Genomic DNA, 60,948 nt, shown 5'->3' with positions numbered 1-60,948 from the left:
AACGAGCCAAGCCGAGCCGAGCCTAAATCGGGCTCGGCTCGTTAAGCTTAACGAGCCTGGCGGCTCGGCTCGTTAAAGATTCGAGCCGAGCTTTTTTCGAGCCAAGCTCGAGCGAGCTTCCGAGCCCGAGCCAAAATTGACACCCTTAGGAGAGGGAGATAATTGAGAGGTAGCTGAAAACAGGGAAAAGAAAAACACTATTTAAAATAGAGTTTTTAGTTTCATTATTTTTAAGTAAAAAAAAAAATTCCATGGAATATTAGCTTATTCATTTATGAGAGAGGGGGATGGAAAGTGGGAGAGGGAGATAATTGAGAGGGAATAGATGAGGAGAATGAGAAGTATCTGAAAAACAGGGGAAATAAAATCAGTACTCAAAATAGAGTTTTTTGTTTACCTATTTTTTAGTAAAAAAATTTCCATGGAATATTACTTCATTCAATGACGAGAGATGGGCAAGGAAGAATTGAGAGGGCATGAGTGAAGAGAATGAGAAGTGGCTGAAAAACAGGGAAAAGAAAGACACCACTCAAGACAGAGTTTTTAGTATTCCTTTTTTGTAATTACCTAGCAGTTAGCAGCATCAAGTCCTCTAATATTTCATTGGAAAAAAAATTCATGGTTGCCAAACACGGCCTAAGTTTTTTCCATTTCGATGCTACAATTTCTTATCAATTTACAAGTTAACATTGCTAATGAAAAATGTCAAATAAAGAGCTACAAAAACAGATATTTTATAAGGTGTGTGGGCGTGAAATCTTCAAAAAGTACAGTGGGGGCCCACTTCGCAGGATGATCCAAACCGATCATTTGTTGGGCCCGGACATGGATAGTGGGTGCTCAGAAAATCTTCTCCATAAGATGATCCTAACCCTCTGATTTGGTGAGGTTTAAAACTGTTCTTTATATTGGTCTGATGGGGTTGAGCTTTTGCTAAAAAGTGAAATTAGAATAATCAGCCCGAACCCAACCCCATTTCGATGCTATTGTTTCTTGATAAACTGTTGTTAGATGAACAATATTTTATGATAACATATTGGATTCTTGACATAATCAGTTTCATAATCACAATCATTTTTTTGGGCCTCGTTCATTTAAGATTATGACAACCAATTGTGAGCCTCAAAGTTACATTTAATTTAAAGTCCAATAATAGGTATCGGACTAGATACGAAACTTCTACTCTCGAGCTTTGGGTTTCATGAATATTGTTGGCCATCACAAGTTGGCCTATTGCCCTTCGATCCCATTCTCATGGATGACTCTAGACCATTGAAGAAAAGATGTCCTAAAGATGTTTTTTAAGCCGTTGATTTTTGGGCATCTCAATTTTGATAATTAGATCTATATTCTGCATCAGAATTGGACCCGTACGATCATCCTGAGATGGTCCATCAGATCAATGGTTGTGATCACCCACTACATGTACCACCTATGCATTAGATCACGGTCGGTTAGTCCATAAAGAAGGGATTGTGTAGGGAAGTAATTAATATCCGCGGTCCCTTGTTTTTATAACAACACCGGGTTTCATTGTGTTACAGCTAGTTCTCTAGTTCGTCAGCCAATAAGGAAGTTGATTACCAAAAGTAGCAATGCTTCAGTGGAGAGTAACCACGTTGGGTTCGGATCGGCCCACAGAATAATTTGCACCTGCCGAGCACTTAAAAGTTATTTTCTTTCCTTAATTGCAATGGACACATTAAAAAGGTAAAAGATTACTTGCATGGTTTTAAAAGGTTTCACTTCCGAAACGGGCGAAAAGAATGCGGCGAATCTCCACTCGATGTAACCACCTAATTACCTATTACCTATCTATAAACTTACCTCTCCTCTCTTCTTTCTCTCTGCAAATCCAACATCATTTTTCCCCTTGCCGCCTTCCCGCTCTCTCTACTGTAACTGATCGAATATATGGCATGGCTTCACTGGACCATGACGCATAGGTTCCTTCAATAGAGGTCGTTCCCTCCGGCCCCCATTCTGTTTCTAATATCAATCCCTTAAAAAGGCTCCGTCTTAGTCACCCCCTGCATTTCAACTCGAGACCATAAACTTTACCGGCTGGAGAAAGAGTTGGTTTGTCTTCTTTCTCTCTCTCTCTCTCTCTCTCTCTCTCTCTCTCTCTCTCTCTCTCAATTCGTTGAGCAACCAAACACCTAAAAAATCTAGATAAGAGGCCTTAGCTAAGTAAGTAATTGTTACATATAAGATTCTATATGGTGTGTGCACCAAGAGTCCAAGAACATTCAAAACGTATTGTGGGCCCATTTCATAGGATGATCCAAACCATTCATTTGTTGGGCCACAACATAAATAAGCTGCATCACTGTGAAAATCATCTTAACCCTCCGATTTACAATGGGATTTACTGTTATAGAATACTCTACGGATCATTGGGTTAGGGTCATCCTATGGAAATCAATTACGTGGTGCGGCCTATTTACGTTGTGGCCCAACAAATGAATGGTTTGGATCATCCAATAAAGTGTGCCACATGGTGTTTTTTGAAAAATATTAGGCTTCATATGCACACAACATATAAAATCTTGATTAAATCCCTAACATTCTTGGGCCATGCTATGCATGGGTGTAAAATTGTAGGCCTCACCCATCAAAGATGAGTTGTAAATAGTGAGCCCCTCTACATCAAAATGGAAGATGTAAATTATCGGCTCACCTATCAAAAGATAAAGTATCAAATGGTGAGCCCGACATGAAAAGCAACACTATTGATCGAATGGAATGAAAAGCAACACTCTTATGCAAACTATTTATAGGGTATGAGGAAAGCTCCTTACATCAATATCGTCCAGTTCTTTTTAGTGTTTATTAGGAGTTTTAACTACTTTTTATTGGCTTCTCATACTGTGACAGAAGCAACTTTTATTATTTGTTTTAACCTTCCCCTAATATTAGCTCCTTTTTTTAATCTCTGAACCTAAAATGTCAAACAGTTTTATGGTTTTCCAAAGGCCTATATCTCGTTTCAGTGTTACTACTAGCATCAGTGCATTCTGCAATTTGCCTCTGTAATTTGCCTCCTGTTGTGTGGCTTGATGCATCCTGTCTCTTTGTTCATTGTTAACAGTTATCACAATTGTTCCAAACAGAGGAAGACCTACTAAACTAACTGGTTTATGAAAAGTGATCATCTTAAGTTCTTGCCTGTATTGTAGTTGAGCTCTTCTTGCCACAACAAGAGATTGTGAGTTTCTTTCATCATTGAAAATTGTTTTATTTTTAGTGGTTTCTTGCTAGAATTTTCAAGGAGATTGTTTAACCTCAGTCGACACGAAATGGGACCCCCATAAATCAGCTTTTTTTTTAGTAAGACTCATATAAGCCATTCACAAAAAGGTTAAGGTTAAGGGCTGATTCATCAGCTAAATAACCTCGTTTTTTAGTGGTATCCTGTTGCATCGATCGAGAATGCAAAAAAAAACCCGACCCGACCCGACCCAGCCGGAGAAACTACCTCGGGTAGGGCCGGGTTTATGAATCCTGGGTTTTCTTAAAAGAGACCCTACCCGAGATAGTTTCTCGGGTAGAGTAGGTTATTGGAAAACCCGACCCATCAGACCCGAGTTGCAACCCTAGTTTTGACCGTATAATTGAAATTCAGCAGAATGACAGCAAGAATTCAAATTTTCAGACTTCATGACCATTTCATATGATGCTTTTATGTTTTCCCCATGTCAAAATATCTAGTTTGTTCTCTCTCTCTCTCTCTCTCTCTCTCTCTCTCTCTCTCTCTGTTTTGGCTTAAACCAGAGCCCTCTCTGGATATCCTTTGAAACCCATGTCAGAATATCTAGGACTCACGACTCTCTCACTAACTGTGTTGTCTTTTAGCAATGCCATGTTTTGATAGTTTCACAAAGCACCTTGTCTTTTAGCACTGCTATGTTTTGATAGTTTCACAAAGCATCTTGTCTTTTAGCACTGCCATGTTTTGATAATTTCAGGGAAGGAAGACGAAATGGAGGAATATATCAGCACCCTTTTCCTAGTTTTGCTGCTGTTAAGCTCTCTGGTTGCTGGAAATTTCTACCATGAGGTTGATATTATATGGGGTGGTAGTCGTGGCAAGATACTAAACAAAGGAGATTTGCTGAACTTGTCCATGGACAAGAGTTCTGGGTCCGGTTTTCAGTCAAAAAATCAGTATCTCTTCTGCAAGATCGACATGCAATTGAAGCTCGTTCCGGGGAACTCAGCTGGGACTGCCACCGCCTACTATGTGAGTGTTTATGATCTATTTAGCTTTTTTGTTTGATTTATTCATTGATGAGAGAGGAGCAAGGAGGATGGGAGAGGGTAATAATTGAGAAGGAATAGATGGTAGAATGAGAATCTAAGGAGAATGAGAAGTGGCTGAGAAACAGGGGAAATAAAACAATACTCAAAATAGAGTTTTTTGTTTATCTATTTCTCAGTAAACTTTTTTCCATGGAATATTACTTCATTCACTGACGAGAGAGGGGCAAGGAAGAATTGGGAGGGCATGAGTGAATAGAATGAGAAGTGACTGAAAAACAGGGAAAAGAAAGACACCACTCATTACTCAAGACACAGTTTTTAGTTACCTAGCAGTTAGCAGCATCCAGGCCTCTAATATTTCATTGGAAAAAAATTTCATGGTTGCCAAACATGCCCATTTTTTCCCAATTTCGATGCCTCAGATCTTAAAAAGTTACAAGTTAACATAGCTAATGAAAAAAGTCAAATAAAGAACTACAAAAACCGATATTTTATAAGGTGTGTGGGCGTCAAGTCCATTATTTTTTCCAAAAGTACAGTCGGGGCCCACTTCACAGGATGATCCAAACCGTTCATTTGTTCGGCAACAATGTAAATAGGTTGTACCGCATGATCATATCAATAGGATGATCCTAACATTCAGATCTTTAGAGGGGATGCACGTTAGAGAAAGCTCTTTAGATTGGATAGTTAGGATCATCCTATGCAGATGATATGCAGGGTACAACCTACCTAACAATTGAACAGTTTGGATCAACCTGTGAAGTGGGCTCGTGTAATTTCTCAAAAAATACTGGACTTCATGCGCACTCACCATATAAAATTTCACAAAAACAAGGGTACCTAAACAGTGACCGGCTGTTTTTATGGAAAGAAAAATAAGGGCAGATAAAAGTATATGAAGGCAACTTTTTCAATAATCTAGACCATTTATGCTTTGGCATCCATGTATTTGGCTCCTTTGGGATCTAAAGACAATCCGATAAGCTTGAAATCGGTTTCTTGGCTGTTGATATGCTCATAGGTCAGTAGTATTTTTAGAATATTTGAGTCTTTTCTTTTCCCTCTCTAGTCTTAAGGATAGGGAGGGAGGATGGTAATCATACTTAAATGTATATCATTCTTTTCATTTAATAAACTGGTAGGGGTCCTGCCAAACCCCATTCATTTAATAAACTGGCAGGGTCCCTGCCAAACCCCAGCTTACCTACGAAAAAAAGGTTAATAAAGATAGGAAAATGATATTCTCGCTTCTTTTCTAACATAACTAAACTTGCATATATTGCAGCTAAAATCTGTAGAGCCAAACCGAGACGAGATCGACTTTGAATTCCTTGGCAACCTTAGCGGAGACCCATACATCGTCCAGACAAACATTTTCACCCAAGGAATGGGTATGAAGGAGCAGCGAATTTATCTGTGGTTCGACCCCACCAAAGACTTCCACACCTACTCCATCCTATGGAACCCCCAAAATATAGTGTAAGCTCTCAAATCCCCCTAAACTCACTTAGTTATCATAAACACATTACTGAACATAATTTATCTATGCATCTTATTTTCTTCCCTTAATTGTGTTTAAAATTTTCTTATATATATATATATATATATATATATATATATATATATATATATATATATATATATATATATATATTCTTTGTTTCCTTTCTCGCAGCTTCTCGGTGGATGGCATTCCCATCAGAGAATTCAAGAATTTGGAATCGAGAGGTGTTCCTTTCCCAAAGAACAAACCGATGAGGATGTACGCGAGCATTTGGAATGCCGAAGATTGGGCGACGAGAGGAGGGCGTGTCAAAATCGATTGGTCACAAGCGCCCTTCACTGCTTCCTATAGAAACTATAATGGTAATAATGCTTGTGTGTGGTCTTCGGGCGTATCTTCTTGTACTTCCAACAACCTTGCTTGGCTATCTCAAGGGCTTGATTGGGAAAGCCAAAAGCGGCTAAGATGGGTGCAGAAAAATTACATGATCTACAACTATTGCACCAAGTTGAACACACAAGTCATCCCTCCGGAATGCTCAATTATCTCATAGAGGCATTCGTGATTATTCAATATGTTTAATATATAGAACCACTTTTGTTTTGGTGGACGTAAATAATGTACTTTGATTGATTACTTCAACTTGGCCTCTTTATTTCGTTTATTTTCTTTTCTAATCTCCTTGCTACAAAGTGCCTTGCGTGTATGGATGGTTAGGGATTCCATGCAAAAGCAAGATCGTACATCGGAAAAGCGAATGGATGTAGATGGGTTTATAACGGCTTGAGCACCCTCCACTAAACGGCTAGCTTTTAAGAGTGTGTTCTACCGGCACTACAAGAAGATCGATTAGATTTAAGGGTGTCATTACACCGGCTTAGATTTTCCCTGCGTAATGGTGGCGTTTAGGCATACACCGGCTCTACTGCGGGGAAAAGTTAGGCCAACGTTACGAATGCCGGGAAGGTCATCTTTCGCTCATTAACGCCGGCAGAAAACGCCAGGTATTAACTAGTTGAGTGAGACCACGAACATTTCCTGATGTTCTCGAACACCGCCTAAGGTACAAGTGATGTTTAATAAATACTTTGGCCGGCATTTAGGAACGCTGGGAAATGGTGTATTTGTTAAAAATAAATTAATTAACATATTGGAAACCGAAAACCTGGGACCTTAACATCTGAGATAAATGTAAAGATTATTTCATGCGAAGCTCGACACGTACAACTTCTCAAAAAATGAGCAAATAAAGGACTACAAGATGAACATAGGCATTATCCTTAAACACAACCTAACCAAGTGTGCCTCCTATATGCAGTGAACACTAGTGGAAGAATATCTCATACTAACAGAGGCTGGAGCACTAACGTTGAGTTTCACTTTGTTTTCAGATTATATTTCGAGTCTTGCCCTGGAGTTAGTACAAACACTCACCACAACTACACCCAGAGATAAATATATGCAACGGCATTTCCTCACAAACAAGAAGATGAGCATGTCAACAAGGGAAATAACATTCCATTGATTTTATACGAGTAAGAAGGATTCGGACTTACAAGCATGGTTTTAAATTTCGACCGAAATTTCGGATTTTGGTCGAGACCGACACCGAAATCACAAATACCCGAAACGTTACTTTATTTCGAAATTTCATTTTTTCTGAAATTTCGTCCAAAATTTTAGGAAATTCGACCAAAAATCACGATTTTTAAAATTTTACATTTTCTCGAAACTCTGAGAAAGCCCCTGGACTAAAAAAAAAAGTCGGTGGGGGTCTAACGACTAGTTGACTGTTTGACTTGAAAATGACTGTTTTGCCCTTGAAACGGTCATATGGAGTTGGGACTTCATATATACCCATTCAAAGGGTCCAAAAGACTTGATGAACATGCTCCAACTCTAAAAAACCCTAGAAAACTACTTGCAACCATTTTTGGGTTAATGTTCTCTCACCAACCTCTTGTGCCTTGATTTGAAAAAATGCAAAAGAGAAAGGAAATACATACTACCATTCTAAGTACTCTCTTGAACTTATTTTGAGCCAATTTTCATTTGATCTTCAATGTGGTGCTTGGCTTGCTTTGGGATTTTCAAAGTTGAGCTTCTTTCTTTGACACCTTCCAAGGATGATGCCACCATTTAGTTCAAGCTCATTTGCAAGTTGTTGATCCACAGGCTTTGGCCTTCATGATTTTCCTTGTGTATTCAATGCTTTGAGATGATTGTGATGAGCTTCTCCTTGGTTGATCCTCCAATGTATGGTTTGTCCAAGTATGCTCTAGCTCCTTTGTCTTTTGTTTGGTTTATCTTCAAGCATAGGCCATCTGTGTGTGTTGGTGCTATCATGGATTAACCTGTGAATTTCTTTTCCATAGCACAACACTCAAGGCAAACAATTAGTCCATAAAAGAGTAATCAATTTGTGTTTGTTAATCATCAAAACAAGGTGATTGAATGAACCCATGGGGAACCCTTGGGCTAACATATTTTATTTTACCGAAATTTCGACCGAAATTAAAGAAATTTCGTCGGCTGAAATTTAGGTAATTTCGGAGGAAATTTTGTAATAAATAAAATATTATTTTTCGTCTTTCGTGAAATTTCAAAATTTCAGTCAAAATTTTGCTTTCGGTGAGGTCAAAAACCAGTACCGAAATTAAAACGATGCTTACAAGTTCCCATTAAGTAGTGCTCGAATAGTCTTCCTTTCAAATCGCATTACAAAGGTACATTCATTTCAAAAGTTTGTTAATGAATTTCAGGACTATATTCTACACCTAGGTTATAGACATTATCTGGACGGAAGAAATACAGTGCGTTTTGTGCAAAACAAGACTTGAAAACAACTTACCTTAAAATTAAGGAAATCCATATCCAAGTTATCCACTTAAACTCACTACCTGCTCTCCTTACGATTAGTTAGATTTAACAAGTTCCAACAAAGATATAACATGAATTATAGTGAGACCAAAACTGTTTTTTATACACAATATGGCACCTTACTGTTTTCACCAACTGAGCAATTACAAACAGCCAGCTTTGTATCCAAGTATTTTGACAGTATCTGCACATCAATGCATATTGCTTTATCTGCAAAACAAGGCAAATACACATGTTATCATATCTACAACAGGTTCTAGGATATAGCTACATGCATGTGAATGGACATGCACTTTATTCTGTGTTTTTTATAGTACACTTGTTTTTATGTATTCGAATTTCTGTGCAGACATGATTCCATGGTACTCAACTTTAATAATGAGGACACAAACATGTGGTGATTATCTTAGCATGTGGACTCCCTCCTGTCTATAACTGCTTAAAGAACTCCATATGCCTATCCTTCTCGTTCTGCATGATTTGTTGCAACCTCCGATAATCTCCAATTCATTTCCGATAGATAATCCCCAATTCATTTGAGATTATGATAACCGATGGTGAGTCCCCAAATCGATTGATAGCACACACAAATGCAATTGAACAATTGAAGAACTGCAAATTAAAACTTGGAAAGTGATATCAGCATTACCATGTTTGATATATTCACAAAAGCATCTTGTCTTTTAGTATTTAACGAGCTGCCAAAAGGTTATTACTGTTCCCAAAAAGCTCTCACAAGCCATAGACAAGACGAGTTGGGACCGTGCAACAATTAAAACATGGTTTTACTGATATCATTTCCCTAAAACTACGAGGAATTCTACAAAGTCCAAGTAAGATATCACCGCCAGAATCCAAAAGAATACAAAAATGATTGCCCACAACCAAAAAAACCCAGCAGCTTACTTACAAATCAGAATCAATTGAACAAAAGAAACGCATTCAAAACATGAGAAACTTTTGCATAGCCAAATAAGATTCTGACTGTCTGTACACACTACAGTATTTCTAAGATCATCCCACCTATGTACAATTCCGACTGCCTATACACACTACCATGTAAGTGTTTAGCCCACATTTGCACCTAAAATGTACCTCAACGGAACAGGGTCTCTAGTTTGAAATTTGTTCTTCGAGAAGCATCTCAATGGAACATAGACCACTCAAATGTAATTAGATAACTTGCCTATGTGGATGCTTGCAAGTGTTACACAAGAATTGATTACAAATTGTTCTTACATGGTAGTGTGTACAGGCAGTCGGAAATTTGTTCTCTAGACAGACCACTCAAGTGTAATTAGATAACTTGGCTATGTGGATGCTTGCAAGTGTTACACAAGAATTGATTACAAATTGTAATCACAAATTGTAATCACAAATTGTACCTTCTGGTCATGTATGGGCTGGAACTGGAACAGTTTCCAGAATTTTTTCCCTTGATCTTCATCCACGTTTGGGAGCATCCTTATAGTCCACAGGCTTAATTTTAGCAACTGGCAGCTTGGGATCTACAAAACCAGCATAAGCATGGGATGACAACTGACTAAGGTAATTTTTCTGCACTAATTTTAGAAGCCAAATCATAGCATGGAGATTGCTAGGCAGATGGTACCTACCAAACCCATGTACAATATGTTGGCCAACTGCTTAGTCCTGTGAACAAGAAAAAGGAAATAAGAAAAAATATATGAAAATTTGATATTACATAACTTTAAAGGAACCTTAACTTCATTTCTCTAAGAGATTGGAAAGAAGGAACCTTAACTTCACTTTTCCTTCTGAATTCCAAGCGGAATCTTCATTTGCAAAACACCAAAAATTCATAAATATTAGAACATGTTATCAATACACACAGTGCGTAAAAGCTATAAACCAAAAAATTTGACATTACTTGTCTTTTAAAGCTTGGAAGAATAGATACCATCATGATACCAAATCTCTGTTGGAAAATTTGTCGAGGGTACTGTTGATGATAGAAAACAGAAACTTGTTGCTTCAAGGCGTGATATCACTTTCCTTAAGACAAGATTCGCCCCCACTAGTAGTGTGCAAAGGGGATCCGCGAATTGCCTCCAAGATACAATGAAGCCTAGTAGGGAAGCCCTACTAATGTTTGATGACGCGTAGCACTAGCGGAATCAAACCCGAAATGCCCTTCCGAAATTTCAAGCCTTAGAGAAATCTCTAGATTCTGTTTCTGCAGAAAAAAGTATCTAGAACAGTAAACAAAAGAAAAAACAGTATGTAGAAATACTTGGGGATTTTTGTAGGAGTGTAGAAGAGAGTGTAAAATCAGTCAGAATTACCAATTCGATTTCTATCTTAAATGACTGAAGTTTGCACATTTTTATAGACCATCTGGTGTCTTTTCAGTGTGAAAAACACCTCTACAGGGCACCTTTCCAGAACCCAACTGAACCATTCGGCTTGATGGGCCTGCGAACCATTTGACCCACCCATCCGACCGGTCCACCTTCATCTTGATCCAACGGTGCAGATCAAATCTGGAAAAATTAAAGGCTCAAATCGCTCCTCGCGACGTTGCGTACGTGCGAAGTGCAAAGTGCGCCTAAAAAAGCGCCAATAAAGCGCCACTATGCGCCCTATAGCCCATTGCCCATTGCCCACGCCGCGCGCGCGCGCGCGTGTGCGAACGGTGCGTTGCACCGTCCCGCGGGTCCAACCATGGGTTCAACCCAATGTGCAATCAACAAGAGTTAGAAAAGGTAGTGCTTTATAAGCCCTTCTCTTTCTTTTCTCTCATCCGATGTGGAACTATCTTTTTCAACTACACTTCTACATCCTTTTGTAAAAGCAAATATTTCCAAGAAAACATTTTCTTTTTCCCAAACGCTTTTGATAAAACATTTTCCAAAATACTAAAACATGTAATATACATGATTTTGAAAATGCAAAATCACTAACAATCTCCACCTACAAAATACCGAGCAATCACACAAATTAGAATATGAGCAAGAAGAAAAGGAAAATGGCTGCAATATATTGAAAATCATTTCATAAACCGTTATTTATATAAAGGGAGACAAAGAAAACATAAGAGAGAGACAACCATATGAATTTACAAAATGAATGGAGGAAAACTAGAAAATGCAATGCTCCAAGTTAAAAAGATATCCACTAGATATGCACCTACTCAATTCAACGGTCTAATCAATTGTGCCTCAATAGACTTTTCCTAAAGGATGGCACCATATCCTCCTTGATTTCTTTGAGAGATGAAATCTAATATCAAAGATGTGACAAAAGACAATGTACAAGGTTAGGATTGGCATATAATTAGGAAAAAATTGAATAGAAGAAAATGAAAATTACCTTCTAATCGCGTCTTTGGTTCTACCAAAATTGACAGCTATAGCTTTCATTCATGAAAATATTTTCAAAAACCCATGTAAGAAAATATTTTCACACACATAAGAAAACCCATGCGATGCGCGGGGCGACAATAAAAAGTAAATAGAATTTGAAAATCTTTAGGCCTAATTGCTAGGATAATATGTGCAACTCAAAAAAAAAAATGAAAGAGTGATGAATCTAAAAGGAATTTGGTTTGAGGAGATATGAAGTCAAACTTTAAGCAGTACAATTGAAAAAAAAATACAAAAAACAAAAAGAGGATGATGCACATGTAAAAAGGTCTATCAATCAAAGGTAACTAAAATTTTAAAGCAAAACAATTCACTATATTGAAGATTGCATTTAAAGAAATAGGAGCTCAGCACTGTTCATCCATGTACTTCGTGAAGAAGATTACATAATTTTTTAGAACTGCGGAGGGGAAGAAAAAATACAAAGTAACAAATAAAAAAGTAGAGAAAGTAGAATAGTATTGAACAGGCACATAGATCCACCAGAAGCAAGCCAACCAAGTTGACATAGCAAAAATAATAATAATATTTGTTTTGCTAGCCTAGTAAGCAACTGAAGGATGTGGAGCAGGGAAAAACGTTGCTTGGCAGGCTGCACGAGCAACGAATGGCATGGTCTAATGTGAAGTGGCAGAGAAAGCTCAAAATCCCAAACTTAGATGACAAAACCAACATAACCAATTACCTAAAACATGGAATGAAATTATTCAAATCAGAAGGTGTTCCTTCGATGGCCTCGTCTTCTAAACCATAACATTCTGACCCATCTCCAGTACATGAATATTTTAGCCCCCACACTTCCCAATAGTGCTCCAGAAGAGGGATTTTTTTAGCCTCAACACTTCCCATTAGTGCTCCCACTTGGCCTTGCTCTTGTAGTCGAGTTCTTGAAAGATTGGTCGGCTCACATCAAGGGATGTCAATCAATAAATGAAAATAACTATGCATATGCACATATGTGGAAGAGTAAATATATTGAAAATGACAACGATCACATTAAAATGTGGAATAGTACTTTGCATGATAGACTTTAGCAATGAGACATATAATATTACCATTCAAAAAAATGAGATGTATAATATCAAATCTATTTTAATTTTTTGGTCATGCAGTATAAATGGATGCACTTCATCTTTATCAGTCACAAAGATAGGTGAAAACAACAAATGGTTGAAGCATTAACCATATTAATCTCCAATGTGAAAGTGGATGATATAGCCAAGATGGCTCTAAAGTCTAAACACGGTTGTGTCGTGACCTTGAAGTAGTGACTACCATCATAACTGAATTACGTAAAAGGAAAAATCATGCCCTGTTGGTGAAAGATGATCATGGAAGATACAATTAGCGCCAAAAGCAGGAAAGAAGGTGATAAAATCCTAATCATTAATTTTGTGCAATCCAGTATTTTGTTGTTTTAATCACTGTTTATACATGATGCATTGAGATCTAGTAAGGCCATGTTTGTTTTGGATTTTGAGAACCGAAATTAAGTCCAAAACTAAAATTGATTAGTGGAGTCAAAATTATGTTTAGTTTTGAGTCCAATAATCAGTTCTCATAATCAATCATTAGAAAAAATCAGTTTTTAAAATCCAATGCAAGCAAGGCCTAAATGTGTTTAATACACATCAACAGGATAACGATGTTTCCGCTTGCTAAATGCAAAAAAATTTACAATTCCAAAAATAAATGCATAATTTTGCAAACCTAAGGAACTAAGCCCAGTAATCATGTATGAGACTTTACACTCAAGTTTGAATCATGATTTTAGGAGTAGTAATCCGTATTGCAAATTTGCACCTTCTTACTTGATTTCAACAACAATATTTGAATCAATGGCTTAAATCACAAATCTTAAAATAAATATTCAAGAAACCTATGAAAAAAAACATGTGGATCTCATAAAGGCTAAAGTCATTCTAAGGGAGAACCAAATGGTAGATTCTCCACATCACCCTCAAGGACTCTGAACATACCTGTGTTTCTTGCAATCCCCGCACCAAACTTCGAAACACTAACGGCGAAAAAAATACAACCAACTGAAACAGACTTGAACCATATAAAATGATACTATTGTTTGTTGTCCCACAACCATCTTTGTCATTGAATGTTGTTAGGATCTTGAGTAGCCTAACAAACGTGAAAAATCTAATTAGAACAGTGTCGATTGGAGGAGTGATTCAAATGCCCAAGAAAAAAAAATGCAGGGAGGGGTAATTAAAAATTGTCTAAAAAACAGTGTGGAATAGGAGATAAAGAACAGAGCAGAATTTTGAACTTATAATATAAAAAATTCCAAATAAGCATAGTTTGCATGTCAATTTTTTTGGTTCAAAAAAGAAAAGAAAAAGAAAGAATCCCACCGTATTGGGTGGAATCCATTAGCTTCTCTAATAATAAACTCATTTGCTATATCAATGTAAAGTGTGTATCATCTGAGCTTAAACTTAGGATCTGCATTGTTCCATTTTTCTTCATTTTCGTTTAGCTGTAAGATCAAGAAAACCCCATATTGATAGTTCAATCTAATTAGAGAATTTATATCTTCAACTCAGCATAGATTCGTACTCCATAGAAGTAAACATTTCATACATTTCATTGATCAAGACCTAAAATAAATTTAAAATGGAAATCAAAATACAGAAAAAGGAAAGAAAGAAGATATAAATTGATTAATTAATTGGACTCTGAGTTTGAACTCAGGGTAGATATGTCATTAAGATACAACTGATTTGGGTTCTCAGAATAGGATAAAGTCAATAAATGGATGAATACCCCAAAGAAGAGAGCATATTTTTTAGCTTATAGCATAGTTTACAGATCATTTTTTTTGTTCAAAATCAAAAGAATCCCACCATATTGGGTAGAATCCAATCAGCTTCACTAATAAAATACTCATCTGCTACATGCCTGTATCAATGTCAAGTATCTCACATCTAAGCTAAAACTTTAGATATGCACTGTTCCATTTTTCCTTCAGTATCTTTTAGCTCCCAGATGAAAAAACCTATTTGAGATTAGTTTGAAACAAAAAATGATTTGGAACCACTATACCTTCTATTTAAAGCTCAAGTCTTCAAAATCACTCCTTTAGAAGGTTCCACAACAACAACTGCAATGGCCACAGAAACAACTGCACAACAAATTAGGGACAATACCTAATTTAGGGACAATCCTACACTCCTAATGGAATCTTCAATCCTACGTGTAATCCGTATCAGATGATGTATCACTTAAAAATCCACACCCTCCTTTCCACCTCTCAGCAATGGAAAGAGTAGGGCTGGCAATTTCACCCGAAAAAGCGGGGATCCGCCCCGCCCCGCCCCGTTTGGGGAGGGGATTCCCCGATTTGAAAGGGGAAGGGGAAGGGGAAGGGGATTATAAAAATTCCCCGGTGCGGGGAGGGGAAGGGGAAGGGGATGGAGTTGTCCCCGCCCCGCCCCGCCCCGCCCCGCCCCGCTAATCAATGCCATTTTTTTGTAAATTTTTAAGTGTTTTTTTTAAGGAAAACTACTAGAAACTCTGTGGATCGGCTACAAGATTCCCCCAAACATAAACTTAGCTTGTCTTTTCCTTTTAATTAGCTTCTGAGAGCATTTTGGGAACTATAATAACCTTTTCACAGATGTTGAAATAATAAAGACAAGCTGAGAGCCTGAGACGCTGAGTGTATGCAATTATCAAAAAATCGTAGTGCCAACAAAATTTTAGGGTTGGATTGCAGGTTTTAATTTTCAACAAGAAAAATTTAGCTACTAGAAATTTGTTTCATGTCAGCACTAGACTGAATTGCAGTTAAAGAAATAAGTCATTTGTTGATTTTGTTCTCTTCTCCATTCTCATTTCTCATGCTCATCTGGGGGTTAACATGCTATACAGAATGAACTAATGAACATTATTTTGCGTGTGTGAGCGCCCACTTATGGACTTTTAAAGTTCATTGTGACTACTGAAATAGTTACTTTTTGCACATTGGCTGTCTGTTAGTGAAGGTAATCCTGGTGCTCATTTCCTATTTATCATTCCATAATTTATGCAGAAAATTGCTGAAAGATGAGGTCCTGTTGTTATTTATGTTTGTTGTCTCATCCATGCATTTCTGATTTTGTCCATCTGTTTGTTGATCACATGAATAGAATCATAGCATTCATCACAATATTGTCTGTAATGGACGTAGAAGAAAGAAGCTCTGTTTGCTGGTTTGATTGGGTTCCAAAGAGGGGGCGGGGCGGGGATTTTGTCCCCGAAGGATGCGGGGAGGGGAAGGGGAAGGGGATTAGATATTCCCCGCGGGGAGGGGAGGGGGATTCCCCACCATCCCCGCAGAGGGGAAGGGGAAGGGGAGGGGGAAAATTCCCCGCAGAGGGGAAGGGGAAGGGGACCCCAACATCCGGCCCCGACCCGCCCCGTTGCCACCCCTAGGAAAGAGCTGAAAATCCATCGGATTTCTTTTATCCAATTTCATGGCTTCCATTCATGAATACTAGTTCCTGTTTAATCCAATTTCATGGACTCTAGTTCCTGTTTAATCCAACTTCAGGGCTTTTAGTTCCTGTTTTATCCAGTTTCAAGGTTGGATTCGTGGCATGTCCCTGTTGGGGGTTTTATTGGGTTCTTCTTCTATCTCCATCTTGATGTGCTAATGTTGGGAGATTTATTAATGGGGTTTTCATCCATCTCCAGATTAATAATTGATTTGGAGGTGATTTAGGCATTTTTTTCATGGAAGATACACAATTAAGTTGGGTTCCACACTCAGTTGTACTCTCGGTTTTCATTGCAGCACTCTTATTGTATGAATAATGATATTGTAACCGATAATAGAACCGAACGTGCAACCTAACAAGTTATTAATCTTTTCCTGATTGTTTTGGTTTTTCTTTCCTTAAAATGACAAAACTATCCTGCAATGCTTATGTGGCGTGAACAGATTTGTTGGGTTCCACACTCGGTTGTACTCTCGGTTTCCATAACAGCACTCTGATTGGATAATCCTACTATGAAAATAAAGATAACTTTTAAAAAGAGATATCCTAATCTAAGTTGCTACTCTACCACGGAAACAATCGATCTGACGGCCAGATAATTACTAGATCTGATCTATTCTAACATTTATCTTATGAGCTGTCCATTCGGAACGGCACCAAGATCAAATGTAGGGGTGGCAACGGGGCGGGTCGGGGCCGGATGTTGGGGTCCCCTTCCCCTTCCCCTCTGCGGGGAATTTTCCCCCTCCCCTTCCCCTTCCCCTCTGCGGGGATGGTGGGGAATCCCCCTCCCCTCCCCGCGGGGAATATCTAATCCCCTTCCCCTTCCCCTTCCCCTTCCCCTCCCCGCATCCTTCGGGGACAAAATCCCCGCCCCGCCCCCTCTTTGGAACCCAATCAAACCAGCAAACAGAGCTTCTTTCTTCTACGTCCATTACAGACAATATTGTGATGAATGCTATGATTCTATTCATGTGATCAACAAACAGAGGGACAAAATCAGAAATGCATGGATGAGACAACAAACATAAATAACAACAGGACCTCATCTTTCAGCAATTTTCTGCATAAATTATGGAATGATAAATAGGAAATGAGCACCAGGATTACCTTCATTAACAGACAGCCAATGTGCAAAAAGTAACTATTTCAGTAGTCACAATGAACTTTAAAAGTCCATAAGTGGGCGCTCACACACGCAAAATAATGTTCATTAGTTCATTCTGTATAGCATGTTAACCCCCAGATGAGCATGAGAAATGAGAATGGAGAAGAGAACAAAATCAACAAATGACTTTCTTTAACTGCAATTCAGTCTAGTGCTGACATGAAACAAATTTCTAGTAGCTAAATTTTTCTTGTTGAAAATTAAAACCTGCAATCCAACCCTAAAATTTTGTTGGCACTACGATTTTTTGATAATTGCATACACTCAGCGTCTCAGGCTCTCAGCTTGTCTTTATTATTTCAACATCTGTGAAAAGGTTATTATAGTTCCCAAAATGCTCTCAGAAGCTAATTAAAAAGAAAAGACAAGCTAAGTTTATGTTTGGGGGAATCTTGTAGCCGATCCACAGAGTTTCTAGTAGTTTTCCTTAAAAAAAACACTTAAAAATTTACAAAAAAATGGCATTGATTAGCGGGGCATAGCGGGGCGGGTCGGGGTGGGGCGGGGCGGGGCGGGGACAACTCCATCCCCTTCCCCTTCCCCTCCCCGCACCGGGGAATTTTTATAATCCCCTTCCCCTTCCCCTTCCCCTTTCAAATCGGGGAATCCCCTCCCCAAACGGGGCGGGGCGGGGCGGATCCCCGCTTTTTCGGGTGAAATTGCCAGCCCTAATCAAATGTCATGCTTACCATAAATTCTATAGGACCCAAAATTGCCCTTTTTGCACAGCTATACAGTAAAAATTAGGGTTGCAACTTGGGTTGGGTTTTACTCGACTCGACCTGCAAATAACCTGGGTCGGGTTAAGAAATCATCGGTTATGCGTAGGGTAGGGTTTGGTTTTAAATTGAAACACCCAACCCAATGTTGAGTAGGGTCAGGTTTAAAGAGAAAAAAAAAAACCAAAATCCGAACCCGACCCAACTCATATAGATGTACAATGACTTTCTTAACTATCACTTAAATAACCTTTCTTAAATATCTCTTAAATAACCTGCTAATTATTTTACAATATATTGATATATTTGTCATGTTTGTGATGTGAAAAAATAGTTTCCTTCTAAATTCTTACACTTCATGATATAAATTTAGAGACTCTTGGTTTGAAATTTGCTGTTTTCTATAATCTTTGAAATTAGTCAAAATCCTAGACTAAAAATACAATAACATCCGGGCCGAGATAATTTCTCTGGTAGGGTAGGGTTTTGGAAAACCTGACCTGCCCGACCCAAGTTGCAACCTTAGTAAAATGACTCCGTGCTAGCTGTTCTCGCTATCTTTGAAAATAATTTCATAATGTTGCTTTTATGGGATTTAATTCAATTGGATCTTATCATGGTTTTTGCTATATGAATGGGAGGGGAGACAGGGAAGACAGAGGAGGCATTTGTTTTTAGCTGAGATAGAGTTTTGCTTTAAATAATCAAAGTGGCTGCACAATCACCTATCAACTCGAACCAGTGAGTAACCAAGTTGAATTCTTAATCCAGTTTTCTGAAGTGAACTATATATGAGGAATGCTAAACTCAGAAGCGCCCTTGCAAAAATCAGATGAAAGGGCGTCCCCATTGGTTGTAGGTCACCCATGTGCATTTACTGTTTTTTGACATTTACATTTTATAAATGCACTTTGGTGACATGGGGACAGCCTTTCATCTGAGTTACGCAAGGGGTGCCCTTGAGAAGTAGGAATACTTTAAAGTGTAAATGAATTACATTAAAAAACAACAAGAGGTGAATAGAGTAGAGAAGGAGAGAAACAACCCTTCTATAAGTTATTTATTATTGCAAAATCTAGGAATAGCATCATGGACAAGCTGCTGCTATAAATTAGTTATTATGGTGGCAGCAACACATTTTTGCATCAATAGCTGCTTCATATTTGCAATATCCACTAGCAGCGCCCGTTGACTGGCAATCCCTATTGCAAGCAGTTTCCGACCCACAAACAAAACCAGTGCAGGTTTCGTAAGGGGCCGCTGTCACCTTTTCAACTGTACAGGGAAAGATGAAACTTATACTTGTTAGATATAACAGAGAAAGCAAGTTTTGGGCTTCTTTGGAGCCACCGAAATTAATTCTTATTTGTAATTACAATTATTTAAATAAAAGGCCCAGTTTGTTTTGGATTTTGAGAACTGATGGTGAGTTCAAAACTCATTATTTGACTCAATTTTATGTTTAATTTTGAGTCCAATAACCAATTTTGGACTCGCAAGAGGTTCTCAAGATCCAAAACAAACCGAGGTTTGAGAGAGAGAGAGAGAGAGAGAGAGAGAGAGAGAGAGAGAGAGGTTTACCTGACAATGAAGATGTGATGAAAAGGATCAACATAAGGGCCAGAGGGATTCGCTTCATTAAATCTGAGGAAGGCATGGCTCTGGCAAACAACTTAACGATTGGGGGTGAGTTGGAAGGGTGTTGGCATTGAGCCATTTTTATAGTGTAGGATGGTGAATCCTTTAGATTTCATTTTACCCTCTTGGAGATTTTGTTGTTTTTACTTCAAACTTATTGTTATTTTTAGAGACAAGTGACCACCCAAATATATCTTAGATACATCACAACATTGTGATCCTTTGGGGTGCGTTTGGACTGCTGGAATCGGGAGTCGATATTGCTATTGGATGGTGAATCCTTTAGATTTCATTTTACCCTCTTGGAGATTTTGTTGTTTTTACTCCAAAATTATTGTTATTTTTAGAGAGACAAGTGACCACCCAAATATATCTCAGATACATCACAACATTGTGATCCTTTGGGGTGCATTTGGACTGCTAGAATCGGGAGTCGATATTGCTATTACATTCCAATCGAATTTCAATTCCCTCAGTAAACGGAATAATGATTCTAATTCTAGTGTTTGTGTAAGTAATTAGCCTCTTACAACGGTAAGCGTGGAAATTAATCACAGATAGGAGAAGTTTGTAGCCTTACGAGTGCAAATAGAGAGAGAAAGTGGAAAAAGTCCAAAGTGTTGGACGTTTCTTCTCATTTCATTAATTTTCATTCAAAAGTCAAAAACTGCTGTCCTCTTACAATTCGTATGGAGTAATAGTATTCCTTCTCCAAATCAAATAACAAACTAAATAAATAAATAACCTACTAGGCAACAATGCCCATTTGACAACACACTAATATAGCAAGGACTGTTTTCTACAATAAGGAATTATGTAAAGAAAGATTCTCAATAAAAACTTACATTTAATTTTGAGGAACTACGACAACCAATTGTGAGCCCTGTGCCGATTATTGGACTAAAAATTACATTTAATTTTGAGTCCAATAATAGGTGTTAGAACTCACAATCAATTGTCAGAATCATAAACAAACAAAGTCTAAAAGACACTCAGGCTCTGTTCATTTCAGATTTTGACAACCGATTGTAAGTCCAAAACCTATTATTGGACTCAAAATTACATTTAGATTTGAGTCCAATAATAGGTTTAGGGATGGCTATCGGTTGTCATAATATGAAATGAACAGGGCCTTATTGGGTCTCATTTTTTATATTTACATGACCAAATTCGTTGATCCCCGAATAGCAACCATAAGTCAGGCTCAGGCCAAATGCTAGTGGGGACACCTTTATTGGATAATCGCTGAATGTCGATTTTGTTGTCTCTAGAGACTCTTGGCGTGAAATTTGTTGTTTTTTAAAATCTTTGATATTTTTTTTTTAGCAGGACAACCCATCTAGATTAGGCAACTTGATTGGATTAGTATTTAGGTTAGATTGGAATATTCTACAGTCATCTCTTTTCATAGTTAACTTGATTTATTTCTATGTTTATCATCTAAGTGCTCTGCATAAGCACTACTTGATTCTCTAGTAATAGCATCCAAGAATTAGTAAAATCCGAGAGAGAGAGAGAGAGAGATGGAAGTTGCTCAGGGAATCGTGTGTGCTTAATGGAAGAAGAGAAGGAGATGAGAAGAGTCTAATTTAGTTAGAAATTTTAAAAAGTCCAAAAATTAAAAAGTTACTTTTTACTTTTGTGCTTTAAAATTTTGAGAGAAGATTCAAAATTGAAAGATCCCTCTTATTTTCAAAAAGCACTTGAACTTTGTGGTTAGTGTGGCTTGAACCCAAAACCTTAGAGTGTGTGGAGAGGTTCTCAACTACAATGCAAAACATTTAGTCCCCACATTGGAACTTTTGAAAGAGTTTCACATCCCTATAAGGTGGAGTGGGAGGAAAGGCTTGAACCTACCTTTTGGGAGGGAATTGGATTTTGTTGGATGACCCAGTTTTATACGAACACAAGTTCATATACATACAAAAGCATGGCGGGCCGGGCAGGGTCCGGCTTTGGGTAAAATTATAGTATCTTTTTGGTGTCCAAAACATTTTGATTTTCTATTAATTACTAAACAAATGTTATATTCCCAAACATTTTGGTAATGACACACATTAAACGTGAACCGTTTCATATCTAACTGTTGGGAGAGAAACATTTTGTCAATTAATGTGCTTTTACTTCTCCTCCAAAATTCATATTTCTCTCTATAAAAGAGAAAGATGGCAGCACTGTTTAGTACAAATTTTGGCAAAGAAAAACACAGAGAATACATGTTGTTCTATTAATGTTTTACACATACAAATCAAGATTTCACTCATTCCTTTTTACGTTCTGTGTCTGATCACATTTCAAGGTGGTTCTAATGGACCAATCAACCAGTGCACGTGCATTGGAGCCTGTTTTGGCCGTTTTATCTTAGAGTGTCGATTCGCGGATCCCGGTTGCACCATAGGGGACGGATACGATTCTTAAAGAGAGTGACCATGTGGCACGATTCAGCCTTCCTTCATTATCAACAATTTGATTTCTGAAAGGGTTTTTCATAAAATAAGTGTAAATTGATTTTCTAAGTTTCATTCAATTTCTAGAATTTTAACAGTACATAAGTTTTGGATCTGAGTTGCACTAATTTGGGGCCGAGTAACCAACTTGGGTTCTAGTAACCAATATATTCTTGGGTCCGAGTAATCAAGTTGGGTCTGACCTTCTTAATTTTGGGTTCTACCAAGTCATAGATCAGTCCCTATTTGATCCAATATCTCCAACAAGTTTTGGTTGCTAAGGAAGGGGCGTAGGCGTGCATCTGTCGAACGAGTTATTTTGGGTTTGATTTTCTGTGTGGCATGAGGGGGTAGGCGTGCATGCTTCATGAAATAGCTGTATATTTCGTAGATTTTTGGACATTTAATCCTCATTTCTAAAGCATGCATGGATATAATATAAGTAATCAATTGTGTGCATGCTTTAGAATCGAGGATTTAATGATACAATCCAAAAATCTACAAAATATACAGCTTTTTCATGAAGCATGCACGCCTACCCCTTCCTACTACACCAAGCACCCAAGTACCAGCTGTAAAACATTCACTGCTGCCAATTCTCTCATCCTCCTCAAGCAATTAACTCCACGCATGCCAACATGCTCTTTTGCCTATAAAAAGCACTCCCTACTTTCCAACTTGTCAACTTCAGACCCACTTGAAATGCCTAATTCTTTGAACATGTGGCTTGTTTTGTTGCTCGCAAGCTCGCTGATTGCTGCCTCTGCTGGAAATTTCTATCAAGAGGTCGATACTATATGGGGTGATGGTCGTGGTAAGATACTAGACAACGGGGAATTGCTAAACTTGTCCATGGACCAGGGTTCTGGGTCTGGTTTTCAGTCCAAAAATGAGTATCTATTCTGCAAGATCGATATGCAAATGAAGCTCGTTCTGGGGAATTCAGCAGGCACTGCCACCACCTACTACGTGAGCGTTTTATGATCTATCTATTTTTAGTTAGACAAGTGTTCAATTTCTTGTTGGTTGCTTTAAGGTCATGTTTAGCAGCCATGAAAAAAAATTTCCATGGAATATTAGTTTATTCAGTAATGAGAGAGGGGTATAAAGGGTGGGAGAGGGAGTGAGATGAGAGGGCATGTGTGAGGAGAATGAGAAGTGGCTGAAAAAACAGGGAAAATAAAAACACTACTCAAAATAGAGTTTTTAGTTTTCCTATGTTTTAGTAAAAGAAATTCCCATTGAATATTAGTTTATACATTGATGAGAGAGGGAGAGAATTGAGAGGGAATAGATGAGGAGAATGAGAAGTGGCTGAAAACAGGGAAAAGAAAAACACTACTCAAAATAGTCTTTTTAGTTTTCCTATTTTTTAGTAAAATATTTTCCATGGAATATTAATTTATTCAATGATGAGAGAGGGGGAAGGAAGGTGGGAGATTGAGAGACCATACAAATTAAAGGCAACTTTTTTCAGTGATCAAGACCATTTATGTATTGATCTCCATAGCAAATAGGCCGTGCTCAAGAAATATTCTCCATTATTCGAATGATACTGAAATCCTCATCATTCATAAATTTTGATAAGCAGATGATCCTAGCCACGAAGGGCGCGACACATGATAAAAAAAAAGAAGGGAAATGATATTTTCACCTCTGTTCTAACATAACTAAACTTGCATATATTGCAGCTACAATCTACAGAGCCAAATCGAGATGAGATCGATTTTGAATTCCTTGGTAACCTTAGCGGAGAACCATACATACTCCAGACCAACATTTACACCCAAGGAATGGGTGCGAGAGAGCAACAAATTTATCTGTGGTTCGACCCCACCAAAGAGTTCCATACATACTCTATTCTATGGAACCCCCAAAATGTAGTGTAAGTTCTCATATCCACTTCAATCCACTTTATTTTCATAAACCCATTTACTGGTTAGATTTATCTATGCATTTTATTGAAACAACCAATTGCTACAAAAGACATAGGGCCACTCTTTTTGGTTGGCCATACACACGGAATTTTAATTAATATCAAGGAGTAGTATGGTTTTGAACCTAGGACCTAAGTGATGTAACCTGGCTAGCTCTCATACCATGTGAAACAACCAGTTACTCCAAAAACTCAAGCTGTTAGAGATGGTGTTATTTAATCATTTATACTTCAACACTTCCCTCAATGACGTTTTATTATCTCTTAGATATTCTTGGTTTCATCTCTTACAGCTTCTCCGTGGACGGCATTCCAATCAGAGAATTCAAGAACATGGAATCGAGTGGTGTACCTTTCCCAATGTACAAACCCATGAGGATGTACGCGACCATTTGGAATGCCGAGGGTTGGGCAACGAGAGGTGGGAGTGTCAAAATAGATTGGTCACAAGCGCCCTTCACTGTTTCTTATAGAAACTACAACGCTAATAATGCTTGTGTGTGGTCTTCTGGCGCATCATCTTGTGCTTCCAACAATTCCTCTCCTTCCTCTAAACCTGCTTGGCTATCTCAAGGGCATGATTTGGTGAGCCAAAAGCTGCTAAGATGGGTACAGAAGAATTACATGATCTACGACTATTGCACCGATTTGAAGCGCTTCCCACAAGGCCTGCCTCCAGAATGCTCAAATATCTCTTAGAGGCGTCCGTGATTATTAATTATATTTTTCTTATAATTGTTTATAGACATAATATCACTGGTTCTATACTTTCTTCTTAATGTTATCACTTTTGTTTTTGGTGGATTAAGGGCAATGTAAATCATTCACTGTGATTATTAATTATCTAACGCGGGTATTTTACATTGGCCTCCAAGTAAATGGACAAGGCATAAAACTATATGAAGGAGCTAATGGGATGCACAAGACCAACACAACGAAAGGGCCCGTGTAAGACTACTTTGAACACAAATAAACAGCAAAATATACACTATACATATGGAGGGATACTAGACCGACAGGCACCCTTGCAAAAATATACTCATGATAAAGGGCTGTTTTGGGATCTCAGTGACATGCATGTGTCTTTCTATGGTAATGGTGAAAATTTGGAATATGAATTTTTTTTAGGATTTTACAAAGTCCCTATTTCTTCACAACTAAGGCAGGACTTGTTTAGGATTTTACAGTCCCTATTTCTTCACGACTAAGGCAGGACTTCAAAGCCCCAATCACTCAAAATCCCCTAATGAGACCCCACAAGCATATTCCTGGAGTGACCCACAATCCGCTAGAGTGACCCACAGTCTGGGAAGTGCTCAGGGGATTTAAAATCCCGTGCGAATAATTGCGCCTTAAGGTCTGTGTCTACCTAGCAGATCTGAAAGTCAAAATGATATCCACGCTCCCTCCTTTGCTAATAACACTCCATTTATTAAACACTAGTTTTGATCGACCGTGGTAGTTATTTGGGAATTGTGACAACCTCTACCAGCTAAATAGAAAGTGTAAGATGATGAGTTGGTAAGAGATGACATACTAAGACTAAGCACAAGAGAAGTTACCTCTACAATATGGAATAAAGTCCATCAAAAGCCTGCAAAGGAGATGGTTACCTCTACAATATGGAATAAAGTCCATCAAAAGCCTGCAAAGGAGACGTTCGGTCTACAATATTTAATACAGTCCATTATCAAAAGGCTAGAAATGCAATACTAGGGAAGGGCAAAATCCTATAGTCAAACTGCTTCATCTCTTTCCTTCTTTTTCTTTTTTTTTTGAATGGTATGTCTTTCCATTTGTACACAGCAGAAAATAAGCATGCATAGAAAAGAATTACCTGAGCAGGATTGTTTGTGCATCAAAATAATAAGCTAAAATATCAAACAACAAAAACTGAAGGAAAATACATTGAATTTTAATTCAATAACCATACTTAAATTTGTCCCCTTGTATCATGTAGTGTACAATCAAGTATGAGTTGGACTAGAAATAAAAGTTGTCTCCAACTAAAAAACTCAACTTCTAAATACAGAAATCATTGAACTACAACCAGTATCTAAAAACTAGAACAAATACACTGTTTAACTCATCCTCGTCCAAAACCTAACCCTAGAAACATTTTCCTGAAGTTATAAAGACTTTTAAATTTAAAATTAAAAAAGTGGAAACAACTCTAATTTCATCACTGATCTCATTACTGAAGTATCACATTTGTAGGCTCTGAACTGGAAAGCTTGAAAAGTCCATAGAAATTCTTGTTTTTTTATTAAAGGAAACATTTATTAAGAACATAACCCAGATATACAAGCGGGGACAAGATGTCCGACTATACCATCTACAGTTTCAGAACTCCGGGAAAAAAAGGCAGCAGTTCCAGTCAAGGACACAGTGATTCCCCTACCTGTGTCGGCCAAACAATTGTAATACAATTCTAATTTTCCTTAGAAATTCTTGTAAGACTTGAAAAGGTCTAAATTAGCTATAGATCTCGTAAAACAGATATATTGATGAAATGGTATTCCTAGCAGAAGTTATTGCATCAATTTCGAGACCCTATTTTTTTACTGCATCAATTATCCCCCGATCATGGAAAACTCATCCTGTGTCGGCCAAACAATTGTAATACAATTCTAATTTTCCTTACAAATTCTTGAAGTCTTGAAAAGATCTAAACTAGCTATAGATCTCGTAAAACAGATATATTGATGAAATGGCATCCCTAGAAGAAGTTCTTGCATCAATTTCGAGAACCTGCATCAACTATCCCCCGATCATGGAAAACTTATCCTTGAGTTCCGAGTCTTTGTGCACTTCAACACACTTTAAATCTTCAACCTCAACAATGAACCTTTTTCAAAAGAGTGGCATTGAAGTCCTTAACCACCCAAGATTACATCGGCAAGCATCAATAGAAAAGTTACAATTTTGACAATCCTTCCAACATACCTTTCATCAGAAACATACCCCTCTGCATGTCTTCTACCTATTGAATTGTTTACTCCACATGGCTGCACAACATCAAATTATGAATCCCATGTCACCTTCCTAGGGTGTTTTTTTTTTTTTTTGATCGGTTCCTAGGGTTTTTTTTTTCCCCAAAAGGTAGCCATAACTAATTTATTAAGTAGCAATCTGTTTACCTAGAGGTGACAATATGTCCCTAGGGCTGGCAACGGGGCGGGTCGGGGCCGGATGTTGGGGTCCCCTAACCCTTCCCCTCTGCGGGGAATTTTCCCCCTCCCCTTCCCCTTCCCCTTTGCGGGGATGGTGGGGAATCCCCCTCCCCTCCCCGCGGGGAATATCTAATCCCCTTCCCCTTCCCCTTCCCCTCTCCGCATCCTTCGGGGACAAAATCCCCTCCCCGCCCCGCCCCGCATCCTTCGGAAACAAAGGGAATTCTCCTTATTCCTACCTTAAACAAATTGAAACTACAGGGGTGTATTTGTCACATTTTAAACTATAGGGGTGGAAGTGGATGTGTCAGAAACTAGAGGGGGTGTAAATGTAATTATCCCTATTATTTTAGTGTCCATTTGATATTCTATGTGTTGTGTCTCTCAGTCTCTGTGAAGGCCGTTCAATACCATAGTCATACCATCTAATTACTGATTTACTGGGGAGTGGGGAAATGATACATCTCAATCTAATTACTGGGGAAATGATAGAACCATCTAATTTGGGATGATTTTTGGCCGTTCAATACCATACCAAATTAGGGACTAGCAAATGAACAATCCAGATCATCCGAAGCGAGTCATGTTCTGGGTTGTTGTTTTTTGTGATCTAATGTAGTAATGTGGTACGTGGCAGACACGCAAGGTGATCCGAGCTGTTGGTATGGTTTGGCAATTGGCACTTTGGGCCTTTGGCCACCGCCTACTAGATTTGAGATTAGCTGATCCACAACTAGGGGGCGAAAAATCATCTCCCACAAATAAATTGTACATTTTTATTGTGGGGCTAGGATCGTTCAGATCAGTTTTAAGCCGTTTCTTTCGTGGGAAGGAATTAAGGAAACCCTAACTCCCTAAGTCCCTAACCAAAATAAAAATGCAATTTATTATTTTATTTTTGCCACCGATATTGAGCCTGTTGGCACTACAATTTTTTGATAATTGCATACACTCAGCGTCTCAGCTTGTCTTTATTATTTCAACATCTGTGAAAATGTTATTATAGTTCCCAAAATGCTCTCAGAAGCTAATTAAAAGGAAAAGACAAGCTAAGTTTATGTTTGGGGGAATCTTGTAGCCGATCCACAGAGTTTATAGTAGTTTTCCTTAAAAAAAAAACTTAAAAATTTACAAAAAAAAATGGCATTGATTATTTGATTAGCGGGGCGTAGCGGGGCGGGTCGGGGCGGGGCGGGGCGGGGCGGGGACAACTCCATCCCCTTCCCCTTCCCCTCCCCGCACCGGGGAATTTTTATATTCCCCTTCCCCTTCCCCTTCCCCTCTCAAATCGGGGAATCCCCTCCCCAAACGGGGCGGGGCGGGGCGGATCCCCGCTTTTTCGGGTGAAATTGCCAGCCCTATATGTCCCCCACAATGTAAAACAGCAGCTAACGTTCAAGCACAATGAAAAAACACTACAGATTACACCACCACGAACTCAAGAACTACACATATTCCCTTTCCAATCCTTCTTTAGTCAATCTATCAGCCACAGAGAGAGGGGGAAAATGCCACCTTCCTTGGTTTAACCATCACTGAACTACCAATGCGATCAAATTCTCCCATACTTGAAAATTTGAAATTTACATAATGCTTATAAACCAGGACATGTACACAAAAAACCTCTTTAATATACATCACCGGATCATAAATTGATTTCACTTCTTTCTCACAATCGAATCCAAGGCAACAAATAAATATGCATATCCTCATCATCTTCATAAACAGGATATTCAGCAAGTTCTAACAAGTCCATAATTGGAGGCTCTTTGTGATCATAGGTTGATTTGTTAGCACATCAAAGTGTCGCACCCAATTAATTTAATGTTTGGATATTGTTGGCTGCCATGTTAGAATTGAATGAGATTCATAGGTCCACAATTACGGTAATTCAGCACCCAATCGGATCTTAGGTGGGCGCAGGTGGAAAATGGACTTCTGTATTGCTGTCATTTCCTCCATCTCTTCTTATAGCAGGATAAGTTCCTCGATCCATTGCCGTAGTCATGGATTCCTTGTTCGGCTTATTCACATGATTGAACTCCTCTCTTCCGACACACTTGCTTGATGCTTCTATAACCATGGAAGCATCACCTGGTTAGATCTCAAACCTCGTTCCAACATTCCATAGAAATCAACAAAATTTACAGATTTCGAGGATCTAATAACAATCGATACACATAAAGTAACAAAGAAAATACACAGCAGAAAATAAGCAGGAATAAAAAGAGAAAGATACATACAACATTAACTAAGCAAGATTGTTTATGCATCAAATTGATTGAAGGAGCTCCTCTCTTCCGAGACACTTGTTTGATGCTCCTATAACCTTGGAAGCATCACCTGGTTAGATCTCAAACCTCGTTCCAACATTCCATGGAAATGGACAAAATTTACAGATAAAAAAAAAAAAAAAAACAATTGATACACATAAGGTAAGAAATAAAATACATACAGCAGAAAATGAGCAGGAACAAAAAGAGAATGATACATACAACATTAACTAAGCAAGAGGTTTGAGCATCAAATTGACAAAACCAAAATAACAAACAACAAACGCTAAAAATAAAAGAAACTACATTGAACAATCATCCTAAATGTATCCCCTTAAATCATATACAGAGAGCTCATCAAGTACGGCTTGAACTCAACTTGTTTCCAACTGAATTAACTTATAAAACAAAGAAATCAATTGTCGTTTCATCAAAGGATTCAGCACCATCATTGCTCCCACATAGAATGCTTTAAAAGGGGTACATTCAAGCGGTCAGAAGAAGCACAAAAGAGCTTTTAACTCATTAAGAAAAGGATGACTGAGGCTCCTATCCTTACACTTCCAGATTTCAACAAGGTATTTGAGGTTGATTGTGATGCTTCAAATGTGGCTATCGGTGCAGTACTTAGCCAAGAAGGTAAGCCAAGAAGGTAAGCCCATTGCATACTTTAGTGAGAAATTGAAGGATAGCCGGAAAAAAGTACTCTACCTATGATAAGGAATTCTATGCTATCGTTAGAGCCTTGGAACACTGAAGTCACTACCTCGTATCCAAAGAATTTATTCTCTTTTCGGATCATGGGGCATTGAAATATATAAATAGCCAGCACATGCTCAACAGTAGGCATGCTAAATGGGTTGAATTTCTACAAGCCTACTCCTTTCATATCGAGCACAAGTCCGGCAAGCAAAATCAAGTAGCGGATGCTTTAAGTCGAAGACATTCCTTGCTTTCCACTATGCAAGTGAAAGTCATAGGTTTTAAGTTAAAAGAACCTTACAAGGATGATCCATTCTTTTGCAAAATTTGGAAGGAATGTTTGAAGGGTCTATTTCATCACTTTCTTTTGCAAGATGGCTATCTCTTCAAGGAAAACAAATTATGTATTCCGCAGGGCTCTTTAAGGGAAGCTATTATCAAAGAAGCACATGGAGGAGGAATTGGTGGAAATTTTGGTAGAGACAAGACCCTTGATCGTGTACAAGAAATTTTTTATTGGCCTCATATAGTTCGTGATGTTGCAAAGCATGTGGAGCGTTGTACAACTTGTCATGCTGCAAAAAGTCATTGCCAAAATACTGGTTTATACGCTCCATTACCTGTTCCTACAGCACCGTGGGAAGATGTGAGCCTAGACTTTGTGGTGGGATTACCACGAACTCAAAGAAACAGGATTCTGTCATGGTGGTTGTTGATCGGTTCTCCAAGATGGTGCATTTTGTACCATGCAACACTAGTATCAATGCAACTCATGTGGCTAGTCTTTATTTTCGGGAAATTGTTAGACTCCATGGTGTTCCAAAGACAATGACATCTCATCATGACTCAAAGTTTATGAGCCATTTTTTGCGCACCCTTTGGGGAAAGCTTGGAACTACTCTTCAGTTTAGTTCTTCTTATCACCCACAAACGGATGGACAAACAAAATCAGTCAATCGAAATCTGAAAAACCTTTTGAGGTTTTGAAGTGTAGTTTACAACGGAAGAAACGGAGATGAAAAACTCCATGTATTTTGAAAGTTATGGCGGAAATAGTTAAACTCGCGCTTTGGTCAAGTAGTTTACATACCTACCTCCGATTGAATGACCATAACTCACTCAATTCAACTCGTAATTCATTGAAATTTGTTCCATTTTGAAGGAGTCGAAGTGTAGTTTAAAACGGATGAAACGGAGATGAAAAACTCCAAGCATTTTGAGAGTTATGATGGAAATAGTTAGACTCGCGCTTTGGTCTAGCAGTTTACAGACCTACCTCCGATTTATTGACCATAACTCACTCAATTTAACTCGGAATTGATTTAAATTCATACCATTTCGAAGATGTCGAAGTGTAGTTGAAAACGGAAGAAACGGAGATGGAAAACTCCAAGTATTTTTAGAGTTATGATGGAAATAGTTAGACTCGCGCTTTCGCCTAGCAGTTTACAGACCTACCTCCGATTGAATGACCATAACTCACTCAATTCAACTCGAAATTGATTCAAATTCATGTCATTTCGAAGATGTCGAAGTGTAGTTGAAAGCGGAAGAAACGGAGATGAAAAACTCCAAGTATTTTAAGAGTTATGATGGAAATAGTTAGACTCGCGCTTTCGCCTAGCAGTTTACAGACCTACCTCCGATTGAATGACCATAACTCACTCAATTCAACTCGGAATTCATTGAAATTTGTTCCATTTCGAAGGAGTCGAAGTGTAGTTTAAAACGGAAGAAACGGAGTCTATGTGGATGCTTGCAAGTGTTACACAAGAATTGATTACAAATTGTTCTTACATGGTAGTGTGTACAGGCAGTCGGAAATTTGTTCTCTACACAGACGACTCAAGTGTAAATAGATAACTTGGCTATGTGGATGCTTGCAAGTGTTACACAAGAATTGATTACAAATTGTAATCACAAATTGTACCTTCTGGTCAAGTATGGGCTCGAACTGGAACAGTTTCTAGAAGTTTTTCCCTTGATCTCCATCCATGTTTGGCAGCATCCTTATAGTCCACAGGCTTAATTTTAGCAACTGGCAGCTTGTGATCTACAAAACCAGCATAAGCATGGGATGACAACTGACTAAGGTAATTTTTCTGCACTAATTTTAAAAGCCAAATCATAGCATGGAGATTGCTAAGTAGATGGTACCTACCAAACCCATGTACAATATGTTGGCCAACTGCTTGCTCCTGTGAACAAGAAAAAGGAAATAAGAAAAAATATATGAAAATTTGATATTACATAACTTTAAAGGAACCTTAATTTCATTTTTCTAAAAGATTGGCAAGAAGGAACCTTATCTTCACTTTTCCTTCTGAATTCCATGCGGAATCTTCATTTGCAAAGCACCAAAAATTCATAAATATTAGAACATGTTATCAATACGCACAATACGTAAAAGCTATAAACAGAAAAATTTGACATTACTTATCTTTTAAAGCTTGGAAGAATAGATACCATCATGATACCAAATCTCCACTACAAAATACCGAGCAATCACAAAAATTAGATTATGAGCAAGAAGAAAAGGAAAATGACTGCAATATACTGAAAATAATTTCATAAACCGTTATTTATATAAAGAGAGAAAAAGAAAACATAAAAGAGAGACAACCATATGAATTTACAAAATGAATGGAGGAAAACTAGAAAATGCAATGCTCCAAGTTAAAATGATATCCACTAGATATGCACCTACTCAAGTCAACGATCTAATCAAAGGTGCCTCAATAGACTTTACCTAAAGGATGGCACCATATCCTCCTTGATATCTTCGAGAGATGAAATCTAATATCAAAGATGTGACAGAGGACAATGTACAAGGTTAGGATTGGAATATAATTAGGAAAAAAATGAATAGAAGAAAATGAAAATTACCTTCTAATCGCGTCTTTGATTCTACCAAAATTGACAGCTATAGCTTTCATTGATGAAAATATTTTCAAAAACCCATGTAAGAAAATATTTTCACACACATAAGAAAACCCATGCGATGCGCAGGGCGACAATAAAAAGTAAATAGAATTTGAAAATCTTTAGGCCTAATTGCTAGGATAATATGTGCAACTCAAAAAAAAAAAAATGAAAGAGTGATGAATCTAAAAGGAATTTGGTTTGAGGAGATATGAAGTCAAACTTTAAGCAGTACAATTGAAAAAAATACAAAAACAAAAAGAGGATGATGCACCAGTAAAAAGGTCTATCAATCAAAGGTAACTAAAATTTTAAAGCAAAACAATTCACTATATTGAAGACTGCATTTAAAGAAATAGGAGCTCAGCCCTATTCATCCATGTACTTCGTGACATAAATTTTTAGAATTGCAGAGGGGAAGAAAAAAATACAAAGTAACAAATAAAAAAGAAGAGAAAGTAGAATAATATTGAACAGGCACATAGATCCACCAGAAGCAAGCCAACCAAGTTGACATACCAAAAATAATAATAATATTTGTTTTACATAGATCCACCAGAAGCAAGTCAACCAAGTTGACATAGCAAAAATAATAATAATATTTGTTTTGCTAACCTAGTAAGCAACTGAGGGATATGGAGCAGAGAAAAACGTTGCTTGGCAGGCTGCACGAGCAACGAATGGCATGGTCTAATGTGAAGTGGCAGAGAAAGCTCAAAATCCCAAACTTAGATGACAAAACCAACATAACCAATTACCTAAAACATGTAATGAAATGATTGAAATCAGAAGGTGTTCCTTCGATGCCTCGTCTTCTAAACCTCGTCTTCTAAACCATAACGTTCTGACCCATCTCCAATATATGAATTTGTTAGCCCCCACCCTTCCCATTAGTGCTCCTGAAGAGGGATTTTTTTAGCCCCAACACTTCCTATTAGTGCTCCCACTTGGCCTTGCTCATTTAGTCGAGCTCTTGAAAGATTGGCCGGCTCACATCAAGGGATGTCAATCAATAAATGAAAATAATTGTGCATATGCACATATGTGGAAGAGTAAATATATTGAAAATGACAACGATCACATTAAAATGTGGAATAGTACTTCTGCATGATAGACTTTAGCAATGAGATATATAATATTACAATTCAAAAAATGAGATGTATAATATCGAATCTATTTTAATTTTTTGGTCATGCAGTATAAATGGATGCACTTCATCTTTATCAGTCACAAAGATAGGTGAAAACAACAAATGGTTGAAGCATTAACTATAGTAATCTCCAATGTGAAAATGGATGATATAGCCAAGATGGCTCTTAAGTCTAAACACTGTTGTGTTGTGACCTTGAAGTAGTGACTACCATCATAACTGAATTACGTAAAAGGAGAAATCATGCCCTGTTGGTGAAAGATGATCATGGAAGATACAATTAGCGCCGAAAGCAGGAAAGAAGGTGATAAAATCATAATCATTAATTCTGCAATCCAGTATTTTGTTGTTTTAATCACTGTTTATACATAATGCATTGAGAGCCAGTAAGGCCATGTTTGTTTTGGATTTTGAGAACCGAAATTAAATCCAAAACTAAAACTGATTAGTGGAGTCAAAATTATGTTTAGTTTTGAGTCCAATAATCAGTTCTCATAATCAATCATTAGAAAAAATCAGTTTTCAAAATCCAAAGCAAGCAAGGCCTAAATGTGTTTAATACACATCAACAGGATAACGATGTTTCCGCTTGCTAAATGCAAAAAAATTTACAATTCCAAAAATAAATACATAATTTTGCAAACCTAGGGAACTAAGCCCAGTAATTATGTATGAGACTTTACACTCAAGTTTGAATCATGATTTTAGGAGTAGTAATCCGTATTGCAAATTTGCACCTTCTTACTTGATTTCAACAACAATATTTGAATCAATGGCTTAAATCACAAATCTTAAAATAAATATTCAAGAAACCTATGAAAAAAAACATGTGGATCTGATAAAGGCTGAAGTCATTCTAAGGGAGAACCAAATGGTAGATTCTCCACATCACCCTCAAGGATTCTTAACAGACCTGTGTTTTCTTGCAATCCCACCCCAAAATTCGAAACACTAACCACGAAAAATATACAACCAAGTGAAACAGACTTGAACCATATAAAATGATACTATTGTTCGTTGTCCCACAACCATTTTTGCCATTGAAGTTAGCATCTTGAGTAGCCTAATAAACGTGAAAAATCTAATTAGAACAGTGTAGATTGGAGGAGTGATTCAAATACCCAAGAAAAATATGCAGGGAGGGGTAATTAAAAATTGTCTTAAAAACAATGTGGAATAGGACATAAAGAACAGAGGAGAATTTTGAACTTATAATATAAAAAATTCCAAATAAGCATAGTTTGCATATCAATTTTTTTTGTTCAAAAAAAAAAAAAAAAGAATCCCACCGTATTGGGTGGAATACAATTAGCTTCTCTAATAATAAACTCATTTGCTATATCAATGTAAAGTGTGTATGTAACGAGCCAGCAAGATTCACAATCAGCAAGAAGAGTCAGCAATAGAAATAAGAGTATTGCCAGCAAGGCTAAGAGATTGAGTAACTAATTCAGTTAGAGTTGTTAGAAAGTAGTTTAGACAGTTGAGGTTATTCATAGGGCTATAAATGTAGGTAATGAGAGAAACAGAGGATATGAAAAAGTCTGTAGGTAATGGAGGTGTAATGGAGGTTCTGGTGCTTCGAAACCAGCTGTCTTTCTTCAATTTTCTGTAATTCAGAATCTCTTCTTCTTCTTCTTAGAACTCTGTTTTTTTTCTTCTTCTCTGATCTAAGTTCGTAACATTGGTGCTTTCATTGACTTCTCACAATCATGGCTGAGAATACACGATTGAAGAGCTTAGATGATGCTGTCAAGAAGCTGCTTGAAACCACATCTGCACAGGAGACACGATTGCAGAATCACCAAGAAATAGCCATTCAACAAAGAGATGTTTTGCTTGATATTTCCAATAAATTTACAGCTTTGGATGGTAGAGTGAATCAGTTATCCAGACGAATTGAACAAGGGGGTCGTCTTGCGGGAGTGCGAGATGAGCACCACGAAGGAATGCGAGATGTGAACAATTCTGGGGGGTTTTCTGCAAGACAATTAAGATCGGAATTTCCTCGATTTGACGGTGTTGATCCTGCAGCTTGGATCTCGAAAGCTAACAAATTCTTTCGATTTCATCATACATCAGAAGCATTAAAGTTGGAAATAGCCTCATTTCACTTGGATGGAAAGGCATACGATTGGTTTCATGCTATGGAAAGAGAACATCCCTTTGATTCTTGGGCACAACTCGCTGTGGCTCTCCAAACCAGGTTTGGTCCTTCCATTTATGATAATCCTCAAGGCAAATTAGCCAAATTAATGCAGACCTCCACCGTTGGAAATTATCAAGCGGAATTCAATGCTTTAGCCAACCGTACTGTTCATCTTCCTTCTAAATTCTTGGTAGATTGTTTTGTGTATGGTCTAAAACCAGAAATTCGAAATGAGGTTCAGATTCATTTGCCAAATTCTTTATCCCAAGCTGTAGGTTTAGCTACAATGGTTGAAGCCAAGATTAATGATGCCGAGAAAATTACATACAAACCCAGTTTCAAAACTTCCTTTTCCCCTGTATCTCAGCCTGTGACTGATAATTCAATTGGGGGTTCTTCATCAATTACCAAAATTCCTCTGCAAGATGGTCCAATTCAGAGGTTAACAACAGCAGAATTGCAAGCTAAACGTGATAAGGGATTGTGTTATACCTGCGATGAGAAATACAATCCAGGCCATAAATGCAAAATGAAGCAATTGTTTTTACTTTGTAATGCTGATGCGTGTCAAGAATCAGATACAATGGATAGAGATGCCGATACATTGTGCCTCAATCAGGTTCTTGAAAAGTCTGACAAGAACCCAGAAATCTCTCAGTTCTGAAGCATGATTATCCAGATTTGAACCTTGAGGACAAGGTTCGTTTTCAAGGGGAAGCAATTGTAACGAGCCAGCAAGATTCACAATCAGCAAGAAGAGTCAGCAATAGAAATAAGAGTATTGCCAGCAAGGCTAAGAGATTGAGTAACTAATTCAGTTAGAGTTGTTAGAAAGTAGTTTAGACAGTTGAGGTTATTCATAGGGCTATAAATGTAGGTAATGAGAGAAACAGAGGATATGAAAAAATCTGTAGAACGTATTTCTTGTAATGGAGGTGTAATGGAGGTTCTGGTGCCTCGAAACCAGCTATCTTTCTTCAATTTTCTGTAATTCAAGAATCTTTTCTTCTTCTTCTTCTTCTTCTTCTTCTTCTTAGAACTCTGTTTTTTTTCTTCTTCTCTGATCTAAGTTCGTAACAGTGTATCATCTGAGCTTAAACTTAGGATCTGCATTGTTCCATTTTTCTTCATTTTCGTTTAGCTGTAACATCAAGAAAACCCCATATTGATAGTTCAATCTAATTAGAGAATTTATATCTTCAACTCAGCATAGATTCGTATTCCATAGAAGTAAACATTTCATACATTTCATTGATCAAGACCTAACATAAATTTAAAATGGAAATTAAAATACAGAAAAAGGAAAGAAAGAAGATATAAACTGATTACTTAATTGGACTCTGAGTTTGAACTCAGGGTAGATATGTCATTAAGATACAACTGATTTGGGGTCTTAGAATAGGATAAAGTCAATAACTGGATGAATACCCCAAAGAAGAGAGCATATTTTTGAGGTTATAGCACAGGAAAATTCCAAGTTAGCATAGTTTGCATATCATTTTTTTGTTCAAAATCAAAAGACAGAATTTTGAACTTGTAGCATAGAAAAATTTCAAGTTAACATGGTTTGCATATCATTTTTATGTTCAGAACCAAAAGAATCCCACCATATTGGGTAGAATCCAATCAGCTTCTCTAATAAAATACTCATCTGCTACATGCCTATATCAATGTCAAGTATCTCACATCTAAGCTAAAACTTTAGATATGCACTGTTCCTTTTTTTCTTCAGTATCTTTTAGCTCCAAGATCAAAAAATCTATTTGAGATTAGTTTGAAAAAAAAATGATTTGGAACCACTATACCTTCTATTTAAAGCTCAAGTCTTCAAAATCTCTTGGACTCGTTTAGAAGGTTCCGCAACAACAACTGCAATGGCCACAAAAACAACTGCAATGGCCACAAAAACAACTGCACAACAAATTAGTTTTCGTGTTTCGACCAAAATGCTAAGACGGTTGTTGCAGGACAATATCTTATAAAAGTTGAAACCTCCTTCTTGGATAAAAAGCCTAATCAATTCTCTGGCCAGGGTGCTTGGGGGGTTTTTGACAGCCGACCGGCTTCTATATTAACCATCCTATTCTCTATGTATTTTTTATTATTATTAAGCATATACCTTGCTCTCAAGATACTTACTCTTGGGTTTGGGTGTAATAGCTTTCTGCTTCTTGGACGAGTGCCTTTTTATTGAAGTTATTAGGGTTTCTGCAATGTATGAATCTATCAGTTTATGACTTTGATTCACAACTTTTACTTCCTATTTATCCAATTTCATGGTTTGCATTCATGAATACTAATTCCTGTTTAATCCAATTTCATGGACTCTAGTTCCTGTTTAATCCCACTTCATGGCTTTTAGTTCCTGTTTTATCCAGTTTCAAGGTTCGATTCATGGAATGTCCCTGTTGGGGGTTTTATTGGGTTCTTCTTCCATCTCCATCTTGATGTGTTAATGTTGGGAGATTTATTAATGGGGTTTTCATCCATCTCCAGATTAATAATTGATTTGGAGGTGATTTAGGCATTTTTTCATGGAAGATTTTGTTGTTTTTTCGTGCTAAGTTTTTGGAGGGGGATTTTGGTGGTTTTTATCATAGGAGAGTTTAGGGGATTTCCACTTCCCGGAAACAAAACGCTCTCATAGAAACTCTTTTCCTTTCCAATTCTTTTCCATTTCCTTTCCACTTGCCATGTCATTTCCTTTTCCTTTATCGGGAGATACACAACAAAGAGTCACGTATCACTCTTTTGAGGGTGTTCTCTACACTTTACCTTGATTTTCAGCCCAGCATCAACTCGGCTGCTGATTTAATTTCGTTCATGTTTTTATTGAATCAAATATCGGAATAGGGCAGAATCGGAATAGGATGCCAATTCGGATGCAGGTTCAAATAATCCAAACGGACCCTAATTGCAACCATGGTTTAAAATTTCGACTGAAATCCGAAATTTCAGTTACCGGTGGGGACCGAAACCGAAAATTTCCGAAATTCAATTTTTCGCCTTTTACAAAATTTCGGATTTCGGTAATTTAGGTCCGAAATTTCGGTTTAAAGACATTATTTATTAAAAAAAAAAGTGCTACAAAATTTCGGTCCGAAATTTCGAAATTTGGGTCTTCAGTTTGGAACCAAATTACCAAATTTCGTACCGAAATTTTGGTTTTTGGTGGGGTCCGAAACGGTTACCGAAACCGGAATTTTAAACCTTGATTGCAACTAGAGACGATATAGACGCCAAATCCCGGTCTAGGATCACTCTTCTTCTACAAATTGACTAATTTTAAGAACATCCAAAAGAGCATTTCCTTTGGAAAAATAAAGACCAAACTGAAATTGACAAACGATTTGATCATTTCCGTAGTGTTTTTTGCATTATGTTGAAGAAACAATACCTTTACTCCGGTGACATGTAAGTTACCTTGCTAGCGTTCTGCATTGTCCACGTGGAAATGTGCACATTAATTCACCGAACGGCAATAAAAATGAGCCACCCCCGAAAATCCAAGTTTAAAAAATTAGACGGATGAGACAGTTGGCCTTGTGTTAATAATAATTAGGGATTTGCTAAGCAATTATCCCCAAAAAGCCATTTCGTGCCTCACTTGCAGGAGACAACAGCCACATCACATGAATTAAATGTATACGCGGGCGGGCTCCGTTTGGTTGCCGGAGTTTTTTTTATTCTTGGGACTTTTGTGGGATTTCCTCAGGAAACCCATGTTTGGTTGGTGGGCCCAAAATAATCCCAAGAACCAAAATAACCCCACACGAAACCCTAGGAAGGAAAAAAAAAATACTCCCAGGAACCAAAAATAAGCTTGAGAAGAATTTTGTTTCTTCCCAACAGTTCAAGCAACCAAACAAAGCAGTCAACCAAAGATGGGATTTTATTTTACCGGGATACTTCTAGGACTTTTTTTTCTCACCAATCTCCTTGGATTTTTTTCTCCCACATAAATTCCGGGCAAAAAAATCTGGCAACCAAACAGAGAAGGGCCTAAAAGACACTTTTTCCTTAAAATGACAAAACTATCCTCCAATGCTTATGTGGCGTGAACAGGTTTGTTGGGTTCCACACTTGGTTGTACTCTCGGTTTCCATAACAGCAATCTGAATGGATAATCCTAATATTAAGGATTGGATTATACGGCTTCATCACAAGAAAAAAAGGCAAGACCGGTTTGCCGATATCCGATATCCGATATGGCGATATACCTTCCTTGACTCCGTTCCATGCTCAGGAAGTTGATATAATAATGTTGAATGATTACATACAACCCTAATAGTGCTTTCATAAAGTGCAATTAAGGGATAAATAATGAAAATAAAGATAACTTTTAAAAAGAGATATCCTAATCTAAGTTGCTACTCTACTAGACCTGGCAAATGGGTAACCCGCGCGGGTACGGGTACGACCCGTGCGGGTACGGACCCAACGGGTACGGGTAAAAAATACCCACGATTCTGCGGGTAGCCATTTCATATACCCAGACCCCACCCGGGAGGGTACGGGTAAACCCGCGGGTAACCCGGAAAATTTCTTGTCTTTGTACCTAAATAACCCTTAAACTTTTTTATTGTCATTGTACCTAAATTTCAACTTTCGATGATTATCTGATGTTTAAAAAAACAGAATTATGTTGACGAGAAGTGACTTTATAATGATATTTGTTGATTTCACGGATAGGAACTTTGCTTTGGTCCTAAGCTCTCTTTGACTTGTTTTTAGAATTTTCCTAACCATACTTAAGCTCTTAATTAATTTCCCTTTGCCACAACTTGGGGTGACACCATGTAATTTAAAACGCATTTCCTTCAACAGAAAAGCCGCAGATAATTGGGCCCACTTTCTGATTCCAATGCGCTCACCGCACGAGTGGTGGAACTAATTGGGCCCACTTCTTAAAAAAAATGGATGGGCTCTATAGTCTGTTGATTTTGAAGAAACATGATCTTTTCACGTATAGGATTTCTGTTTCGTTTCGGTCAAAATAAATGCAAGAAATTTGTGTATGACGGGCACATTATCCAACGTACTTCTTTTGATCTGAGCCGTTGATCAGCTATCCATCACTACCGAAAGGCGATCTTGAGACTGAGATGGATTTGCCACCGAACGGTGTACTCTTTGAGGATTTGGATACGTTCGTGGTGGGTCCAGTGTCGATTAATCCAAGCCATTCAATCAATTTACCACCAATTATATCTTTCATTGCCCAAAATTGAAATGACAAGAAGCTCCAAAATTGCTACAAAAAAAAATAACTTCAATTTATGCGGGCACCCGCGGGTGCGGGTCACTTTTTGCCAGGTCTATACTCTACCACGGAAACAATCGATCTGACGGCCAGGTAATTACTAGATTTGATCTATTCTAACATTTATCTTACACATGAGCTGTCCATTCGAAACGGCACCAAGATCAAATGTCATGCTTACCATAAATTCTATAGGACCCAAAATTGCCCTTTTTGCACAGCTATACAGTAAAAATTAGGGTTGCAACTTGGGTTGGGTTTTACTCGACTCGACCCGCAAATAACTTGGGTCGGGTTAAGAAATCATCGGTTATGCGTAGGGTAGGGTTTGGTTTTAAATAGAAACACCCAACCCAATGTTGAGTAGCGTTAGGTTTAAAGAGGAAAAAAAAAACCAAAACCCGAACCCGACCCAACTCATATAGGTGTACAATGACTTTCTTAAGTATCACTTAAATAACCTTTCTTAAATATCTCTTAAATAACCTGCTAATTATTTTACAATATATTGATATATTTGTCATGTTTGTGATGTGAAAAAATAGTTTCCTTCTAAATTCTTACACTTCATTATATAAATTTAGAGACTCTTGGTTTGAAATTTGCTGTTTTCTATAATCTTTGAAATTAGTCAAAATCCTAGACTAAAAATACAATAACATCCGGGCCGAGATAATTTCTCTGGTAGGGTAGGGCTTTGGAAAACCCGACCTGCCCGCCCAAGTTGCAACCTTAGTAAAATGACTCCGTGCTAGCTGTTCTCGCTATCTTTGAAAATAATTTCATAATGTTGCTTTTATGGGATTTAATTCAATTGGATCTTATCATGGTTTTTGCTATATGAAGGGGAGGGGAGACAGGGAAGACAGAGGAGGCATTTGTCTTTAGCTGAGATAGAGTTTTGCTTTAAATAATCGAAGTGGCTGCACAATCACCTATCAACTCGAACCAGCGAGTAACCAAGTTGAATTCTTAGTCCAGTTTTCTGAAGTGAACTATATATGAGGAATGCTAAACTCAGAAGCACCCTTGCAAAAATCAGATGAAAGGGCGTCCCCATTGGCTGTAGGTCACCCATGTGCATTTACTGTTTTTTGACATTTACATTTTATAAATGCACTTGGGTGAAATGGGGACAGCCTTTCATCTGAGTTACGCAAGGGGAGCCCTTGAGAAGTAGGAATACTTTAAAGTGTAAATGAATTACATTAAAAAACAACAAGAGGTGAATAGAGTAGAGAAGGAGAGAAACAACCCTTCTATAAGTTATTTATTATTGCAAAATCTAGGAATAGCATCATGGACAAGCTGCTGCTATAAATTAGTTATTATGGTGGCAGCAACACATTTTTGCATCAATAGCTGCTTCATATTTGCAATATCCACTAGCAGCGCCCGTTGACTGGCAATCCCTATTGCAAGCAGTTTCCGACCCACAAACAAAACCAGTGCAGGTTTCGTAAGGGGCCGCTGTCACCTTTTCAACTGTACAGGGAAAGATGAAACTTATACTTGTTAGATATAACAGAGAAAGCAAGTTTTGGGCTTCTTTGGAGCCACCGAAATTAGTTCTTATTTGTAATTACAATTATTTAAATAAAAGGCCCAGTTTGTTTTGGATTTTGAGAACTGATGGTGAGTTCAAAACTCATTGTTTGACTCAATTTTATGTTTAATTTTGAGTCCAATAACCAATTTTGGACTCGCAAGAGGTTCTCAAGATCCAAAACAAATCGAGGTTTGAGAGAGAGAGAGAGAGAGAGAGAGAGAGAGAGAGAGAGAGAGGTTTACCTGACAATGAAGATGTGATGAAAAGGATCAACATAAGGGCCAGAGGGATTCGCTTCATTAAATCTGAGGAAGGCATGGCTCTGGCAAACAACTTAACGATTGGGGGTGAGTTGGAAGGGTGTTGGCATTGAGCCATTTTTATAGTGTAGGATGGTGAATCCTTTAGATTTCATTTTACCCTCTTGGAGATTTTGTTGTTTTTACTTCAAACTTATTGTTATTTTTAGAGAGACAAGTGACCACCCAAATATATCTTAGATACATCACAACATTGTGATCCTTTGGGGTGCGTTTGGACTGCTGGAATCGGAGTCGATATTGCTATTGGATGGTGAATCCTTTAGATTTCATTTTACCCTCTTGGAGATTTTGTTGTTTTTACTCCAAAATTATTGTTATTTTTAGAGAGACAAGTGACCACCCAAATATATCTCAGATACATCACAACATTGTGATCCTTTGGGGTGCATTTGGACTGCTAGAATCGGGAGTCGATATTGCTATTACATTCCAATCGAATTTCAATTCCCTCAGTAAACGGAATAATGATTCTAATTCTAGTGTTTGTGTAAGTAATTTAGCCTCTTACAACGGTAAGCGTGGAAATTAATCACAGATAGGAGAAGTTTGTAGCCTTACGAGTGCAAATAGAGAGAGAAAGTGGAAAAAGTCCAAAGTGTTGGACGTTTCTTCTCTTTTCATTAATTTTCATTCAAAAGTCAAAAACTGCTCTTCTCTTACAATTCGTATGGAGTAATAGTATTCCTTCTCCAAATCAAATAACAAACTAAATAAATAAATAACCTACTAGGCAACAATGCCCATTTGACAACACACTAATATAGCAAGGACTGTTTTCTACAATAAGGAATTATGTAAAGAAAGATTCTCAATAAAAACTTACATTTAATTTTGAGGAACTACGACAACCAATTATTGTGAGCCCTGTGCCGATTATTGGACTAAAAATTACATTTAATTTTGAGTCCAATAATAGGTGTTAGAACTCACAATCAATTGTCACAATCATAAACAAATAAAGGCTAAAAGACACCCAGGCTCTGTTCATTTCAGATTTTGACAACCGATTGTAAGTCCAAAACCTATTATTGGACTCAAAATTACATTTAGATTTGAGTCCAATAATAGGTTTAGGGATGGCTATCGGTTGTCATAATATGAAACGAACAGGGCCTTATTGGGCCTCATTTTTTATATTTACATGATCAGATTCGTTGATCCGAATAGCAACCATAAGTCAGGCTCAGGCCAAATGCTAGTGGGGACACCTTTATTGGATAATCGCTGAATGTCGATTTTGTTGTCTCTAGAGACTCTTGGCGTGAAATTTGTTGTTTTTTTAAATCTTTAATTTTTTTTTAGCGAGACAACCCATCTAGATTAGGCAACTTGATTGGATTAGTATTTAGGTTAGATTGGAATATTCTACACTCATCTCTTTTCATAGTTAACTTGATTTATTTCTATGTTTATCATCTAAGTGCTCTGCATAAGCACTACTTGATTCTCTAGTAATAGCATCCAAGAATTAGTAAAATCCAGGAGAGAGAGAGAGAGAGAGAGAGAGAGAGAGAGAGAGAGAGAGAGAGAGAGAGAGAGAGAGAGAGAGAGAGAGACATGGAAGTTGCTCAGGGAATAGTGTGTGCTTAATGGAGGAAGAGAAGGAGATGAGAAGAGTCTAATTTAGTTAGAAATTTTAAAAAGTCCAAAAATTAAAAAGTTACTTTTTACTTTTGTGCTTTAAAATTTTGAGGGAGGATTCAAAATTGAAAGATCCCTCTTATTTTCAAAAAGCACTTGAACTTTGTGGTTAGTGTGGCTTGAACCCAAAACCTTAGAGTGTGTGGAGAGGTTCTCAACTACAATGCAAAACATTTAGTCCCCACATTGGAACTTTTGAAAGAGTTTCACATCCCTATAAGGTGGAGTGGGAGGAAAGGCTTGAACCTACCTTTTGGGAGGGAATTGGATTTTGTTGGGTGACCCAGTTTTATACGAACACAAGTTCATATACATACAAAAGCATGGCGGGCTGGGCAGGGGTCCGGCTTTGGGTAAAATTATAGTATCTTTTTGGTGTCCAAAACATTTTGATTTTCTATTAATTACTAAACAAATGTTATATTCCCAAACATTTTGGTAATGACACACATTAAACGTGAACCGTTTCATATCTAACTGTTGGGAGAGAAACATTTTGTCAATTAATGTGCTTTTACTTCTCCTCCAAAATTCATATTTCTCTCTATAAAAGAGAAAGATGGCAGCACTGTTTAGTACAAATTTTGGCAAAGAAAAACACAGAGAATACATGTTGTCCTATTAATGTTTTACACATACAAATCAAGATTTCACTCATTCCTTTTTACGTTCTGTGTCTGATCACATTTCAAGGTGGTTCTAATGGACCAATCAACCAGTGCACGTGCATTGGAGCCTGTTTTGGCCGTTTTATCTTAGAGTGTCGATTCGCGGATCCCGGTTGCACCATAGAGGACGGATGCAATTCTTAAAGAGAGTAACCATGTGGCACGATTCAGCCTTCCTTCATTATCAACAATTTGATTTCTGAAAGGATTTTTCATAAAATAAGTGTAATTTGATTTTCTAAGTTTCATTCAATTTCTAGAATTTTAACTGTACATAAGTTTTGGATGTTGCACTAATTTGGGGCCGAGTAACCAACTTGGGTTCTAGTAACCAATATATTCTTGGGTCCGAGTAATCAAGTTGGGTCTGACCTTAATTTTGGGTTCGACTAAGTCATAGATCAGTCCCTATTTGATCCAATATCTCCAACAAGTTTTGGTTGCCAAGAAGGGGCGTAGGCGTGCATCTGTCGAACGAGTTATTTTGGGTTTGATTTTCTGTGTGGCATGAGGGGGTAGGCGTGCATGCTTCATGAAATAGCTGTATATTTCGTAGATTTTTGGGCATTTAATCCTCATTTCTAAAGCATGCATGGATATAATATAAGTAATCAATTGTGTGCATGCTTTAGAATCGAGGATTTAATGATACAATCCAAAAATCTACAAAATATACAGCTTTTTCATGAAGCATGCACGCCTACCCCTTCCTACTACACCAAGCACCCAAGTACCAGCTGTAAAACATTCACTGCTGCCAATTCTCTCATCCTCCTCAAGCAATTAACTCCACGCATGCCAACATGCTCTTTTGCCTATAAAAAGCACTCCCTACTTTCCAACTTGTCAACTTCAGACCCACTTGAAATGCCTAATTCTTTGAACATGTGGCTTGTTTTGTTGCTCGCAAGCTCGCTGATTGCTGCCTCTGCTGGAAATTTCTATCAAGAGGTCGATACTATATGGGGTGATGGTCGTGGTAAGATACTAGACAACGGGGAATTGCTAAACTTGTCCATGGACCAGGGTTCTGGGTCTGGTTTTCAGTCCAAAAATGAGTATCTATTCTGCAAGATCGATATGCAAATGAAGCTCGTTCTGGGGAATTCAGCAGGCACTGCCACCACCTACTACGTGAGCGTTTTATGATCTATCTATTTTTAGTTAGACAAGTGTTCAATTTCTTCTTGGTTGCTTTAAGGTCATGTTTAGCAGCCATGAAAAAAAATTTCCATGGAATATTAGTTTATTCAATAATGAGAGAGGGGTATAAAGGGTGGGAGAGGGAGTGAGATGAGAGGGCATGTGTGAGGAGAATGAGAAGTGGCTGAAAAAACAGGGAAAATAAAAACACTACTCAAAATAGAGTTTTTAGTTTTCCTATGTTTTAGTAAAAGAAATTCCCATTGAATATTAGTTTATACATTGATGAGAGAGGGAGAGAATTGAGAGGGAATAGATGAGGAGAATGAGAAGTGGCTGAAAACAGGGAAAAGAAAAACACTACTCAAAATAGTCTTTTTAGTTTTCCTATTTTTTAGTAAAATATTTTCCATGGAATATTAATTTATTCAATGATGAGAGAGGGGGAAGGAAGGTGGGAGATTGAGAGACCATACAAATTAAAGGCAATTTTTTTCAGTGATCAAGACCATTTATGTATTGATCTCCATAGCAAATAGGCCGTGCTCAAGAAATATTCTCCATTATTCGAATGATACTGAAATCCTCATCATTCATAAATTTTGATAAGCAGATGATCCTAGCCACGAAGGGCGCGACACATGATAAAAAAGAAGAAGAAGGGAAATGATATTTTCACCTCTGTTCTAACATAACTAAACTTGCATATATTGCAGCTACAATCTACAGAGCCAAATCGAGATGAGATCGATTTTGAATTCCTTGGTAACCTTAGCGGAGAACCATACATACTCCAGACCAACATTTACACCCAAGGAATGGGTGCGAGAGAGCAACAAATTTATCTGTGGTTCGACCCCACCAAAGAGTTCCATACATACTCTATTCTATGGAACCCCCAAAATGTAGTGTAAGTTCTCATATCCACTTCAATCCACTTTATTTTCATAAACCCATTACTGGCTAGATTTATCTATGCCTTTTATTGAAACAACCAATTGCTCCAAAAGACATAGGGCACTCTTTTTGGTTGGCCATACACACGGAATTTTAATTAATATCAAGGAGTTGTATGGTTTTGAACCTAGGACCTAAGTGGTGTAATAACCTAGCTCTCATACCATGTGAAACAACCAGTTACTCCAAAAACTCAAGCTGTTAGAGATGGTGTTATTTAATCATTTATACTTCAACACTTCCCTCAATGACGTTTTAATATTTCTTAGATATTCTTGGTTTCATCTCTTACAGCTTCTCCGTGGACGGCATTCCAATCAGAGAATTCAAGAACATGGAATCGAGTGGTGTACCTTTCCCAATGTACAAACCCATGAGGATGTACGCGACCATTTGGAATGCCGAGGGTTGGGCAACGAGAGGTGGGAGTGTCAAAATAGATTGGTCACAAGCGCCCTTCACTGTTTCTTATAGAAACTACAATGCTAATAATGCTTGTGTGTGGTCTTCTGGCGCATCATCTTGTGCTTCCAACAATTCCTCTCCTTCCTCTAAACCTGCTTGGCTATCTCAAGGGCATGATTTGGTGAGCCAAAAGCTGCTAAGATGGGTACAGAAGAATTACATGATCTACGACTATTGCACCGATTTGAAGCGCTTCCCACAAGGCCTGCCTCCAGAATGCTCAAATATCTCTTAGAGGCGTCCGTGATTATTAATTATATTTTTCTTATAATTGTTTATAGACATAATATCACTGGTTCTATAGTTACTTTATTCTTAATGTTAATGTATTTAAAATAAAGAACCACTTTTGTTTTTGGTGGATTAAGGGCAATGTAAATCATTTACTGTGATTATTAATTATCTAACGCGAGTAATTTACATTGGCCCCCAAGTAAATGGATAAGGCATAAAACTATATCAAGGAGCTAATGGGATGACCATTAGCTCCTTTACCCATGCAAATTTTCTGTGACATCCTATATGGAAATGACCACTAAGTACGCCCATTTACCCATGTTTTTTGCAAGGGCGCCTGCATTTCTCAAATATCAAAAGACTTACACAATATGTGTCTACGACGTTCGAAATCCCTTCGCAGTTCTTTTGTCTTGGTTTCTTTCACTGACCCAGTTTCTATTTTGTTGTATCTTGTAGTCTCCTTTCATTTATGGGTTTTGCTCCTGAGTGCCCTTAGGACATGATAAGAATCAGAATACCCCACCTCCTAGGCAGGAAACTGATTCTGACTCAGCTCAGTATCAATTCGGCTGCTAATTTCATTGATGTTTATTTTAAGTTTTTAACCAGACATTGAATCATAAAAGGATGCCGACTCGGACGCCGGAAACCCTAATTGCCACTAGAGATGATTTAGACACCAAATTCCGATGTAGGATCATCCTTATTTCTAGAAATTGACTAGTTTTAAGAACATTTAATGGCCATCATTTCTTATAGGAAAACCCTTCCAAAACAGGAATTCATTTGAAAAATAAAGATGAAACTGAAATTGACAAACAATTTGGTCATTTCCATGGTGTTTTTTGCATTTTGCAGGGATTCAAGCTCACTTCCTTGTCTCTTTAGGTATGTGTCAAACAAAAATAATGGTAAAGTGTTATATTACTGAAAACTATAAAACAAGGTGGAACTAGTGTCTCCAGCAAAGAGAAGTTGCTAAAAATCGTGAAACCAAAAACTAGACTCAAAACCAGATCAACCTTTCCCAGTTTTTAGCAACTTCTCCATTAGTTCCGGGATTTTGATTCCGGATTTTTAGCCGACTTCACCCCCTATCTCCACTCCCAATTTATCATGAAAAACAATTCCTGGCAACCAAACGTGCCCAAAAAGTTTTCCTTTTCCATTCAAAATAAAGTTATTTTTTTCCTAACTTTTCCAAAAAATTAATACAATCCAACCAACGCCCAAGAAAAAAATATACTCATGATAAAGGGCTGTTTTGGGATCTCAGTGACATGCATGTCTTTCTATGGTAATGGTGAAAATTTGGAATATGAATTTTTTTAGGATTTTACAATTTATTAAAAAAAAGAAAAAACTCGTTTAGGATTTTACAGTCCCTATTTCTTCAGAACTAAGGCAGGACTTGTTTAGGATTTTACAGTCCCTATTTCTTCACGACTAAGGCAGGACTTCAGAGCCCCAATCACTCAAAATCCCCTAATGAAGCCCCACAAGCATTCCCGGAGTGACCCACAATCCGCTAGAGTGACCCACAGTCTGGAAAGTCCTCAGGGGATTTAAAATCCCGTGCGAATAATTGTGCCTTAAGGTCTGACACACATTTGTCTACCTAGCAGATCTGAAAGTCAAAATGATATCCACGCTCCCTCCTTTGCTAATAACACTCCATTTTTTGATCGACCGTGGTAGTTATTTGGGAATTGTGACAACCTCTACCAGCTAAATAGAAAGTGTAAGATGATGAGTTGGTAAGAGATGACATACTAAGACTAAGCACAAGAGGAGTTACCTCTACAATATGGAATAAAGTCCATCAAAAGCCTGCAAAGGAGATGTTCGGTCTACAATATGTAATAAAGTACATTATCAAAAGGCTAGAAATGCAACAGTAGGGAAGGGCAAAATCCTATAGTCAAACTGCTTCATCTCTTTCCTTTTTTTCTTTTTTGAATGGTATGTCTTTCCATTTGTGCACAGCAGAAAATAAGCATGCATAGAAAAGAATTACCTGAGCAGGATTGTTTGTGCATCAAAATAATAAGCTAAAATATCAAACAACAAAAACTGAAGGAAAATACATTGAATTTTAATTCAATAACCATACTTAAATTTGTCCCCTTGTATCATGTAGTGTACAATCAAGTATGAGTTGGACTAGAAATAAAAGTTGTCTCCAACTAAAAAACTCAACTTCTAAATACAGAAATCATTGAACTACAACCAGTATCTAAAAACTAGAACAAATACACTGTTTAACTCATCCTCGTCCAAAACCTAACCCTAGAAACATTTTCCTGAAGTTATAAAGACTTTTAAATTTAAAATTAAAAAAGTGGAAACAACTCTAATTTCATCACTGATCTCATTACTGAAGTATCACATTTGTAGGCTCTGAACTGGAAAGCTTGAAAAGTCCATAGAAATTCTTGTTTTTTTATTAAAGGAAACATTTATTAAGAACATAACCCAGATATACAAGCGGGGACAAGATGTCCGACTATACCATCTACAGTTTCAGAACTCCGGGAAAAAAAGGCAGCAGTTCCAGTCAAGGACACAGTGATTCCCCTACCTGTGTCGGCCAAACAATTGTAATACAATTCTAATTTTCCTTAGAAATTCTTGTAAGACTTGAAAAGGTCTAAATTAGCTATAGATCTCGTAAAACAGATATATTGATGAAATGGTATTCCTAGCAGAAGTTATTGCATCAATTTCGAGACCCTATTTTTTTACTGCATCAATTATCCCCCGATCATGGAAAACTCATCCTGTGTCGGCCAAACAATTGTAATACAATTCTAATTTTCCTTACAAATTCTTGAAGTCTTGAAAAGATCTAAACTAGCTATAGATCTCGTAAAACAGATATATTGATGAAATGGCATCCCTAGAAGAAGTTCTTGCATCAATTTCGAGAACCTGCATCAACTATCCCCCGATCATGGAAAACTTATCCTTGAGTTCCGAGTCTTTGTGCACTTCAACACACTTTAAATCTTCAACCTCAACAATGAACCTTTTTCAAAAGAGTGGCATTGAAGTCCTTAACCACCCAAGATTACATCGGCAAGCATCAATAGAAAAGTTACAATTTTGACAATCCTTCCAACATACCTTTCATCAGAAACATACCCCTCTGCATGTCTTCTACCTATTGAATTGTTTACTCCACATGGCTGCACAACATCAAATTATGAATCCCATGTCACCTTCCTAGGGTGTTTTTTTTTTTTTTGATCGGTTCCTAGGGTTTTTTTTTTCCCCAAAAGGTAGCCATAACTAATTTATTAAGTAGCAATCTGTTTACCTAGAGGTGACAATATGTCCCTAGGGCTGGCAACGGGGCGGGTCGGGGCCGGATGTTGGGGTCCCCTAACCCTTCCCCTCTGCGGGGAATTTCCCCCCTCCCCTTCCCCTTCCCCTTTGCGGGGATGGTGGGGAATCCCCCTCCCCTCCCCGCGGGGAATATCTAATCCCCTTCCCCTTCCCCTTCCCCTCTCCGCATCCTTCGGGGACAAAATCCCCTCCCCGCCCCGCCCCGCATCCTTCGGAAACAAAGGGAATTCTCCTTATTCCTACCTTAAACAAATTGAAACTACAGGGGTGTATTTGTCACATTTTAAACTATAGGGGTGGAAGTGGATGTGTCAGAAACTAGAGGGGGTGTAAATGTAATTATCCCTATTATTTTAGTGTCCATTTGATATTCTATGTGTTGTGTCTCTCAGTCTCTGTGAAGGCCGTTCAATACCATAGTCATACCATCTAATTACTGATTTACTGGGGAGTGGGGAAATGATACATCTCAATCTAATTACTGGGGAAATGATAGAACCATCTAATTTGGGATGATTTTTGGCCGTTCAATACCATACCAAATTAGGGACTAGCAAATGAACAATCCAGATCATCCGAAGCGAGTCATGTTCTGGGTTGTTGTTTTTTGTGATCTAATGTAGTAATGTGGTACGTGGCAGACACGCAAGGTGATCCGAGCTGTTGGTATGGTTTGGCAATTGGCACTTTGGGCCTTTGGCCACCGCCTACTAGATTTGAGATTAGCTGATCCACAACTAGGGGGCGAAAAATCATCTCCCACAAATAAATTGTACATTTTTATTGTGGGGCTAGGATCGTTCAGATCAGTTTTAAGCCGTTTCTTTCGTGGGAAGGAATTAAGGAAACCCTAACTCCCTAAGTCCCTAACCAAAATAAAAATGCAATTTATTATTTTATTTTTGCCACCGATATTGAGCCTGTTGGCACTACAATTTTTTGATAATTGCATACACTCAGCGTCTCAGCTTGTCTTTATTATTTCAACATCTGTGAAAATGTTATTATAGTTCCCAAAATGCTCTCAGAAGCTAATTAAAAGGAAAAGACAAGCTAAGTTTATGTTTGGGGGAATCTTGTAGCCGATCCACAGAGTTTATAGTAGTTTTCCTTAAAAAAAAAACTTAAAAATTTACAAAAAAAAATGGCATTGATTATTTGATTAGCGGGGCGTAGCGGGGCGGGTCGGGGCGGGGCGGGTCGGGGCGGGGCGGGTCGGGGCGGGGACAACTCCATCCCCTTCCCCTTCCCCTCCCCGCACCGGGGAATTTTTATATTCCCCTTCCCCTTCCCCTTCCCCTCTCAAATCGGGGAATCCCCTCCCCAAACGGGGCGGGGCGGGGCGGATCCCCGCTTTTTCGGGTGAAATTGCCAGCCCTATATGTCCCCCACAATGTAAAACAGCAGCTAACGTTCAAGCACAATGAAAAAACACTACAGATTACACCACCACGAACTCAAGAACTACACATATTCCCTTTCCAATCCTTCTTTAGTCAATCTATCAGCCACAGAGAGAGGGGGAAAATGCCACCTTCCTTGGTTTAACCATCACTGAACTACCAATGCGATCAAATTCTCCCATACTTGAAAATTTGAAATTTACATAATGCTTATAAACGAGGACATGTACACAAAAAACCTCTTTAATATACATCACCGGATCATAAATTGATTTCACTTCTTTCTCACAATCGAATCCAAGGCAACAAATAAATATGCATATCCTCATCATCTTCATAAACAGGATATTCAGCAAGTTCTAACAAGTCCATAATTGGAGGCTCTTTGTGATCATAGGTTGATTTGTTAGCACATCAAAGTGTCGCACCCAATTAATTTAATGTTTGGATATTGTTGGCTGCCATGTTAGAATTGAATGAGATTCATAGGTCCACAATTACGGTAATTCAGCACCCAATCGGATCTTAGGTGGGCGCAGGTGGAAAATGGACTTCTGTATTGCTGTCATTTCCTCCATCTCTTCTTATAGCAGGATAAGTTCCTCGATCCATTGCCGCAGTCATGGATTCCTTGTTCGGCTTATTCACATGATTGAACTCCTCTCTTCCGACACACTTGCTTGATGCTTCTATAACCATGGAAGCATCACCTGGTTAGATCTCAAACCTCGTTCCAACATTCCATAGAAATCAACAAAATTTACAGATTTCGAGGATCTAATAACAATCGATACACATAAAGTAACAAAGAAAATACACAGCAGAAAATAAGCAGGAATAAAAAGAGAGAGATACATACAACATTAACTAAGCAAGATTGTTTATGCATCAAATTGATTGAAGGAGCTCCTCTCTTCCGAGACACTTGTTTGATGCTCCTATAACCTTGGAAGCATCACCTGGTTAGATCTCAAACCTCGTTCCAACATTCCATGGAAATGGACAAAATTTACAGATTTCGAGGATCTAATAACAATCGATACACATAAGGTAAGAAATAAAATACATACAGCAGAAAATGAGCAGGAACAAAAAGAGAATGATACATACAACATTAACTAAGCAAGAGGTTTGAGCATCAAATTGACAAAACCAAAATAACAAACAACAAACGCTAAAAATAAAAGAAACTACATTGAACAATCATCCTAAATGTATCCCCTTAAATCATATACAGAGAGCTCATCAAGTACGGCTTGAACTCAACTTGTTTCCAACTGAATTAACTTATAAAACAAAGAAATAGCACCACGATTGCAGAATCACCAAGAAATAGCCATTCAACAAAGAGATGTTTTGCTTGATATTTCCAATAAATTTACAGCTTTGGATGGTAGAGTGAATCAGTTATCCAGACGAATTGAACAAGGGGATCGTCTTGCGGGAGTGCGAGATGAGCACCACGAAGGAATGCGAGATGTGAACAATTCTGGGGGGTTTTCTGCAAGACAATTAAGATTGGAATTTCCTCGATTTGACGGTGTTGATCCTGCAGCTTGGATCTCGAAAGCTAACAAATTCTTTCGATTTCATCATACATCAAAAGCATTAAAGTTGGAAATAGCCTCATTTCACTTGGATGGAAAGGCATACGATTGGTTTCATGCTATGGAAAGAGAACATCCCTTTGATTCTTGGGCACAACTCGCTGTGGCTCTCCAAACCAGGTTTGGTCCTTCCATTTATGATAATCCTCAAGGCAAATTAGCCAAATTAATGCAGACCTCCACCGTTGGAAATTATCAAGCGGAATTCAATGCTTTAGCCAACCGTACTGTTCATCTTCCTTCTAAATTCTTGGTAGATTGTTTTGTGTATGGTCTAAAACCAGAAATTCGAAATGAGGTTCAGATTCATTTGCCAAATTCTTTATCCCAAGCTGTAGGTTTAGCTACAATGGTTGAAGCCAAGATTAACGATGCCGAGAAAATTACATACAAACCCAGTTTCAAAACTTCCTTTTCCCCTGTATCTCAGCCTGTGACTGATAATTCAATTGGGGGTTCTTCATCAATTACCAAAATTCCTCCGCAAGATGGTCCAATTCAGAGGTTAACAACAGCAGAATTGCAAGCTAAACGTGATAAGGGATTGTGTTATACCTGCGATGAGAAATACAATCCAGGCCATAAATGCAAAATGAAGCAATTGTTTTTACTTTGTAATGCTGATGCGTGTCAAGAATCAGATACAATGGATAGAGATGCCGATACATTGTGCCTCAATCAGGTTCTTGAAAAGTCTGACAAGAACCCAGAAATCTCTCAGTTCTGAAGCATGATTATCCAGATTTGAACCTTGAGGACAAGGTTCATTTTCAAGGGGAAGCAATTGTAACGAGCCAGCAAGATTCACAATCAGCAAGAAGAGTCAGCAATAGAAATAAGAGTATTGCCAGCAAGACTAAGAGATTGAGTAACTAATTCAGTTAGAGTTGTTAGAAAGTAGTTTAGACAGTTGAGGTTATTCATAGGGCTATAAATGTAGGTAATGAGAGAAACAGAGGATACGAAAAAATCTGTAGAACGTATTTCTTGTAATGGAGGTGTAATGGAGGTTCTGGTGCCTCGAAACCAGCTATCTTTCTTCAATTTTCTGTAATTCAAGAATCTTTTCTTCTTCTTTTTCTTAGAACTCTGTTTTTTTTCTTCTTCTCTGATCTAAGTTCGTAACAGTGTATCATCTGAGCTTAAACTTAGGATCTGCATTGTTCCATTTTTCTTCATTTTCGTTTAGCTGTAACATCAAGAAAACCCCATATTGATAGTTCAATCTAATTAGAGAATTTATATCTTCAACTCAGCATAGATTCGTATTCCATAGAAGTAAACATTTCATATATTTCATTGATCAAGACCTAACATAAATTTAAAATGGAAATCAAAATACAGAAAAAGGAAAGAAAGAAGATATAAACTGATTACTTAATTGGACTCTGAGTTTGAACTCAGGGTAGATATGTCATTAAGATACAACTGATTTGGGGTCTTAGAATAGGATAAAGTCAATAACTGGATGAATACCCCAAAGAAGAGAGCATATTTTTGAGGTTATAGCACAGGAAAATTCCAAGTTAGCATAGTTTGCATATCATTTTTTTGTTCAAAATCAAAAGACAGAATTTTGAACTTGTAGCATAGAAAAATTTCAAGTTAACATGGTTTGCATATCATTTTTATGTTCAGAACCAAAAGAATCCCACCATATTGGGTAGAATCCAATCAGCTTCTCTAATAAAATACTCATCTGCTACATGCCTATATCAATGTCAAGTATCTCACATCTAAGCTAAAACTTTAGATATGCACTGTTCCTTTTTTTCTTCAGTATCTTTTAGCTCCAAGATCAAAAAATCTATTTGAGATTAGTTTGAAAAAAAAATGATTTGGAACCACTATACCTTCTATTTAAAGCTCAAGTCTTCAAAATCTCTTGGACTCGTTTAGAAGGTTCCGCAACAACAACTGCAATGGCCACAAAAACAACTGCACAACAAATTAGTTTTCGTGTTTCGACCAAAATGCTAAGACGGTTTTTTTTTTTTGATGGTTAAGCTGGGGTTGGGCAAGACCCCCACCAGATATATTGAACCAAAAAGAAAATTACATGAAAGGAGGAGAAGTTGTCAAAGGACAACTAACTCAATGGCTCGGGCTCCATGAGCCAAACAAGAGCGTGAGCTCAACAATAAGGGAAAGTCAAAAAAACATTACAAACGTAAATACATCTCCCCAGATATATCTCTACTTATGGAATCCCTCAGATAATTCGGAATACATTGAAGAGGAATATTCAGACTCTTACAGGGGTAGTCCCTTTTTGAAAGAAGATCAGCCACAGAATTTGCTTCTCTCCATATATGAGTTATCCTCCAGTCTATAGTGTTCAAAAATTTCCAACACTTACTGATCTCAGAAAGATTCTTCCATGGCGGGTCAGAGAGCTTTGCAAAGGAATTTACGGCGAAATTTGAGTCGGCTTCAATCCACAGATGTGTGATCCCCAGTCTTTTTGCCACTTCCACCCCAATGCAAATAGCCTTAATTTCCAGAGAGAAGATCTCGTCCTTTTGAGTGTTCACAGAGAAACAATGAAGAACCTCTCCATTCGAGTCCCTAAGAGTTCCCCCAAGTCCTCCCCCTTCATCTGATAAGGACGCATCGGTGTTGAGCTTGTATTCCCCTCGAATTGGAGGAATCCATCTGCAGAACTTATTCTGTTTAAGCTTCCGGATGCATTTTAGGCCGAAGTTACTAGCCATCCGGATTTTTCGATCGTCACTATCATAAAAAACGTTGAGGCTTCGCACTTTCAGCTTGACATCATCTAAAATTTGTTGAAGAACCACACTTTTGTTGTTGAATTTTTTATCAAAAATTCTGCGATTACGCTCTTTCCACAATCTGTAGATAGAAGCAGCAAAGGCAACTCTGATGATTACTGCACTCTGACCCTTGCCTCTCCACTGGGTGCGGATCCACTCTTCCTCTGCCCTGAGAGTTCGTTTCAGTGATCGATGAAACCCACAAAGCCTGAGGATGGATTTCCAAATCCAAGCAGAATAACCACAGCGAAAGAAAAGGTGATCGATGGATTCTTTTTCAGAATGGCAGAGAGGGCATCTTTCATCGATGGACGAGTTTCTGAATATGATGTGATCTCTGGTAAGGAGCTTAAGATGAAGGGCCTTCCAAGCCATTAGAGCATGCCTAGGAACATGACCACTAAACCATAGAGTAGAAGCCCAATTCACACTAGCATGCTTCTTTCTGATTTCAGACCAGGCGCTTTTTACCGAAAAATTTCCGTCCACCGAAGGCATCCACACTGCTCTGTTCTTCGGGTCTTCATGAAATAGCGCTTTAATCAAGATTGCTTTTTCCCTGCGAAGTGACACGTTATCTAGTAAGGGGTGCCAGCAGTCCAGGTGATGAATGGCGTCAAGCTTTTTGATGGAGGAGAGAGAGTGATCAACTCTTGATCTCAAGATCAATTTGTAAAGTGACCCAGCCGGGTGCCATGGTTGGTTCCACACATCAATCTCTGATTCATTTCCAACAATATAGCAAATATTTCCTCTGATTATCTCCCTAGCATTTAAAATACTTCTATAAGCCCACGATGGCTTTGATGGTATCCCAACAGTCCATATGTTCTTGTTTTTCAGATACTTTGCTTTGATCCAAGAGGCCCATAATGAATTATTATCCTGGAGAAGCCCCCACAAGAGCTTGCATTGGAGCGCAGTGTTAATATCCCTGAGGCTACGAACTCCTAGACCTCCTTTTTTTGGTTTGCAAATAACATCCCAGGCCACCGTGTGCACCTTCTTCTTCCCTTCCCCACCCGCCCAGATAAAATCTCTGCAGATTTTCTCAAGCTTATCCATGGTACTCTTTGGGATATTGAATGAGGATGACCAGTATATTTGATAAGTTTGGATTACAGACTTCACTAATTCGACTCTGCCTGCCATCGATAGGAAGCGATTGCACCAGCAATTGATTTTTTTTACCACTTTGGAGATGATTGGTAAGCAATCATTCGAAGTTAGCCTCGAGGTAGTTAGGGGAAGGCCCAGATATTTTATTGGAAAGGTTCCTTCAGGAATGTTCAGCTTCTCTCTGATTTTCCTTCTAACAGAGGAACTTGTCCCTGAGAAAAAAATTTCGCATTTTGAAAAATTGGCCTGAAGGCCTGTACATTTATAGAATTTCTTAAGGCAAGAGAGGACACCCTTAGCTGACTCAAGTGTTCCTTCTGTGAAGACCATAAGGTCATCAGCGAATAGAACATGAGTAATTGCAACTACTCCCTGATTAAAGGGAGTTTTGATTTTACCTTTTTGGAGGGCACTATCAAATATTCTTGTCAGCATTTCCATAGCAAGGCAAAAGAGAAGTGGCGAAAGCGGATCTCCCTGGCGAATTCCATTCGACGATGAGAAATGCCCCTGGGGGGTGCCATTTACAAGGATAGAGAAGGTGGGAGTTTGAATGCACTCAGCTATCCAGTTGCACCACTTGCTGTTAAAACCCTGCTTCTGCATGAAATTGAGAAGAGCTTCTCTTTTTACATTGTCGAAGGCCTTGGCAAGGTCTATCTTCACACACATTGCAGAGACTTTCGACTGAAGGTGGAAGTTGTGTAATACATCATGAGTGAGAAGAATATTGTCTTGTATCAGTCTCCCCGGGATGAAAGCAGACTGATTTTGACTCACAAGCTTGTTGATCACTGATTTAAGTCTCCCAGCCAAGATTTTTGTAATTGTCTTGTAGACAACATTACAAAGAGATATTGGCCGGAATTTACTTGGTGAGGAGGCATCTGGTCCCTTCGGGATGAGTGAGATGAAGGTGTTGTTGAGTTCTTTGAGCATCTGACCTTTGATGAAAAAATTCTGAATTGCTAGAGTGAAGTCGTTTCCCACCAGGTACCAGAATCTTTTAAAGAAGTTTCCATTGAAGCCATCGGGTTCGGGAGCTTTGTCACCATCCGCCTTAAAAACCGCTTCTTTCACTTCTTCAGCGGAAACATCCCGAGTCAAAAAAGCATTTTCCTCTTCAGAAATCTTTTTGATCGGATTTGGGGTGCAGAACGCAGGAGAGGGGTACTTATTCATGAGTTTCTGATAGAAACTAACAAGAATACTCGAGATTTCTCTTGGATCAAAGGAGACAGTGCCATCTTCACGCTCCATTGCCATGATTTGATTTCTGTGATATCTCATCTTTACAGCCGCATGGAAGAATTTTGAGTTAGTATCCCCTTGGCACAACCAATCAATTCTGGATTTCTGTTTCATCATAGACACTTCTTTTTCAGAAGCACTTAGGAATTCATCTCGGGCAATGATTTCTTCATCTCTTATGGAATGATCCGCTGGGTTTAAAGCCAATCTGTTCTGCACTTCTTCCAGCTTAATTCTCGCAAGAGGGAGGATTATATCCACTCGGCCAAAAACATCTTTGTTCCAGGTGAGTAAAAGCCTTTTCACTTCTTTAAGCTTCTGCACCAACCTGTACATTGGGTTCCCCAAGACTTTAAGAGCCCATGCCTGCTCCACCACAGGGTAGAGA

At 38.1% G+C, this 60,948-nt stretch overlaps 3 protein-coding genes across 4 annotated transcripts; all 3 read left to right on the top strand.

The window, feature by feature from the left end:
• Positions 1 to 1,840: 1,840 nt before the first annotated feature.
• Positions 1,841 to 6,434, top strand: LOC143850959 (xyloglucan endotransglucosylase/hydrolase protein 22-like). Of its 2 annotated transcripts, XM_077360257.1 has the most exons (5): positions 1,841 to 2,079; positions 3,092 to 3,208; positions 3,969 to 4,243; positions 5,552 to 5,745; positions 5,942 to 6,434. In XM_077360257.1, the coding sequence occupies exons 3-5, from the start codon at positions 3,983 to 3,985 to the stop codon at positions 6,321 to 6,323; spliced, it is 837 nt and encodes a 278-aa protein (XP_077216372.1). In that variant the 5' UTR covers positions 1,841 to 2,079; positions 3,092 to 3,208; positions 3,969 to 3,982; the 3' UTR covers positions 6,324 to 6,434. The 2 variants fall into 2 exon arrangements, with proteins under 2 accessions (XP_077216372.1, XP_077216373.1); XM_077360258.1 differs by lacking the exon at positions 3,092 to 3,208.
• A 16,766-nt stretch (positions 6,435 to 23,200) lies between these two features.
• Positions 23,201 to 25,136, top strand: LOC143850692 (putative xyloglucan endotransglucosylase/hydrolase protein 23). Its single transcript, XM_077359916.1, has 3 exons — positions 23,201 to 23,470; positions 24,193 to 24,386; positions 24,731 to 25,136. The coding sequence occupies exons 1-3, from the start codon at positions 23,204 to 23,206 to the stop codon at positions 25,134 to 25,136; spliced, it is 867 nt and encodes a 288-aa protein (XP_077216031.1). The 5' UTR covers positions 23,201 to 23,203.
• A 21,981-nt stretch (positions 25,137 to 47,117) lies between these two features.
• On the top strand, positions 47,118 to 49,050 carry LOC143850697 (putative xyloglucan endotransglucosylase/hydrolase protein 23). The gene is made up of 3 exons (XM_077359921.1): positions 47,118 to 47,384; positions 48,110 to 48,303; positions 48,645 to 49,050. Exons 1-3 carry the CDS (start codon positions 47,118 to 47,120, stop codon positions 49,048 to 49,050), a joined length of 867 nt encoding a protein of 288 aa, XP_077216036.1.
• Positions 49,051 to 60,948: the final 11,898 nt, after the last annotated feature.

The sequence above is a fragment of the Tasmannia lanceolata genome, unplaced genomic scaffold (assembly GCF_043159265.1).
Source record: "Tasmannia lanceolata isolate RefF3 unplaced genomic scaffold, GAP_Taslan_0.1 ptg000018l, whole genome shotgun sequence".
Lineage (NCBI taxonomy): Eukaryota > Viridiplantae > Streptophyta > Magnoliopsida > Canellales > Winteraceae > Tasmannia > Tasmannia lanceolata.
The sequence above is the reverse complement of the archived record's forward strand: the minus strand, read 5'-3'. Positions and strand labels throughout refer to the sequence as shown.

What these genes read in the sequence shown, in the direction of transcription:
- LOC143850692 (XM_077359916.1), top strand. Translation starts at nt 23,204, where the DNA reads ATGCCTAATTCTTTGAACATGTGGCTTGTTTTGTTGCTCGCAAGCTCG. An exon ending in GCACTGCCACCACCTACTAC is followed by an intron (nt 23,471 to 24,192) that starts GTGAGCGTTTTA and finishes CATATATTGCAG; the next exon opens with CTACAATCTACAGAGCCAAA. An exon ending in TGGAACCCCCAAAATGTAGT is followed by an intron (nt 24,387 to 24,730) that starts GTAAGTTCTCAT and finishes CATCTCTTACAG; the next exon opens with CTTCTCCGTGGACGGCATTC.
- LOC143850697 (XM_077359921.1), top strand. Translation starts at nt 47,118, where the DNA reads ATGCCTAATTCTTTGAACATGTGGCTTGTTTTGTTGCTCGCAAGCTCG. An exon ending in GCACTGCCACCACCTACTAC is followed by an intron (nt 47,385 to 48,109) that starts GTGAGCGTTTTA and finishes CATATATTGCAG; the next exon opens with CTACAATCTACAGAGCCAAA. An exon ending in TGGAACCCCCAAAATGTAGT is followed by an intron (nt 48,304 to 48,644) that starts GTAAGTTCTCAT and finishes CATCTCTTACAG; the next exon opens with CTTCTCCGTGGACGGCATTC.
- LOC143850959 (XM_077360258.1), top strand. Translation starts at nt 3,983, where the DNA reads ATGGAGGAATATATCAGCACCCTTTTCCTAGTTTTGCTGCTGTTAAGC. An exon ending in GGACTGCCACCGCCTACTAT is followed by an intron (nt 4,244 to 5,551) that starts GTGAGTGTTTAT and finishes CATATATTGCAG; the next exon opens with CTAAAATCTGTAGAGCCAAA. An exon ending in TGGAACCCCCAAAATATAGT is followed by an intron (nt 5,746 to 5,941) that starts GTAAGCTCTCAA and finishes CCTTTCTCGCAG; the next exon opens with CTTCTCGGTGGATGGCATTC.